Below are 71,488 nucleotides of genomic sequence, written 5' to 3'. Positions count from 1 at the left end.
CCATGGCATCTCTCCATGTTGACATTTTTTCCTGCAGTGTCCCGATTTGCTCAAGCATTTCTTTTCACCACTATAGGCTAAATGATCAAAGGAAAGACCACTGATTTTAGGTTACTGATGTTCTCTGTGTTACCACACAACTGGATGTCTGTCATCCTATAATAATATTGAGGTTCATACTAAGATTCTGGATGCAAATCTCTAAGTTTGGGCATGTTTGCCCAGACTTCTAGTCCTGACCTCCCACTTGATCATGTTGAACTTTTCTGAAAGTGAGGTGGATGTTTATCATCAATGGAAAGAAACAATGTTCTTAAGAAAGTGTAGTGTTGCCGGATACCAGTGGCTCACGCCTATATTCCTAGCTACTCAGGAGGCTGAGATCTGAGGGTCACAGTTCAAAGCCAGCCTGAGCAGAAAAGTCCGTGAGACTCTGATCTCCAATAAACCACTAGAAAACCGGAAGTGGTGCTGTGGCTCAAGAGGTAGAGCACTAGCCTTGAGCTGAAGAGTGCAGGGACAGCACCCAGGCCCAGAGTTCAGCTCCATGACCGACAAAAAAAAAAGTGTGGTGGTGGTGGTGGTGGTGGTGGTGTGTGTATGTGTGTATATGTATTGTGAATTCTAATGAAATGACCTGGGTGTTATGTCAAGCTACCCACATAAAGAAATTAATATGGTTACTGTAATTAAGTTATTTGTATTTGTTCAATTTCTTTGCATACATTCTACTACAAAACGTATATACACATGGGCATATATTATTTGTGTAGTGTAGAGACTCATAAGACAAGGAATAGTTATGTACCTGCATGTTAATTAAGAAATAGAACATTAACTAGAACCTTGGACTAATGTAGGCATTTCTATGAGATACTCACATGGGGGTTGGGCTGATGCTTCTCAAGCACTCATGTGCATAGAAGTCTTGCTAAAAGACAGATTGTATTCAACTAACAGGGCAGGGCCTCCCTTCTACATTCTCTAACACATTTTTAAAAGATGCCAATATTGCTGGTCTAAGATTCCACATTCTGTAGTAAATTATCAGGCCATAAAAATACATTGAGAACACCTCAATGTTCAGTAGCATACCTTCTATGTTTTCTAGCCAAAATCAACAAACTAGGATAAAATTTCCCTTGTAATCAGAAATTAACTAACGTAGGAAAGAATAAAAACTAGATAAGAAGAGTAGTAACAAAAGACCTGGGACTTGAACTCAGAGCTTAGGCATTGTCCCTGAGTTTTTGTGCTCAAGGCTAGCACTCTACCACTTGAGCCACAGCTCTACTTCCAGCTTTTTGGTGGTTAATTGGAGATAAGAGTCTCACAGACTTTCTGGCCTGAGCTAGTTTTGAACCTCGGTGGTCAGATCTTAGCTTCCTGAGTAGCTAGGATTATAGATGTGAGCCACTAGTGCCCAGCTTGGAATGAATTTTTAAACTTTTTAACCCAACTATTTCACTTCTAGAAATATATCTGCTTAAATTCTTGCCAAAAGATGTAAATGTACTTGAACATGTAGGTTCACAGATATGACATTAGGAAATGTTCTAAATTCCTATACATACATTAACAGTTCTTCTCACATTGGAACTTTACAAACTTGTAAAGAATGAGGCAGATCTTAAATAGGGATATGGGAAGATAGCCACAATATATTAAATGAAAGAAGGACTCTTTGTCATCATATTTTCTTTCTATGGAACAGCAATATCTGGACTCATTTCCATGTTGGGTTTGACCATACATTGAAATGTGTCCTGAAAGATATACAAGAAAGAATGGGGGTGGGGTAACAGATCCTCTTCAAGCTCAAAGTTCTGGTTGTGCCTTTAGGTATATTTAAAAATGCAGTAGTGATCAAAGCTTAGATTTTACCATTAGAAAAGAGAAGAAAAGTCCATTCTATTTCCACATAAAGATATTTTCTGACTTGATGTTAAATTGCCAACAACGAGACTTAATTGCAAGCTACCACAAGACTTTCAAGCCAAGAAGACATAGGGACTCGAGATTTGGGAATCATTCAATATGTAAGAATCAAGTCAAGAAGCAAGTCACGCTCTCACTCGGATACCTTAGATGGCAGCTGGGGACCACAGACAACTCTAGATCCTCCTGTCTAGTGAGGATGGCTTGCCTTACTCCTGTCAGGTTATAATCCCAATATGGAACCTACAGAGGTGCTCAGGTGGGAGACAACCGTTCCATACTGGAATATTCCATGGGCCAGGATCCCCATTCTATCTTCATTTCTGTAGCTTGGAGGTGGGGAGGGGTGGGGAGTGGGGATGGGTTCTGATTACCTGGGGTCACTTGGGGCAGGAATGCAAGGATGGTAAGAGTCAGCAACAGAAGTCTCATGATCCTTGGGGATGAAGAAGGCAGTAGATGCCAGGAATCCAGAACGTTGTGTGCAGTGAGAATCTGATCGAGAGTTTTATTGCCCTTTTGGCGGTGGGGGCAGAGAGATGGTCACTGAACCAGACAGATAGGTAAAAATGTACCCATGCGAAACCTCCATCTGTTGGTTGCAACTTGGGCATCTGATCTTGGCACTGGGAGGGTATGCAGAGGGTTTTAAGTCTCAGGCTTTGAGTCCGTATTTGGAAACTTGGAGAGGGGGGAACTCAGAGACTTCGGGTATGTTTTTTAGGATTCTCTAGAAATATAAGCATGGTCCTGTCCTTGCTCATTATAAAATAAAAGCCTGAGTTTGAGATTTCTCTACCTCTGTGCCTTCTGCATTTGACTGTGAGATTTCTTTCTTTCTTTTCTTTTTTTAGGGTCCGGTCGTGGGGCCTGAACTCTGGGCCTGGGCGCTGTCCCTCAGCTCTTCAGCTCAAAGCTAGCGCTCTACCACTTGAGCCACAGCACCACTTCCGGCTTTTTTCCTCTGTGGTGCTGAGGAATCGAACCCAGGGCCTCATGCATGCAAGGCAAGTGCTCTACCACTGAGTCACCTTCCCAGCCCTGTCTGTGAGATTTCTACGGAGGGACAAGGCCTCTCATTTTTGAAGCTTCAGGGGGAGAAAGCATGCTCTCAGTGAAGATTTTCTTAACATATAATATCCATATAGAGACCAAATCACTCCAATATATTCTATTGGAGAAAGTGACTTGCTTAGAGTTAATCTGCAGCAGAATTTGAAGATCATTGATAGTAGGACTCAAATAGATTATAATAGGATGCTAATCTATGTCATCCGGAATACTCCCTTTGCCAAAGGTAGCTCCACATTAACTTTACATGTCACTTTTTTGTTGTTATTTTTGGTCTTGGGGCTTGAACTAAGGGCCTGGATACTGTACCTGAGCAATTTTGCTCAAGGCTAGCACTATACCACTTGAGGCACAGCACCACTTCCAGCTTTTTCTGAGTAGTTTATTGGAGATAAGAGTCTCACAGACTTTCTTGCCTGGGCTGGCTTCAAACTGTAATCTTCAGATCTCAGCCTCCTGAGTAGCTAGGATGACAGGTGTCAGCCACAGATGCCTGGCCCTAGATGTTACTTTTGACAAAGGCAACCTGGGGGCAATGGGGGTCTGGGTGTTGTCTGTAAAAGCCCAGGCATTTGGATCTGCTTTTGGATGCAGGACCCTGCTGTGACCTTCAGAGTTAGCCTAGTCGCCCTAAGCATGAGCCATATTGCTACTCCTGCTCTCTCTGGTTTCCTTGGTCCTAGAAGGCCCTGTAAAGCTAGAGGGGAAATGGCTGGCTTTCTGGAACCATTCACCTTACCTGGAGGACTGAGCAAAGCTGTCGTGCGCTTTTGGTGGTGAGATGGTGATGGGCTTTTCCCTAATTATCTTTAGAAGTGCATCTTTCGCATAGTAACGGCAGAGCTTCCTCACTGTGGGCTGGCTGCCCAGGCTGGCCTTGTGACGCTGGGCGGGGACTCTGCAGGGACATGTTGGCCCACTTGCTTTCTGTTCTACCTCATAGTAGGGATTGGAAGGCACGGGGAAGGAGAATTGTCTCTCTGCCTATGTCCTGCTGTCACTCCAGCAGCAACAATTCCTCTCTTTGCCCCAGCAAAAAATGCTTTCCATCTCCATCTTCCTCCCCGACCCCCCCCACCTCAGCATTCACGGAAATTGTTGTCCTTGTGTCGCTTTGAAAGAACAGGTGGTATAGAGTCCTGGTTCAAGTGGTTAAAGCACCTCTCTAGCAAGTGTGAGGTCATGAGTTCAAATCTCAGAACCTCAAAAAGAGAGAAGGCAGGGAGATAGAGACACACAATTTAAAAATAAGAATGGAATCTATATTTCTCAAGGACCACATCCTTGTCTGTCTCTAAGGGAGACATGCCAAGGTCAAGGCCAATATGGTGTCCTTGGGGTCCTAAGTAGCCTTCAGACTGAACTTCCCAATGGGGGAACCAAAAGAGCTCTTTCATCTCCGTGGTGCTTATGCTGGAACATTTATTTGAGTTTTTTCCCTCTTTCCTTGTTTTTTTTTTCCCCCCTGCATTCTCTTCCCCTAACACACATTCTCAAAAGAGCAAATATGACCAAAGTATGGCCAAAGCTTGCATCAAGAAAGTAACTCATGGACTCTATAATCACCCAACACTGTCCCTGGTTTCTATTTCGCCCCTGCTCTCCTTCCTCCTCCTCCTCCTCCTCCTCCTCTTCCTCCTCCTTCTTCTTCCTCCTCACCCCTCCTCACCCCTCCTCTCCCCTCCTCCCCCTCCTCACCCCTCCTCCTCACCCCTCCTCCTCTCCCCTCCCCCTCCCCCTCCCCCTCCTCCACCTCCTCCTCCTCCTCCTCCTCCTCTTCCTCCTCCTCCTTCTTCTTCCTCCTCACCCCTCCTCACCCCTCCTCTCCCCTCCTCCCCCTCCTCACCCCTCCTCCTCACCCCTCTTCCTCTCCCCTCCCCCCTCCCCTCCCCTCCCCTCCCCCTCCTCCTCCCCCTCCCCCTCCCCCTCTTCTTCCTTCTCCTCTTCCTCTTCCTCCTCCTCCTTCCCTTCTTTTTATTTGCAGTGTAAAGTTTGATCTCAGGGCCTCACAGCCTTTTTTTGCTTCTGGCCCAGGTGCCTGACTGGACTGCAATCCGCTTATTTTAGGCTTTCCATTGATACAGGTTAAGAGGAAAGCAGGGAATGGTGGCTTCTACAGCCTGCAGATGGCAGGATAAGCCGATGAACTAAAACTTGCTTGACAGTGAAATGGGGGCGGGGGGGGGGCTACAAAAAAAAAGAGGAAGTAAGACGTATAAAAGCATGAACAAACAAGGACGGGACAATAAACTTTTGGTGTCACAACCTTATAGGAAACAGATGGCTGCCAATAAGAAAGCCATCCAATTCTTACTGTTCCACCCATGGCCGGGCTCTAACAAAGAAGATGGCCAGGGTGGCAGAGACAAGCTAACCTGCCATCTTCCCCCTTGGCATGTCTATGCCACATGCTCTCTTTCTCTGCCATATTTATTTTCTAGTAAACTTTCCTATCACTTTTAGCTGCTCTAAACTTTCTGGTAATGTTTGGGGTGTTGATGGAGAAGTTAGGGATTAAATATGCCTTTTTCTGACTTGGACTCATCAAATTATTACACCACTAAAACTGGGATGGCAGGCATGTGCCACCGTATTTTATACAGCAGCAGAACATTCCTCCCCTCTTATGCGCTTACAGCATTTTACAACTTAGACACATGAGAATAACGATTCTTTTTCACTGGATTAGATTAGCTTGTATGCGCAGTGCTGATGAAAAGATCCACTCTCATTTTCTCACATAGGCTGCACTGTGGCCTTCCCAATCACGTGATCCGGCCTTTGATCCCTCAGGGCTGTCCCTGACCGAGCTCCTAGGCCTTGCCTTCGCCCAAGATCATGTCTTTAGAGAGTGGCAGCTATCTTTTACCAGCCTTGATGCTGGTTCACAGCTGGCTGTGAAAGATGTACTTTCTCACTTCACTTATGTCATTTAAAGTGTGGTCCTCAGAGAGAAAAAGAAAGAGAGAACAGCTGGGAAGGTGGCTCCATGGTAGAGCGTTTGTCCTGCATGCCTGAGGCCCTGGGCTCGATTCCTCAGCACCACAGAAGCAAAAAGAAAAAAGCCGGAACTGGCGCTGTGGCTCAAGTGGTAGAGCTCTAGCCTTGAGCTGAAGAGCTGAGGGACAGCGCCCAGGCCCAGAGTTCAGGCCCCATGACTGACAAAAAAAAAAGAAAGAGAAGATTTTACTACTGATGATTAGGCTCCATAGTGTGTGTGGGTTTTTTTGTTTGTTTGTTTTTGTTTTTGTCTGTTGTGGGGATTGAACTCTGGGCCTGGGTGCTGTCCCTCAGTTCTTCAGCTCAAAGTGAGCACTCTACCACTTGAGCCGCAGCACTACTTCCGGTTTTCTGGTGGTTTATTGGAGATCAGAGTTTCATAGACTTTCCTGCCCATAGACTTTCCAGCTGGCTTTGAACCACCATCGTCAGATCTCAGCCTCCTGAGTAGTGAGTATTACAGGTGTGAGCCACCGATGCTGGCTTTTTCCATAATTTGTTTTGAGCTCTTCTAGAATTGCTGCTCATCGGAATCGTATCCAGATAGAGAAAGCAGCTCCTATTTCCATGTGCAGGTCTATTGTGACTCTTCTGGCAGACTTTGATATTTGTGAAAGGTGTTCTAGATAAATGTTTTAATAATTGTGCATTAAAAAATTATTTCTTAACAGATATAAAAACTATATGAATATCAATGCAGTAATAGGATGCTTTGATACTTACAGGTTGGCTAGTGTGTTCATTCGTTAGTGTATTTTGTGAGATAATGTCTTCCTAAGTAGCTTAGGCTGGCTTAGAACTCACTATGCAGTGCAGGCTGGCCTTAAACTTCCCATCATCCGATCTCTGCCTTCTGAGTGCTGGAATTATAGACATAGGCCACCATGCTTAGCCACATTGTGTAATGTTGACATCAAGTGAAACTTATGTATCTTCTCAAACATTTCTCATTGTCCTGTGATTAAAAAAAATCTTTCCTTATGGTTTCTGGAAATGTACAGAATATTATGCCTGTCTAGAGTTGTCCTTCCATGCAATAGCACCTTAGAACTCCTGTTCCCAATGGGACTGTGGGGGATTTTGTGATTATTTTGTAGGAAATGCACAGTTGTAGCTTTGTAGAGACGTATTCAGTGTCTGTACAGTGACTTTTCTGTTTTCATTCTTTTTCTCTTCCTTTCAAAATGAACAGAAAGAGCAATGATATCTTGCTCCCAAGTCCCTTCTTGGCTCTTTGTTTCCCTTCTTCTTAGTGCAGCAACAAAGACATGATGTGATTAGAAGTTATTAAAGCACTTCTCAGGAAAAGCAATTTTTTAAAATTTTATTTTATCATAAAGATGCTGTACAGAGGGGTTACAGTTAAATGAGTAAGGTAATGAGTACATTTCTTGTCGAGCATTGTTACCCCTCCTTTGTTTTTTTTCCTATTATCCCTTCCCTCCCCCATCTTCCCCGCTCCTCCCCCAAGTTGTAAGGTTCATTTCCAACATAGTGGCTCGTGGGTATCATTGTTGCAATGGGTCATCCTGTGTCCTTGTTTCAGCATTTTGTTATTCCCCTTCCCCTCCCCAAATTAGATAAATGTATATACAAAATGCATGGTACCAAAATCAATACAGTGACAACACAGGATATACCTTAGAGGGAAGAACATACAAAAGAAACAAAAAAAATCACATATTACATTAAAAACAACAACAACAAAGAAAAGTCTCTTGTGTCCAGGAAAAGCAATTTTTTGAACATAAATTACTGCTATTGAGAAAAATTTTAATGGTTTTGTATGTATCAGACGAAAGGATTTTTAGTGGCTCATGCTTGTAATCCTAGCTGAGATTTGAGGATCACAGTTCAAAGCCAGCCTGGGCAGGAAAGTCCATGAGACTCTGATCTCCAACTAACCACCAGAAAACCAGAAGTGGTGCAGAGACTCAAAGGGCTAGTGCACTAGCCTTGAGCAGAAGAGCTCAAAGACAGGGCTCAGGCCCAGAGTTCAAGCCCCATGACTGACAAAAACAAAAAGTACTTTCACTGAGCACATTACAAAGTGAATGTACCAGGAATTCCATATTCCTGCAGTCTCCTGAGATCTTAGCCACCCCATTATCTCCACAACTACCTCCACCTGCAAAGACCTTGTTGATTTTTCTGCAAATACATAAGGACTCTGTGTGTGTGTGTCTGTGTCTGTGTGTGAACTCAGGGCCTGGGCACTGTTCCTGAGCTGTTTTGCTTAAGTCTAGACCACTACCACTTGAGACACAGCTTTACTTTTGACTTATTTAATGCCTTAGTTGGAGATGAGTTTCACAGACTTTCCTGCTCACATTAGTTTTTTTTTTTTTTTTTTTGTCGGTCGTGGGGCTTGAACTCTGGGCCTGGGCGCTGTCCTTCAGCTCTTCAGCTCAAGGCGAGCGCTCTACCACTTGAGCTACAGCGCCACTTCCGGTTTTCTGGTGGTTTATTGGAGATAGGAGTCTCACGGTCTTTCTTGCCCGGGCTGGCTTTGAACCGCGATCCTCAGATCTCAGCCTCCTGAGTAGCTAGGATTACAGGCGTGAGCCACCAGCGCCCGGCTCACATTAGTTTTGAACCATGATCTCTCCTGAGTAGCTAGCATTACAGGTGTGAGCCATGGGTGCTAAAAAAGGACTTCTGTAGTACACCTCTACTCTTCTCTCTCTCTCTGTCTCTCTCTCTCTCCCCTTCCTATATTGTAGATCTCCAGCTTACATTTTCCCTGTCTGCCCCTAACCACTGGGATTGCAGCACTAGTCCTTGAAATTGTTTCTTCTACTCACCATTGGTGAAATGCGTTTCAACAAGAAGCCCTCCCTGATGCATGCACTTGGCTAGGAAAGACTCGACACAATTTGACAAAGCAACTCTTGTGAAGATCAGTGCTAAGGAGCTCTGTGAAATTCCTGACTCTTGTTTGCTCCCCTGTCCTAGGAAATCCATCTTGCCCTCCCCGAGGTCCACACTTGTCATGTTGATTGTACTTGTCATATTTTCATCTGTTCTGAAAGATAAAATCCTCAGAAAGAGATCTCTCCGCCTTGTGCCTCTTCTCAGAAACACAGAACAAACAATGCTAATGACTCCAGAGGTGTTTTCATTCAAATCCAATGGTACACTATAGTAGCTATGAAGAAAATATTGATAAAATGATGTCATTGCACAGCCTGTCTTTGTTCAAGACCTCAGATAAGCCTGTGTTCCCTCCCTTGGGCATGGCCTTGGCAAAGCTCCTCTTTCCCTATCTGTATCTGTAATTACTGTATGTGCTGTTATTTAGAACCAAGTCAGACGCAGATATTCTGGACTTCAAGTTTTATTTCCTGGTCTTTGCTTGCATCTATTTTTTTCTCTGATGCTTTCCATATGAACAGATGGCTGGGAAGAAGAGCTGTGTAATGCCTCAGAGGTGGGAGAGCTAGGACAGTTCATGAAATGATGTAAAAGCTACAAAGGAGTTTGAACGCTTTCATCCTAAAGAAATAGCACTTGTTGGGGCTGGGAAGGTGGCTCGGGGGTAGAGCGCTTGCCTTGCATGCCTGAGGCCCTGGGTTCGATTCCTCAGCACCACATAAGCAAAAAGAAAAAAGCCGGAAGTGGCGCTGTGGCTCAAGTGGTAGAGCACTAGCCTTGAGCTGAAGAGCTGAGGGACAGCGCGCAGGCCCAGAGTTCAGGCCCCACAACCGGACCCCCCCCCCCCAAAATAGCACATGTTTAAGGAGATAGGTTTGCTATGATTTATACATTATGCAATCTTCACATGGATCGAAACATCACATGCTACCTTACAAATAGGCACAATTGTGTCCACTTTTATGTATTAGTTTTTTATTTGTTTTTTTGTTTTTTTTTGGGTCCGGTCATGGGGCCTGAACTCTGGGCCTCGGCGCTGTCCCTCAGCTCTTCAGCTCAAGGCTAGCGCTCTACCACTTGAGCCACAGTGTCACTTCCGGCTTTTTTCTTTTTGCTTATGTGGTGCTGAGGAATTGAACCCAGGGCCTCATGCATGCAAGGCATGCGCTCTACCACTGAGCCACCTTCCCAGCCCCTGTATTAGTTTTTTAAATTCTAAACACAGAAGGATGATAATTGATAAAAAATTTTATTCATTCAGCTTTACTGAGGTATAACTTACAAACTTTACATATTTAAGTTGTGCAATTATGTATGTATGTATGTATGTATATATATAGTCCTGGCCCTGAGGCAGGGCCTGCCACTGTCCTTGAGTTCCACTTCTAGCTTTTTTTGTGGTTACTTGGAGATAAAAGACTCATGGCCTTTCTTGTCCAGGGTGACTTTGAACCATGATCCTTAAATCTCAGCCTCCTGAGTAGCTAGGATTACAGGTGTGAGCCACCAGCACCTGACACAAAGATACCTTGTAATATGCATACACATTGTGAACTGAATACAAAAAGTAGTCAACATATCCATTGATTTGTGTGGAGAGCTGCGGGAGCCGCGACCAAAGATGGAGCGGCCGCAAAAATGGCGCGGCCGCGACCAAAGATGGCGCTGGCTCCCGCCTTCGTCTTCCCGGTGACGAGTGCTCGCTGTAAAAAACAACTCCTTATATGGCTATGACTTGGCTCCTAGTTTGCTTCCGTGTTTGCAGCCCTATCGGTATATGCCACCTAGCGCTTCGGGATTGGCCATCCAGGAGGCTTATAACCGGAGCGCGGGGGCGGAGGAAAGGAGAAGCAGGAAGAAGCGGGAAGAAGCGGGAGAGAGGATGTTGTAAAAGGTCCTGAATAAACCACCTGAAAGAAGAACCTGTTGTCGCATCATCCTTGTGGGTCGAGGCGGTCGCGACAGATTTGCATGATTATAATTTTCTTTTCTTTTTTGTTGGTGAGGATACTTAGGATGTACTAGTAAATAGTAAGTACACAGTCTTGTAACTTCTTCATCTGGCATAAGTCAGGTTTCCTACCTTTTGACCTTGTTTCTCTTCCCCCATCCCACAACTGCCACCGTACTCTCTGCTTCCACCAGTTTGGTGATTTTAGGTTCCACAAAAAAGTGATGCCATACTCTGTCTTTCTAGGTCTGGCTGACCCTACATAGTGTCTTCCAAGCTGTAATTTATCTACTCATGAGACTGAGATCTGAGGATGGAAGCTCAAATGACAGGACTTTCAAGAAAGTCTTTGAGACCCTTATTTCCAATTAACTTGCAAAAATGGAACTGTGGCTCATGTGGTAGAGCACTAGCCTTGTGTTGAAAAGGCTAAGGGACAATGTCCAGACCTTGAGTTCAAGCCCCTGGTACAAAAAGAAAGAGTGAGAGAGAGGGGAAAAGAAGAGGGGAGGACAAAAAGAAAAAAAAAGAGAGAGGGAGGAAAGGAGGGAAGGAAGGAAGGAAGGAATGGAGGGAGTGAGGGAGGGAAGGAGGGAGGGACGGAGGGAGGAAAAGGCCATATAACATATGCATTAAAGTCAAAAGTTATCAATACTTAGTTACTATTCTGTCTAGATTTTTCTCTCTTCTGCTCTTTCCCTAACATCTAATATTTAATGTTCAGCTCATTGTTAAACTATTATGACAGCAATATACGCCATTATCTACTAAAATACAGAAAAACAATACTGAAACAATGTAACACATACTTCTGTCATCTAGCTATTGCCTTCTTTTATGCTATAGTGCTATCTGTTCATATACATAGATTTCACTTAAGAAATGAAACCTTCCACACATACTGCATTATAGCCTTCTTTTGTTTAATTGATCATTATCTTTCAATTTTAATGCACTTTTCTCTCATTTCATACCCATTGTAAAGTCTAAGTTCCCCTAATTGGACCAAAAATGTCCTCTAAAGTTTGTATGGCATAGTGAACCACCATGTGATAAATGTCAAAGAACAACCAATACCCTAGGACAGAAATAACAAAGCCAGAATCTTGATTCTTGCTATACATTAATAAGACAGCTCCAATTTTTTAATCGTCTGAAAGGGAAGGACATAATTATAAACAAACAAAACCTTGGAAATAACTATAAATGTGAGAAAAGTTCCAAGTAATAAAACTCTGTCATGAGGAACTGTGCATAACTACTTCAAAGGCAAGTAGCCCCTCCAGGCTTATACTAGATAGAAGAGAGGCAGACCTGAAACCATCAACAGAGCATGAAGACCAGGCCATGGCACAGGGAGCCCTCTCCACGAAGCCCCAGGCTCCTGATGTGCTAACCTTACGGTCTTGCTCATTTTGCCTCTCACACTCCTTGTTCATGCTCTTTTGCTCAGGCACAATTGGTAGTATTTCCTATTTTTTAGTCTCAAACATGTCCTGGTTACATAAATCATAGACAAACTGTACGATCGCCTCAGATCAAGCAAGCTTGGAGGGAATAATAATTGCAGGATTATATAAGCTGTTCCAGAACATTGTGAAAATGCAAAAGTTGCTCAAATGGTTTTGAGAGGTTAATGTCAGGCTGATTTCAAAGACACAGATGTACAATGGAGAACAGAAATGGGCCGGGCTGGGAAGGTGGCTCAGTGGTAGAGTGCTTGCTTTGCATGCATGAGGCCCTGGGTTCGATTCCTCAGCACCACATAAACAGAAAAGGCTGGAGGTAGGCACTGTGGCTCAAGTGGTAGAGCGCTAGCAGTGAACTGAAGAGCTGAAGGACAGTGTCTAAGCCCAGAGTTTAAGCCCCATGACCACCACCAAAAACAACAACAAAAAAGGAAAAAGAAAAGGAAAGTAACAATGGGCCATTTCTCTTCCATATGTCTATGCCCAGATCCCTAGCAAAACGGCACACAACTGAATCTGATAATGTGTGACAAAGATATACAACTACCAAGCAGAACATAGCTGAAACACATGGGGATGGCATCAAAGCAGAAAATGGGACCACTGAATCCTACCTCAATAGATGACAAGCAAATCAGAGGATAGCCCACATGACAGAAAAGCCATGTCCTCGATTTCAGAAATAAATTATAGTAGACTATCTTTGCTGGTTGAAAAGAGAGAAAAACTTACAAAACACGATAAAGATTAAGTACCAAGACTTTGCAACTAATCTTGAATTTATTTAAGGAGTTTTGGGTATTTTTCTCCTTAACACTGGAAAGCAAGCGTGAATCCCCATTCATATTTCTTCTATTTATTACAAGGGTGGAGGGGCCTGGCCCTTGTTATTAGCAAATGAGGAGCCTGTCCTCTAGGTCTTTGGAAATTGACAAACAAATCCATGCATTTATGGGAATAAATGGGAAAAGAAGACTTTGAGGAGGAAAGTTAGTTAGAAGACTAGTTTGGGGATATTAAAGTTGATCAGAAACCCATAGTAATAAGCAATTTGTGCCGCGCTCTCTCCTCCCCTCATTTCCCCCTTCCCCTTCTCTCCTCCCTTCCTCCCTTCCTTTCCTTTTATTGTATTTATTTTTTTGTGCTGGGGTGAACTTAGGACGTGGAATGTGGTAGTATCCTGTGCTATGGAGTATTTCCCCAGCTTAGGAAGAAATGTTTCTGATGGAAAGATAAACTAAGAGAACAAACTACAGTCTGCTAATAAAACTAGTTCTACGTTGTTCTGTGAGGGAAAATGATACAATAGAATGTTGGGAGTCAGATGGTGTTTAGTTTTTTTTTAAATTACATTTATTTCTTTGTGATAAAGGGAATCGAATCCAGGACCTTGTGCTAAGCAAGTACCCTACCACTTCAGATACACGCCTAGACCCGCCCCCCCCCCCTCCACACCTCTTTTAATGACAGGGATTCATTATGTTCTGCTATGTTGTGGTCCAGGCTAGCTGCAAAACCTATGAGCCTCCTGCCTCTGTTTCTGCCTCATGAGTAGCTGGGATTACAGGTGTGCACCACCATGTCTGGCTAAGCATGGTATTTTCATTATATATCAATAAAGAAGGACATTTTATACATGCATATACATATTAACAATTATGACAAAACAATAAAGTTCCTGGAATGAGCATAGGAAAGTATGTTTATGACTTTGAGATAACCAAAGATTTTTTTTTTAATCTCATGGTATTAGAATTTTGACTCAGGGCCTTGCACTTGATATGCAAGAACTCTATCACTTAAACCACTGTCCCTGTCCCAGCCTTTTTTTTTTTTTTTTTTTGCTGATCCTGGGCCTTGAACTCAGCCTGGGCACTGTCCCTAAGCTTTTTTTGCTCAAAGCTAGTGCTCTACTACTTGAGCTATAACACCAATTCCAGCTTTTTCTGTGATTAATTGGAGATATTCTCATAGACTTTCCTGCCTGGGCTGGCTTCAAACCACCATCCTCAGATCTCAGTCTCCTGAGCATCTAGGATTACAGGCATGAGCCACCTGGCACCCAGCATCACAGTCCCTTGCTTTGTTGTTTTCTGAATAGGGACTCACTTTTTCCCTGGGATGATCTGACACTGAGTAACTGAGGAGAGAAAAAGGAGGAGGAGGAGGAGAAGGAGGAGGAAGAGGAGAAGAAGAAGAAGAAGAGGAAGAAGAAGAAGAAGAAGAAGGAGACACCTATTAGTTATCATTTTAGCTGGCACAAAAACTTAAAAAGTTTAATGGTACTGGGTACTGATGGCTCACGCCTGTAATCCTAGCTACTCAGGAGGCTGAGATCTGAGGATCACACTTTGAAGCTAGCTAGTGCAGGAAAGTCCATGAGGTGCTTATCTCTAATAAACTACTCAGAAAAATCTGGAAATGGAGCTGTGGCTCAAGGGGTAGATCACTAGCCTTGAGCACAAAGAGGCTCAGGACAGTATCTAGGCCCAGAGTTTAAGTCCCAGGACCAGTAAAAATAAAAATAAAAAAAATTTAATGTTCAGGGTAACTAAAAGGTAACAGGAATCCATTTATCTTGCCCATACTCCATTTGAGACCCCCTCTCCCATCTCTCATTTTAAGTTACTGCCAGGGGATTATAACTTCAGTGGGATCTGCAGTCCATTGGTCACTGAATGTGGGTCTTATACATGAAGTGTGTGCCATATCTTGTTACATCTTCACTTTTATGTAAGTGTGAAATATTAATAATGTCTCAGGGACTTTCTAAGGATGTCAACAATGTAGCCTGCCAATGGAAAACTTGCTTTCCTCTTTTTGGAGACAAGATCTGGCTCTGCCTCCTAGTGGAAAACACATTTACTGTAGGAGCAGCTTTGTCTATGAGACACCTTCTCAAGGGGGATTATGCTATCATTTGGCCACACGATGGCGACATAAATCCAGGGAAATGAGCTGTTCCTCTTTTTCTGAATGTTTTCCGTAGTGTCTGGTAAGGGCGTAAGTTCAATCTCTTTTCATAGTGTTTCCAAACTTTGAATTTTCATAGAACCCATGGGAAGCCTCTGGACCAGTGACGCCAGTCTCTTAATTTAGTCAAAGGATTCTTTGGGGGTAAGTTTCCTTCATCTCACATAGAAATTATCCCCAAAGCTCATCACATGTTAAGAGCCTTCTCCAGTCCTTCTTTGCTGAAAAAAGTTTGAAAGGTTGTTCTCCTATTGCACCCGGCCCAGGTCACAGGAAAAGCATGGAACATTTCAGTTAGTGCTGCCTTTGTTTCATTCATGGGATAGGCATAAGAGATTGGATCAAAGTTGTAGAGTAGGAAGAATGAAGGGCATTTTGGTATTGTTATACATTGTAGTGGAGAGCTTGTAAGATTTTAGGACAGAGTTATATTGGAAAAATGAATGGGGAATCCACCCAGGATAACCAACTCAATTTTCAGAGCTGGGCTTTGGGTGATGTTTCGGTGATGTCTAAAGAGGAAATGGTACTTTGTTGTTGTTCAGTAGAAGAGTTGGGTAAAAGCGAGAGTTGGATTAGAGATATCTGAATTTAGACTGTTTTGGACTGACACGACGAATTGGGATTGAGTGTCTCTTATGATGCTGTGTTTGTGTTGTATTTTGTAATTGGGCCTAGAGTGGTTATTAGCCTGGGTTTGGGGTTAAGTTTGAATACATCACAGCAAGGCTGTCATGATTGGCATGGGGAAAGCATTAGCCCTTTATCAGAGATAGGACTTTGCAAGTACTTTTTCCTATTCTGTTGGTTCCTTTTCCATTTTGTCAAGATGCTTTTTAGATGAATGAATTCTACTTATCTAGTTTTTAATCTATCTGCCCTGTACTTTGGGGATTATATTCAATAAACTATTGAATTGCCAATATTGAGATTTTTTTCTCTCTGTTTTCTTCTAAGAGTTCTATAATTTCAAATTTTATGTTTATGTCTTTAATCAATTTCAAGTTGATTTTTATGTGTGTGGTGTAAGATGAGGATCTAACTTACTTCTTTTGCATGCTGATATCCAGTTTTCCCAACAGCGTTCATTGAAGAGACCACATTCTCATGTGTAAGCTAGATTACTATACAAGATAGCTTTTACAGTTAACTATTGTTAATACACTGTGTATTTTAAAAATTGCTGAAAAAAGGACATCTTCACCTAAGATTTTCTGGATAAAAAGTAAATAAAGTAAGAAACAGGAGATAACCTCTGAAGATAATGGACATGTTTCTGGCATGGATAGGGTTATAGTTTCATTGGTGTGTACTTATCCCCAAACTCACCAAGATGAATAAATAAAATATGTAAAGCCTTTTGTGCATCAATTATAACTCAATTAAGTGGTTTTTAGAAAACAAACAAGGCCAGGTGCCAGTGGTTCATGCTCGTAATCATCGCTACTCAAAGGCTGAGACCTGAGGATCAAGGTTCAAAGCTAGCCAGGGCAGAAAAGGTCCCCATGAGACCCTTATCTTCAATTAACCCTTCAAAACCCAGAAGTAGAGCTGTAGCTCCAAGTGCTAGAGCACTAGCCTTGAGCAAAAGGAGCTTAGGGACAGTGCCCAGGGCCAGAGTTCAAGCCCCAGGACTGGCACTACTACTACTACGACTACTACTACTTCTACTACTACTACTACTACTACTACTACTACCACCACCAAAGATAGTATTCTATGCTTCAGAAGTTGTACACAGTATCGTTTCCTTGAAAACTGCTTAATCCTTTCATATGATAAAAATCTATGAGCAGGAACTGTTCTGCCAGGATGAATCAAAGCTATTTTCCTTTCATAGCCCCAAACATGCACAGATGAAACTGAACTGTTTGAGTGCCAGGACTCTGCCTTCCAAATTGACAGACACTTGTTGCTGAGTTTAGTGAAGACTTCGAGTATGTTTTAGCAAATATTTATTGAATGGATGACCATATAAGCATCTATGGCTTATAAATACAAAGAACCTTAGAGGTCGGTTGAGAGTCATCCCTTTTGGATATGCAGGGCTATGTTTTTAATAGCTGCATGAAGTCTGAATGCCAGACAAAAGTGTTCACTGTGTGTTTACCTTTGTGTTGCACGATCCTAGTTACTTACAAAAATACTCCAAATTCAATGTTTCTAATAAAAATCAGGGTTTTAACATTTTACTTTGTTGTTGTTTTAGAGATGATGTACAGAGGGATTACATTGACATGAGTCAGGTAATGAGTACGTTTCCTTTCCTGCAGGGTCATCTGTTCCCTCATTCTCTCCACCCATGAATTGTGTAGCTCACTTTCATCAATGTGCAGCGAGCTCCACTGCTGCACTTTTTCACCATTTTTCCTTAAGTTCTGTGCTCTCCCCCCATCCTCCTGCAGATACACACACGAATATGCCACATATAAAGTAAAGAAGACAGAATCATCAGAAAGCTAAAAACTCAAAAAGAAAGAAAACAAGTATTTTGTTTCTATATCTTAGGAGTTCATCTCAGTTTGTATATTATTTTATATAAATGTGAAGAGGTGCTTAGGCATTGCACCTTTGTGATTCTCTCCTAAGACTAACCTCTTTTGGTCTCACTGTATGTGAGTATCTAGAATTCTGTGTAATTTGTTATATCCCAGTGCATTTTACATCTAACTTCCACATATCAGAGAGAACATATGCCATTTGTCTCTTTGTTCTTGGCTTACCTCACTTAACATGACTTGTTCTAACTCCATCCATTTCCCTGCAAGGGGCATTATTTTATTCTTTCTAATGGCTGTGTAAAATTCCATTGCATACAGGTGCCACATTTTTTGGATCCACTCATCTATTGTGGGGCATTTGGGTTGTTTCCATATCTTGGTTATTGTGAATAATGCAACAATGAACATGAATGTGCAGGTGTCTTTAGCATATCCTGACTCATGATGCTCAGGGAAGATGTCTAGGAGTGGTATGGCTGGGTCTTAGGGAAGGTCTATGTTTAGTTTTATGAGGAACCTCCAGACTGCTGTCCAGAATGGAGTGGTTGTACTAGTTTACATTCCCACCAGCAATGTTGTAGGATTCTTTTTTCCCCGCCTCCTCACCAGCATTTGTGGGTGTTCAAATTCAAAATGTTGGCCAATCAATGGAACCTCAGGGTTGGTTTGATTCACATTTCCTTTATGGCCAGGGATGATGAGTATTTTCTCAGGTGTTTCTTTGCCATTCTTACCTCTTCTAAGAAGTCTCTCCTTAGCTCCCTTGCCTATTTAGTGATTGGTGTATTAAGATTGGGAGGGGGTAGTTCCTTGAGCTCCTTGTATATACTGAATATTAGCCTTTGTCTTACATATTGCTGATAAAGGTCTTTTCCCAATTAGTTGATTGTCTTGTTAATTTAGTAACTTGCTAATTTAGTTAATTTAGCTGTGCAGAAACTTTTTATTTTGATGTAGTCCCACTTGTCGAGTCTCTCTCCTATCTGTTGTGCCAAAAACCAGGGTTTTGGGTTTTTTTGGTTATGATTGGAAAGCCCAGCATTGCTTTGGCTGTATTTGAAACATCATTTATATCAATTTTCTCTTCTTCAATTTTTTTTTTTTTGGTCGTGGGGTCGTGGGGCTTGAACTCTGGGCTTGGGCGCTGTCCCTGTGCTCTTCAGCTCAAGGCTAGCACTCTACCGCTGGAGCCACAGCACTTCCAGTTTTCTAGTGATTTATTGGAGATAAGAGTCTCACGGACTTTCCTGCCCAGGCTGGCTTTGAACCTCGATCCTCAGATCTCAGCCTCATGAGTAGCTAGGATTACTGGAGTGAGCCACCGGCGCCTAGCTTCTTCAATTTTAAACTACTAAAATTTTGACTGGCCCTCATTGATCAATGGCTTTACATATTAGTTTTATAACATGATTATAAACATATAGAGAAAGATTTGTATGTTGAACACAATTTGAATTTTATTTTTTGCAGTATTTTGCAATATATTTTTAGACTTTTTTTCATTTTAACAATGATAATTTTATTTATTTAGTTAGTTATTTTTAATTTAGATTTTTTTTTTTTACAATCAGTCCAGAGAAGACATTGGCCCTGCTGGATTTGGGAAAGACACACAACAGATACAGGAATAGGATGCTTGAGTGGAGGACCCCTTTTGTAAGTAGTAGCTTCACTAATAAATATTCTGTCATGATGGCTTTCCCTCTGTAGTAATCTCTCTCTCTCTCTCTCTCTTTCTCTCTCTCTCTCTCAGCTGAGAATCCAATAATCTCTTATCAGAGAAGCAGAGCCCTCTGGGCAGAAGGAGCAGCTTAGAAAAAAAACTGAGTAAGAAATTAGCTTAACAATTTCCCAAGAACAGAAGCTGTTTGTGAGGTCTGAGATGGGAAATGAGAGGCAGAGAGGTTCCTTTGATGAGATTACAGAGGAAGAAGAGGATCATCCTAAAGGGATTTTACAGTCAATTCCTGTAATGGTTTTATAGCTCTTGAAAATCTCGAGAAGAAAGAATGATACCACTTAGGATTCAAATTACATATGTATATACATATATATAAATGAAATATACAATATACATGATATATCATATATGTAATTTATTAGTGTGTTGAGCTGTCATAACAAAAAAAACCACAAAGTGGCTGAAACAAGAGAAATTTATTCTAGAGGCACAAAGTCTAAGATGAAAATATTTATAAAGTTGACTTTCACCCAGTGCTCTTTCTTTGGCTGGCAGCAGGTGGTGATCATCTCCAATAAACCACTAGAAAACTGGAAGTGGTGCTGCAGCTCAAGTGGTAGAGTGCTAGCCTTGAGCTGAAGAGCTGAGGGACAGCGCCCAGGCCGGGAGTTCAAGCCCCATGACCGACAGAAAAAAAAAGAAAAAGAAAGAAAGAAAAAAAGACTACCTTCAAACGTCTTCACATGCCAAAGTACTGAGGGTTTGGACTCCAACATGTACAATTTGGGAGGAGATGATCAGATGTCTTCCATTGTGATAGGCAAGAAAAGATGCTGCCAGATCGAAAAGAGTGGCCAGGCAGGTGCAGGCCTGATGAGCAGGAGACCAGATGAGGCTAGAGACCAACCTGTGAGGAACGTTCTTCTGTAAAGCTTGGAATTGTGACTTGGTCCTCAGATGGAAGCTTCTTATCTTTTTGTCCAGTCTCTTTTCTTTATCCTCCATCCCTTTGCTGTCTAAGAGAGCATCTTCTGAAATCAAAAACAGAGAGTACGTTTTCACTATAGCTTAACCCTAAGGGACCCGGCTGACATTCCACTTTGGCGATGGTCAAATGGAAGCCCGCAGGGATCAGATGCTTGGCTAGATCCTCATAGAGCCTCGTAATTGCCTCTGCCCCTTTCTCAGTTCTTTGGACTGAGAGTCTGAAAGTCTGCCATGTTTATACAACTGTATGATACCTGAGACAATGGTGACATCCAATGTCACCTCCCTGAAATGTCCCTTCCCAACCAGATAAAGACAGTAAGTGTGGCTGAGACCAAAATGACACTATCAATGCTCCCGAAAAGGACACTGGACCCGTGTTGTCCATAAGAGCAAAGCGCTGTGTTCCTGCAGCCGCCAAAGCCAGCTATTCCTTAGAATGCTGAACACACAGTGGAACAAAGCCCACTAAGAAGTCATTGTGTGAATATATTATATATAAATTACATATATATATCTTTATATATATATATGTATATATATATATATAAAACCACATATTCTGAGGCAAGAGCAGAGATGCTTCCTCTGCTTACTTAAAAGACATATTCAAACCCAAATAACAGTAGAGAGGCAAAGTAATGAGATTACTTCTTGGAAGAGATAGTAGCAATAAGTCAGAGACGTACGGGGATGTTGACCTTCAGAGCACAGGCATTAGGACATTAGGGGTTGCGTTGTTGCTGCATATGAGGAGGTCGTCATCTAAGATGCTGTGGTCTCTCCTGAAACTGTCTAGACTCTGGTAAGAAATGCCATCCCAGTGGAGGGTGACAGTCTTCCCATAGGAGACCCTATTTTTTTTTCTTAGTGATGAAGATCAAACCCTGGGCCTCCCACGGTAGGCAAATCAGTGCTCGACCACTGAGCTACATCTCCAGCCCCAGGACACAGCCATTCAAAGACTTCTCCCCAGCTCTCCACCAACGCTATGTGTCGTCCTCATTGCTAGGCATGCCCACTTTTCCAGCGATGCTGCGGTAGGACCCCATGGTCACCCCCTCTTTCCTGTCTTTCAGCTGTTCTAGTCACCTGGGGAATGCACAGCCAAGACCACAAAGACAGCAAAGAGCAGGAAGAAGAGTTTCGTGTGTCCCGAGAGGTTTGTAGAGTGTTCTGAGCAGCGTTCTGAATGTACAGGGCACATGGGATCCACACTCAAGGGTTTAATGATTTAGGTTGGGGCGGGGGGAGGAAGGGGCTGAGGCATGTGGCAATGAATCAGAGACATGCACAGGGCTATAGAACCCAGAACAGCAGCCTGCAGGCCTGGACGTTGATGATTCCAGTGTTCAGAGTCTGCACTGGACACCTCTGGGAAGGTGACGGTATTAGTGGAGGAGACACGAGTCCTGCACAAGTCAGTGGCTTTGCAGACAGAGCAGATGTAATTTCCAGAAAGTCTCTCTTGTCTATGGGAAGTCCAGCTGCCCCCACCTGCCCCCCACGCCTGCCCTGTCACCCTGTTTCTTATTTCTGTTACATTTACCATGATGCATCAGTGCTGGGTGTCTTCTAAGTCATTCTCTCACCAGTCTGATATACTAAAGGAAAACTGAATTATTGTGAGATCCCTAAAGGTCGGGGTAGCCTATTTTTATTATTTACTTAATATATATGTATATATATATATATATATAGATATATATATCTCATATATATCTTAATATATATGTATATATATATCTATATATATATAGATATATATATATCTCACATCCTGGGGTTTGAACTCAGAGCCTGGGCATTGTCCCTGACCCTCTCTGCGCTCAAGGCTAGTGCTCTACCACCTGAGCCACAGCGCCACTTTCAGCTTTTTTTGAGTAGTTCATTGGAGATAATAGTCTCACAGACTTTCCTTCCTGGGCTAGCTTCAAGCCATGATCCTCAGATTTCAGCCTCCTGAGTGGGATTACAAGCATGAGCCACCAGCCCCTGGCTTAGTCTATTGTTTCTGTAGTCCCAGTGCCTGTCTAGCTGGACCTGGTCAATGTTCTCTTTACCCTCTGTGTTGGAAAATCCACGGGCAATTTTTTTTTTTTGACAGTCCTGGAGCTTGAACTAAGGGCCTGGGTGCTGTCCCTAAGCTCTTTTGCTCAAAGCTAGTGCCCTACCACTTTGATCCACAACTCTACTTCTAGTTTTCTGGTGTTTAATTGGAGGTAAGAGTCTCATGGACTTTCCTGCCTGGGCTGGCTTTGAACTCTAATCCTCAGATCTCAGCCTTCTGAGTAGTTAGGATTACACCTGCAAGCCACCAACACCTGACTTCACAGGCAATATTTTTGCTCTACTGTTTGAAGCTGGAGTCCAAGATAGGCCCATCAATAATAGCCCACATTTATGATTTGAAGGGTTTTTTTTTTTTTTTAATGTGGTGGTGGTGTTTTGTGTGGGTTTTTTGTTTGTTTGTTTGTTTGCTTTTCGGGAAAGGGTCTTGATTCTGTCTCTTGGTCTGTGTGTGTCTTTTAAGGGCCCTTTCTTCTGTTCCACTCTAGTCTCCTAGGAAATCACCAGTGATAGCTTGAAGTTTTGTACTTAGAATCTGGGCAGGACCCCCTCCAGGAAAGCAACAGGTACAGATGCCATCCTCTGAACTTCCTCTGATTCTCTGCAACCAAGCTCAGTACTTCATGAACGTACATGATCCCCTGGTTGTCCTCATTAGGCCTCTGATTGGCCTGTGTGATTTGCTCAGTATTATGTAGTGCTTGGGGACTGAGATCTTGATTCAATCTGGTTTACCTGTTGACGGAGAGGATTGTCTCAGTGGTGTCAAGGAGGAGGCTGTTTAGCTGGAAAAGCAGTAATGAGCTGGAGAAAAGTCATTGTGGCTATCTTCAAGTCTCTAAGAGACATGAAGAATACAGACCCAGAGAGGAGAAGCAAAAGGCCCTGCAGATATTACAGGGGGCAGGTATAGAACTGTATGGAAAACGGCTGAATTTGCAGGGGAAGTGGTGACTGTCAGCTTCCTTATGCTGCAAATTTTGTCTGTTTAACCATTCCCTGAGGGCCTACAGGAGGCTGGCTGAGCTGTCTGCACACATAGACATATACCAAGTTCAAGTCTACAGTCCTCATATGAGAGAAAGCAAAGTCCAGCTGTTCTAACAAGTGAGACAGAGAGACACAGAGAGAAAGACAGACAGAGAGACAGACAGTAGTGATGAGTCTTATTTTAAAAACTAAAGCAAGGTAAGAGAGATAGAGGATCCTATGGAGTGTGTGTGTGTGTGTGTGTGTGTGTGTGTGTGTGTGTGTGTGTGTATTGAGCACAGTAGTCAAGGAAGGAATCTTTGAGAAAGTGACATTATAAGTAGCATCTGATTGTACTGAGGAACTGAGCCCTATCAATGTCTAGAATCTTCTAGGCAGAGAGCACAGCAAGAGCAAAGCCCTGGGGCATGAAAGCACTAGGTATTTTAGGGAAAGCCAGAAGTCAAGCTTGGCTGAGAGAAATGGAAAAGGCAGCCAGCCGCTCAGAAGCAGGCAGAGCTGCCCACGTTGGCTCTCACAGGACCTTATTAAAGATTTGGGACTCATTAAGATGGGGATGAAGAACGTGGTTTATCTTTAACGTTTTATTTTTTAATCTTTAAGTAGTTGTACAGCAGAGTTGCTATTTAGCACAGCTGTTTATGAATACAATGCATCTCCATCCACGTCACCCCTTTCAACGTTCTTACCCACCCCTCCTCCATCCACCCTTTTCTTCACATTTACTAATTTTGTAGAAATACCTTGATTGAATTCTTGATTGAATTCTCTCCAGCGTCTCCTCTTCATTCACCTGCCCTTTCCCCTTGACTCCACTCCACCCCTATCTACTGGCTGCTTCTTGGTGTTTTTTGTTGAACTTTGATTTTGTCTTTCTAATGAATTCCAGTATTATTATTATTATTTTACCAGTCCTGGGGTTGAACTCAGGGCCTGCACACTGTCCCTGAGCTTCTTTTCTTCAAGGCTAGCACTACCACTTGAGCCACAGTGCCACTTCTGCCTTTTTTTGTGTATGTGGTATTGAAGAATTGGACTCAGGGCTTCATGCATGGAAGGCAAGCACTCTACCACTAAGCCATATTCCCAGCCCAGGAATTCCACTATTTGAGTTCTCCCTTGAACCTACCAAATTTCAGTTAATACATTTGTATCCACTGTATACCACTCAATGTACTTATTTACAATTTTATAAGCTAAAGCTACCTTCCACATCAAAGGGAAAAGATACATATTTTTGTCTCTCTGGCTCTGATTTACTTCACAACATAATCTTTTCTAGGTTTTCCATTTATTTACAAATGGTACAGTATCATTCTTTCTAATAGATGAGTAAAATTCCACTGTGTATATATACACCACATTTTCTCGATCCATTCATCCCCCGAGGGGGCATCTGGGCTAATTCCACACCTTGGCTATCATGAATAGTGCTGCAATGAACATGGTTGTACTGATGTCTTTACTGTATCCTATTTTGAAATCTTTTGTATAAGTGCCCAAGAGTGGAATTGCTGAATCATAGAGTTGTTCTATGTTTAATATTTTGAGGAACTTCCACACTGTTTTTCAGAGTAGTTAAATAAGTTTACATTCCCACCAACAGTATATTAAGGTTCTCTTTGGCCTCCTCCTCACCAACATCTGTTATTATTCATTTTCTTGATAAATAGGATTTTGAGATGGAATCTCAATGTTGTTTGATTTGCATTCCTTAAATTATATTTTAAATCTTGAAACTTATTTTGCCTGTTAGGCTTCACTTTCTCCATCTGAAATGTAAAGTAACTTGGGCCAAACTAGTGTTTCCTGAGCTATGTGTCACCCACATCAATGGCAGTCTGTGCTATTATTTAGGTGACACAACCAAGTTTTTAATATTCTCACCTGAGAAAAAAATCACTAACCATTAATCTGGTGAATTTTTTAGATTGCACTATTCAGGATTTAGGCTGATATGGACTTAATTCATACATTGTATTGCTTGCTAGGAGCAAGTAAGTAATAGGACAGGCTATACATGGTATGACCAAAAAAGTTTGTACTTTGAGAAGGAAATGATAACCTCTTTGGTTACATATCTGTTATGTGATATCTGTTTTCTAAAGTCTGTGCTACACCACTGATCAGTACAGTTCTGTGTACTGAGGAAACTAAGGATCAGAGTTCTACTGACTTTCTCAAGAGTATATAGCTTATAAGCTCCTTTAGAATTCAGACTCAACCTTCTTCAACACTTCTAATCTCTAGAAACTACTATTTTCTTCTCCATTTCTCTAGTTTTAGGGTTTCGAGAATATTATGTAAGTGGGATCTTGTAGTATGAGACTTTGTAAAGTTGTCAAATCTATTAGGTTGATTTATTTTTTATTGCTAAGAAGTATTATATGGTATGAAACATTTATTTGTGTTCCGATTTTATTTCTTGCGTGTGTGTGTGTGTGTGTGTGTGTGTGTGTGTGTGTGTGTGTGTGTGTGTTGGTACTGGAGCCTGTTGTACTCTTACTTGCTTTTTTCTGCCTCCTGTTCTGTTTTTGGATTTGTCTGCTAGGGGCTGTCTTCAAACTGCAGTCCTCAGATCTCAGCCTCTTAAGTAGCTAAGATTATAGGCATGAGCCAAGGGTTCTTGGGTTAAAAAAATAGTATGTAATAATGCATCATGCCTTAGTTTCATTTCCTTAATTACTAATTATATCTTTTCATGCACTTATTTGCCATCCATATCCTCTTCAGTTAAATATCTGTTATATCTGTTTTTGAAGTGTGTTGTTGTTGTTGTTGTTATTTAGGCTTGAACTCAGGGCCTGGGTGCTGTCCCTGAGCTTTTTTGCTCCAGACTAGTGCTCTACTACTTGAGCCACAGCTCCACCTTGGGCTTTTTCTGGTTAATTGGAGATAAGAGTCTCATGGGGGAAGGGATGGTAGGGGGAAAACAATGGAGGGGGTAACAATGCTCAATAGGAAGTGTACTCATTACCTTACTCATGTAACTGTAACCTTCTGTATAGTATCTTTACAATAAAAAAAAAAAAAGAGTCTCATGGACTTTCCTGTCCACACTTTCTTCTGTAATCCTTAAATCACAGCCTCCAGAGTAGCTAGGATTACAGGTGCAAGCCACCAGTACTGGCTTTTTTTTCTGTCGGTTGTGGGGCTTAAATTCTGGGCCCAGTGCTAGCTCAAGGCTAGCACTCTACCCCTTGAGCCATAGCACCACTTCTGGCTTTTTTCTTTTTGCTTCCCAGCCCCCATGTTGAGTTAATTTCTAAGATACTAGATTAAGCTAGCCACAGTGCCACTTCCAATTTTTCTGTTTATATGGTTTTGAGGCATCGAACTCAAGGCTTTGTGTATGCTGGGCAAGCACTCTACACCTAAGCCACATTCCCAGGTCAGTCGAAGAGAGATCTTTTTTTGTTGTTGTTGTTGTCAGTTGTGGGGCTTGAACTCTGGGCCTGGGCACTGTCCCTTCCCTCTTCAGCTCAAAGTGGTCGCTCTACCACTTGAGCCACAGCACCACTTCTGGTTTTCTAGTGGTTTAATTGGAGATAAGAGTCTCACAGAGTTTCCTGCCTGGGCTGTCTTTGAACCTCAATCCTCAGATCTCAGCCTCCTGAGTAGCTAGGATTACAGGCATGAGCCACCGGTGCCCAGCAAGAGAGTTCTTTTTTTTTAATTAAAAAAAAAAATTTACGACTTTTTATGCTGTTTATGTGGTACTGAAGAGTCGTACCCAGGGCCTCATGCATGCTAGGCAAACACTCTACCACTAAGCCACAATCTCAGCTCTGTTGTTACTTTTTTAAGCTTATTTTCTGGCTACAGATACCTGTTGTCAGATCTGCATGTCTCAAGTCTGGAGGTCCTCCAAACCACTTCCACACCCTTAGGTTTGTTAACACACTAAAGGGACTCTGCCATTTTACTCATGGCGATGGCTTAGTACAAAGAAGATTAAGGTCAGTAGCAGAATAGCCGTCCAAGACTTGTCCAGAAGACAAGAAGTCCTCAGTGGTCCTTCCCAGGTCAGCCATGCAAGCAGGGCCTTTTCCTGCAACACCGTGTGATCATACACACCAACAGGTGAGTTCACCCAGACATTGAGATCCAGGACTGGAAGCTGTGTTGAGTGACCTAAATATGGTTCATCATTTGCAAGGCTGACCTTAGTATTCCACTCTCCAGGGGTCAAGCTGATGCCTAAAGCATCCCACTGTTAATACCATTGTTAGCATAGACTGTCTAGCATACACCAAGGCCCCTAGGTACAGAAATGCTCTGTGATCAGGAAGAGAATTCTAGGGGTTTAAGGCTGACCCCTTAGTAACTGCTTTACCTCTTTGGAGAAGGTAAATTCATTACTGCTTCACCTCCATCTCTCCACTAGTACTGAGCGTTCCATGGTCATCCTTAGTACCGGTAGAGTGATTCCTTCTACCCTCTTTTTCATTTTCAAAATGGCTTTGGCTAGTCTAGTTCCAGTAATTTTCCATGTAAATTTAGAATGAGACTTACTGTCTATAAAATACCTTGCTGGAATTTAAATATGAATTTGCATATTCTTACTGTGATGTTGTACCCAATCTATAAATAGAGTAAGTTTATCTAATTTTTAGAACATGTTTGATTTCTTTCATTACTGTTTTATAGGGTTTGTTTTATCATGGACGTTCAATATACCTGGCATATATTCAGATATTTATTTTTTTTTTTTTTTTTGTCGGTCGTGGGGCTTGAACTCTGGGCCTGAACGCTGTCCCTCAGCTCTTCAGCTCAAGGCTAGTGCTCTATCACTTGAGCTACAGTGCCACTTCCGGTTTTCTGGTGGTTTTATTGGAGATTAGAGTTTCATGGACTTTCCTGCCTGGGCTGGCTTTGAACCGTGATCCTCAGATCTCAGCCTCCTGAGTAGCTAGGATTACAGGCGTGAGCCAGCGCCCGGCTTTAATTTCTTTAAAGTAATTTTTTAAAAGAATTTTTGGTGCCAGTCTTGGGGCTTAAACTCAGGCCTGGGCTCTGTCTCTGAGGGTTTTTTTTGTTTTTTGTTTTCCTCAAAGATAATATTCTACCACTGCAGCCATAACTCCACTTCTGGCTTTTTGTTGGTTAATTGGAGATTGGAGTCTCATGGTCTTTCCTGCCCTAGGCTAGCGAGGAAGATCCTTGGATCTCAGCCTCCTGGGTAGTGAGGATGTCAGCACCTGGCAGTTTGGTACTTAAAAAAAAATCTCTGCTGAATGTCTTCATATTATGTACCTGCTTATCCACACCCTTTTGAACTTTAAATAGTCATATAAATGATTTAAATTAGAATCTTTACTTTTTAAATCGTGGGCTTCATCTATTTGTATTTAAGAGCTATTGTCTTCTTTTTTTATATTTTATTTTATTGTATATTGTAAAGGTGCTGTACAGAGGGGTGACAGCTACCTGAGTAAAGAAATGAGCACATTTCTTGTCAAACATTTTTCCCCCTCCTTTGTTTTTTCCCTACTATCCCTTCCCTCTTATTGTGTTCTTTCAGAAGCATTATATTACTTTTTTCCATATTATTTGTTCTCCAATATTCAGATTTCCACATCTGGTGGATCAGATATCTTTGCCTCTTTCATGGATGACATTCTTAGTATGCATCCTTTTCCTGGAGATGTGTCTTATGGTTTTCATTTACATTTCATTGACAATTAGTGAGCTGAACTCCATTTTCTTGTAACTACTGGACCTTTGTTTATATGTCTTCTTTAGAAAATTATCTATCTAGTTCCAAGATGTATCAAGAGTGAAATAATCTGGGCCTGAAAAATTATTTTTTTCTTTTTTCTTTTTAGGTATTACTGGCTTACCTTTTTTTTTTTTTTTTTTTTTGGTCAGCTGTCAGGGGCTTGAACTCTGGGCCTGGGCACTGTCCCTGAGCTCTTCAGCTCAAGGCTAGCTCTCTATCACTTGAGCCACAGTGCCACTTCCAGTTTTCTGGTGGTCAATTGGAGATAAGAGTCTCATGGACTTTCCTGCCCGGTCTGGCTTTGAACCACAATCCTCAGATCTCAGCCTCCTGAGTAGCTAGGTTACAAGTGTGAGCCACTGGCTCCCAGATTAGATTAAGTAGGTACAGGGGTATTCAGGTTATCAATTTTTTATCAGAATATTTGGAGGTTTACCAAGGACTTAGTTTACCTAATCTATTTAATAAATATTATGGGTATAATTTATTGTATTCAATTATTGTCCTCTTAATGTTAATGGATTGGTAGCAATAAACTCTTTCTCTAAAAATGGATATTTGAGTCTTTATTACTGCTTAGTATGACTAGAGGCTTATTAATTTTGTCTTTGAATTGACTTTTAGTTTTATTGGCTTTTTGGCTTTTTAAAAATAGTTTTCTATTCTTAATGTCATAGTGTTTGCTGCAACTTTGAATATTTCATTTCCTCTGTTTCCTTTAGGTTTAATTTCTTATTTTGCTCCAATTTCCTAAGGCAGAATGTTAGAATATTGATTTCTAAAGTATTGTCTATCATCCAATAATACTTTCTTATTTATAACCTCTGATGGGAAAGTGGAACGGGGGAAAAGAAGCACTTCAAAACCTGATTTTCTATTTTCACTCTTCAACCCAAACTCTTTTTTTTTTTTTGGTGGGGGGGGTCTGGTCGTGGGACCTGAACTCTGGGCCTAGGCGCTGTCCCTCAGCTCTTCAACTCAAGGCTATCACTCTACTACTTGAGCTACAGCACCACTTCTGACTTTTTTTTTTCTGCGTATGTGGTGCTGAGGAATCGAACCCAGGGCCTCAAGCATACAAGGCAAGCTCTCTACCACTGAGCCACCTTCCCAGCCCAACCCAAGCAATTTGTAATAATCAATGGAATCTTATGAGCTTAACAGAACAAAAAAGTGTCTTCTTGGGGCTGGGAAGGTGGCTCAGTGGTAGAGCACTTGCTTTGTATGCATGAGGCCCTGGGTTCGATTCCTCAGCACCACATAAGCAAAAAAAGAAAAAAGCTGGAAGTGGCGCTGTGGCTCAAGTGGTAGAGCGCTAGCCTTGAGCTGAAGAGCTGAGGGACAGCTCCCAGGCCCAGAGTTCAGGCCCCATGACCGGACCCTCCCCCCCCCAAAAAGTGTCTTCTTTGTTTCTCAGAATTTATATTGTGTTCAAATGATCAATACTCTACTGGATGTCAAAAGCTATTGGTATGGCACAAGTGGTAACTTTCAATATCATTGTACTGTCATTGGGTGCATGTAAGGTACTACAATGAACAAGCAGAGATGGCTGACCCTATTTGGGATTAAGAAAGCCTTTTGTGGGGGGATTTCTTTGTATTGGACCCTATGGTTTTACTGAACTATACCTCACCTCTTGAAGCTTCAGGTCCCTTTAATGGTTTCTAGAACTGGAAAGTATTGTACCATGCACAGCCACTGATGCAAAACAATGCTCTGGTGATCCTTGTAGCATGACATTCCCCTCTCTCCCCCTGCCAATCTGGTTCTGGCTCATCACCCAGAAAAAGCCAGTGTAGGCCACCTAGCTATATAAAGTGTTCTCAGTCCTCCAGGACACATAATTTCCTCTCTCCCAGGAGCCATGGCTGCCCCAATGCTGGCCTTCATTATCTGTGGGCTGCTAACTCAGATGGCCAAAGGTAAATGGAACCCTGTAAAGCATGGATATTAAAGTTAGGTTAAGTCCTGCCTTCCCCTCCCCCACTCAGTATCTTAAGAGAAAAAGAGTCACCTTTGGTTATTTCCTGTTATTTTGGCAGCCCCATGCCCCTCCTTTCTGGAGATTCTTTTGTTAGAGGCATCTAGTAAGCTACTATTTTTTTTTTGTTTTTGTGTGTGTGGGGGGGGTCTGTCATGGGGCTTGACCTATAGGCTTGGGCACTGTCCCTCAGCTCTTCAGCTCAAGGCTAGCACTCTACCACTTGAGCCACAGCACCACTTCCAGTTTTCTGGTGGTTAATTGGAGATAAGAGTCTCATGGTCTTTCCTGCCTGGGCTGGCTTTGAACTGTGATCCTCAGATCTCAACCTCCTGAGTAGCTAGGATTACAGGCTTGAGCCACTGGCACCCAGCTGAGACATTTTGAAAGGCACATGTCCCAGTGCTCTGAGCTCCTTCATCTGTCTCCCTGTACAGCTACCGGTGTCAGCCTGGCCTCTCACCATTCTACTGTGACTATTTCACTCTTGTGTTCTAAGTTGTCAAAAAAAATCTTTCTACCATCTTAAATGTTTCTGTCCCCCAAGTTCCTTCAGAGGGACACCCTCATTTTCACGTTCTTCCATGTAGTTAGCAAGTCTGCATGATCTATTCTGTAGAGCCGTCGTGTGGAAGAGTCTGTGAAGTTGGGGAAGGGAGGGGAGAATGAGCGGTAGCCTGCAGGGTGTGTGCTTGAGCGGGGGAAATTGATTGAATACTGTGCTAATATGTATGGAGATAGAGCAGTGAACCTCCCCTCCTCATATAACTGACACAAACCAATGAAAATTGTACTTTCAATGACTGAAGACATGTTAATAAAAATCAATGCTGTGTAAATTATTTACTCAAGTTATTTTCACATAAATAAGTCTATTTCTGTTTTCAGTACAAGGATAGCTAATACACGCTTTCATCTATGTAAATCATTCAATATAAAATTCTTTAAAATCTATTGCTCCTGTCTGCTTAATGTATTATCAATTTTTAACTATTTGCAAATGCTATAAATAAAATATTTTATTGGGACATCTTTGGGTAATAAACAAGTTGAACTTCAAATACAATTTATCAAATATTTGAAATTTTCTAAACATCCTTTTTGCTTATTTTTCTCTTTTGTTTTGGAGGATTCACTTCAATTCCTCTTAAGTCAGTCTCTTATTCCCTTATAGGTTATGTTTTAAAAATTAATTGTTTAATCCTTCTGAGCCTTATTTTATATGTTTTTAGGTGATGGAGTATCTATCTGACAATTTACAGAGCAACTTTTTATTTTGCCATGCTGTCCATTGCTGTCCAATTAATATATTTAAATTGAATCTAACTGATTCCATACCTGCTAATATTTTGTCTGTATTGCTTGAATATATATCATTGTCCTTCATAGTTTCTAGTATGTGAATTTTGAGACACTGGTAATAACAATTACATGCCCAAGTAATATAATAGCTTCAGAATGGAGATTTTTTTGCGGGGATCGGGGGGGAATGGCTATTGTTACTTTTAAAAATCACGTTATTTTTATTTTTATTTTTTTTGACACTGAGAACAGTTTATTAAGACCTGCCACCAGCTGGGCAATGTTTTGGCTTTATGTACCCTCCTCCATGGCAATGCAATCCGGTTATTTTTAAAAAGTCAATTTGTAGATTATTCCCAATGGTCATTATTTTATTGTTAAGTTAGACTCTAGGAATTCTGTGACATTTCCATTTTGATGTCACTCACATCTACAAAAACGTCTATTTTAGCTACCTTAACATTAACTTCTGGATTTAACCAATCTCACTGCCACCCCTGCTACCAGTCAGGGTTGGTTTTTTCTTTTTCTCCAAATATTATTCTGTGGCTTTATTTCTGTCACCTTAAGAGGTATCTATAAAAAATGAATCCAAAGGGCTGGGAAAATGGCTCAGTGGTAGATCACTTGCCTTGCATGCATGAGGCCCTCGTTTTGATTCCTCAGCACCACATAAGCAAAAAGAAAAAAAGCCAGAAATGGCGCTGTGGCTCAAGTGGTAGAGCGCTAGCCTTGAGCTGAAGAGCTGAGGGACAGTGCCCAGGCCTGGAGTTGAGGCCCCACGACCGGACCCAAAACAAAAAATGAATCCAAAATTGACATCTCTTTCTCTGACATCCTACAGGTATTTTCAATGGCTTTCTTGATGTGTAGGACTGCCATATTGTATTCACCAAAGCGAATCCTTAGCCCATCATTTTCTTTGCTCCAGTCACACTTATCTCTGATTTTACTCTTCAGGGAATAGCACAAATCTCTAATCACAATCACCTAGCTCAGAAAACCATCAATTCATGTTAATTTCTTCATACTCCTCTTTACATATCACCCAAGTCATTGATATCTTAAATCTATAATCTGTGTGTCTGTGTGTCTGTGTGTGCGCACGTGCACGCAGGCATGCATGCACACTAGTACTGGGGCCTGGGCACTATCCCTCAGCTTTCTTACTCTAGACTGTGGTTTCCACTCAAGCCACAGTTGCACTTCTGGTTCCCTGCTGGTTCATTAGAAATTAAGAAATTAAGAGTTCTACAGAATTGCACTTATTTCTCTCTGCCACTTTTTTTTTTTTCTTTTTCCAGTCCTGGAACTTGAACTCAGTCTGGGCACTGTCCCTGAGTTTCTTTTGCTCAAGGCTAGCTCTCTACCACTTGAGCCACAGCGCCACTTCCAGCTTTTTCTGTGTACGTGGTACTAAGGAATGGAACCCAGGGTTTCATGCATGCTAGGCAAGCACTCTACCACTGAGTCACCTTCCCAGCCTCTCTGCCACAATTTTTTGAGGTCACATACCACTATATTTTTATTAGCCTCAAATAGTTGTATAAGGAGGCTTAATTTTGGCATGTTCATTCATGCATGTCGTGTCTTTGATCAAACTCAACCCCCTCCACCACTCTCCTTGTGGCTCCACTTCCCTTTGCAAACCAATCTCAATAAACCATCGTTGTTTCATTTGTAGACATGAACATAAAGTACTTTGATCATCTTCACCCGCCTTCACCTTCTCCATTCTTCCACTCCCCTGCCACTAGTAGCCACACCTCAAAGAGGGTAATTTCCTCTTTCTGTCATTCACTTATTAGGGTGTATGGTAATTGTTTAAAGAGGTTCCACCATGGTATTTCGTACATGATTTTGACTGTACTTTAATCCAACGAATCTCCTTGTCTACCTTTGCTTGCCCTATCCTGTTACTCAACAGCTTTCAGTGAGTTTCCTTTGCCATCTTTATTCACAGATGCAATGTATCTCAGTAATGTTCATTCTCTGAACATTTCTTTCTTGTCAGTCACGGGGTTTGAACTCAAGGCCTGGGCGCTGCCCCTGAGCTCTTTTGCTCAAGGCTAGTACTCTACCACTTTGAGCCACAGCTCCACTTCTGGTTTTCTGGTGATTAATGGAAGATAAAAGTCTCACAGACTTTCCTGCCTTGGTTGGCTTGGAACCCCAGTCCTCAGATCTCAGCCTCCTGAGTAGCTAGGATTACAGGCGTGAGCCACCAGCACCTGGCTCTATCTTTCTCAACGACTTTTTTTGGTATTTGTTATCACATATGTATAGACGACAGAGTAGTAATTGTATTTTTTGTTACAGTATTGGGACTTGAACTCAAGGCCTGAGCACAGTCCCTTAACTCTTGTGCTCAAGGATGCTGCTTTACCACTGGATCACAGCTTCATTTTTAGCTTTTTGATGGTTAATTGGAGATACGAGTCTCGCAGACTATCCTGCCTAGGCTGGCTTTGAATCTCAATTCTCAGATCTCAGCCTTCTAAATAGATAGGATTACAGATGTGAGGTACCAACACTCATATATTTTTGAATGAAGTTATGCCGGTGCTAGAGTTTAACATCTGACCTATTTTTCCTTCCTGCAGCAGGCTGGTGGGAACTAAAGTGCTGGAAAAATGACTTGGGACACTGCAGAAGACGATGTTTAGATAATGAAAGATACATCCGACTTTGTAAGAACAAGGTGTCCTGCTGTCTTCCCTTGCGGTTTTCACATGAATACACTCGAAGACCACCACCTGCCTTCATGCGACCAGATGTCACCATTGACTTCAGTGACTGGACCCCTTTTCCTGTTTCACCGAATCTAAGTGATACATTCCCCTTTAATACAAATGAGCCTTATGAAACTTTCCCCACAACTAAGGAGCAACATACTTCTAAGATTGTAGAGCACACATCTCAGGTATATGTTATTAGAGCTATTTAATCCTTCCTTCTGTGTATAGACCAGATAGAAAGACTCGAGGATTCGAGGAGCTACTTCTACCAAGGCAATGTCACTGGGAAGGTTCCATCAAAGATGAAATGACTATGGAGGTGGACTTAAGTGCTGCAAAAAAGAGACAAGCTTAGAGAGCTGCCTTAAGTCAGGAATGTGTAGCTAGGAGAGTTCTCTTTATGAGGCTTACATTCTTCACCTATATTCTTCTGAATTATTAAAATGCATGGGCCAATTTTGGTCTTGGGTGTATGTCTGCTTTTAAATTATTTTAATTGTACATATCTGTGGGCTGCAGTGTAAAATTTGACATGCATGTGCAATATCTAATGACCAAAGGTGGCTCAAGGTGAGCCACAGCGTCACTTCCGGTTTCCTGGTGGTTAACTAGAGATAAGAGTCTCACAGACCTTCCTACCTGGGCTGGCTTTGAACCACAATCCTCAGATCTCAGCCTCCTGAGTAGCTAGGATTACAGGAGTGAGCCACAAGCACCCGGCTTTTCCCCTATTTTTCTACATTCTTTTTCAAAATTAAGGGGAGGGGGGAAACACATTGTATTTGATACTTTTGTTATTGCTGTGACAAATACCTGAGAGAATCAGCCTAAGGGAGAAAGTATTCATTTTAGTTCACAACTTTAGTCATGTTAGTCCATCATGGTGGAAAAGAGATGGTGGAATGAAGCAGTTCAAATCATGGCAACCAGGAAGTAGAGAAAAAAGAGGATACAGGAAGAGGACAGGACAAGATACAGACCCCAAGGACACACCTCTACTTCCTCCAGCCTACTACCTCCTCCCCAAAAGGCCATCACGTTACAAAGCCATTAAGGGATTAATCCACTCACTAGTCCAGAGCCCTCATAATCTGTCTCCAGATGTGTCATCTCAAAGATATACTAAGGTGTCTTTGAGTCCACTTACATTGACAATTAATATTCACCACACATGCAATCATGGCACATGAGGTACAGTATACTGATCAAATCTGCCTTTGAGCTCCTAGGTTCTAGTTACTGAAAAACATACAACAGAAGTCTGGGATTGTGGCTCAGCAGTAGAGTGCTTGCTTAGCATACATGAAGCCCTGGGTTCAATTCCTTGGGACCACATAAACAGAAAAAGCCAGAAGTGGCTCAAGTGGTAGAGTACTAGCCTTGAGCAAAAGAAGCTCAGGGACAGAACCCAGGCCCCGAGTTCAAGCCCCAGGACTGGGGGGAAAAAAAGGAAAAAAAAAGAAATGAAAAACATTCAACAGGCTACTGTAAATTATAATCCTTTCAGTGTGCCACAAATACTTCTGAGGTTGTAGAGAGAAAGAAATGTTTATTCACTATCATTGGTAAGGTAAATGAGTTCAACCATTCTGGAAGTCAGTATGGTATTCCTCAAAACAATTAAAAAATGGTATTCCCATTCATGCCCCTTTGGGGCCGCATGAAAAATAAATAAATAAAAAATAAAAAATGGTATTCCCATATAATCCATGGTATGTATACTAGTATGTGCATTTGAATATATTCCCAAAAGAATCAAGGTCAGCTTGCTGTACATGTACATCCATGTTTATTATGCATTATTCACAGTAGCCATGAAGTCAGCTTGGGTGTCCAGCAATGGATACATGGATAAAGAAAATGTGGTTACGATGAGATGTACAAGATGTTATGTTGAAAAACGAACTTTATAACTTTGGCATTGGGGGGGAGGGAAGGAATAGCGGGGGAGAAGGGAAAGGATGGTAAGGGGAAACAAAGGAGGAGGCAACAATGCTTGATAAGAAATGTACTCATTACCTTGTTCATGTAATTGTAACCCCTCTGTACAGTATTTTCACAATAAAAAAATGTGGTTACATATACACACAGCAGAGGTAATAGACAGCCATTATGAAGAAAGAAATCATTATTTGATAGAAACTGGATGGAACTGGAGATCATCATGTATCATATAGACAAGTATTACATGATTTTTCTCATGTATGAAAAACAGGGGATTAAAAAAAGGACAAAAAAAGATCACAACATTAAAAGACTTCTAAGGGAGGTAGAAGGGAGAGGAGAAAAAAGTAATATAGGGGGTTAACATGATCAAGGAACATTGCTACACTTATCAAAATGTAATGATGAGACCATTTTTATGTACAATTTAATATATACCTTTTTTGGGTCAGTCCTGGGGCTTGAACTCTGAGCCTGGGTGCTGTCCCTGAGCTCTTCAGCTCAAGGGCAGTGCTCTATCACTTTAAGTCACAGTACCACTTCTGGTTTTCTGGTGGTTAATTGGAGTCTCACAGACTTTCCTGCCTGGACTGGCTTTGAACTGCAATCCTCAGATCTCAGCCTTCTGAATAGCTAGGATTACAGGTGTGAGCCACTGGTGCCTGGCTATATACCAATTTTTAAAAATGAAGAAAAGCTCCTTTTTTTTTTTCCACAATGAAAGCTTTGTCCTCTACTATACTTTTCCTTATCTCCAAAAAAGAAAGGTTCTTATCTCCAATAAACCATCAGAAAACTGGAAGTATACTGTGACTCAAGTGGTAGAGCACTAGCCTTGAGCTGAAGAGCTTAGGGACAGTGCCCAGGCCCAGAGTTCAAGCCCCACGACTGACCAAAAAATAAAATAAAAAATTTTTTAAAAAATAGGGAAAAACAGTGATTACAACTGAAGGGAACAACCTCCCATTTTTCTCCCCAAAGAGTCAGCTTCTCAGACCTTATAGAGGGGCAGGGACCACAGAGACAGGGGAAGGGAAATGAGAGTGAATGTAATTATGCACTACAAATGCATACATGAAGCTAGAACAATAAAACCAGTTGAAATTGTTCTGGGAAGGGCGTGAGGGGATGGGGGGAGTGCTGGGGGGTGAAATTGCTTTAGATTTGTTATCGTCTCAAGTGGAAGCACCATAATGAACCTCCCTTGTAGAACTAAAGTATGTTAATAAAAATAGATTTCTTACATGACAAACCTCACTCAGCCATGAATGACTTTTGTAACAAAAATATAACCCTGATTTGGAAGACATCAATAGTCTCATTGAAACAAAATGAATGTCCTGCAATATACTGCCCTCTAGTGGATATTTTCACTTGTTTATTTATTTTATTAATTTATTAATCTTATTAGCAAATTATGATTGTATTCACTTATGGGGTGCAACCTGGTGTTCTGATATATTTAAATTATGTGGCAGGATAAAAATCAAGATAATTAAGATATTTACAGCACTGCTGACCTAAAGGTTTCTTTCTTTCTTTCTTTCTTTCTTTTTTTTTTGCCTGTGAAGCTAGAGATCAAATTCATGACAATTTGCCTGTTTGGCAAGCATTCTACCACTGAGTTACATCCTCTTGCCCCTAGTAAATTCTTTTGCCTTAAAGGCCAGATAAGTTCAGACAGCTGAAGTTTCACAGTTACAGGAGTTATGTGGTCATAAACATACAAGCATGTTTAAGCAATAAAATAACTACTCTCCAAAAACAATATATGCCCAAGATTTGCAATAAGACCTATGATAATTAAATTGTCCAAAGAGCCAGGCACTGGTGGCTAATGCCTGTAAACTTAGTTGCTCAGGAGGCTGAGATCTGAGGACTGTGGTTCAAAGCCATCCCAGGCAGGAAAGTCTGTGAGACTTTTATCTCCAATAAACTATCAGAAAAAGCTTGATGTAGCACTATGGCTCAAGTAGTAGAGTGCTAGCCTTGAACAAAAGAAGCTCAGGGATAGAGCCCAGGCCCAGAGTTCAAGACCCAGGACAGGAAAGGAAGAAAAAGAAGAAAGGAAGGAAGAAAGAAAAAAAGAGGAAGGAAGGAAGGAAGGGAAGAAAGAAGGGAAGGAAGGAAAACAAGGAAGAAAGGAAGGAAGGAAGGGACAGAGAGAGAGAAAAAGAAAAAAGAGAAAAAAATGTCAAAAGACACAAATACAGACTCGAAAACAGCAAAAAGAAAAAAGAAAGAAACAATTTGCTATACATAAGCAATAATCAATAAAGTTGAGAGCTGAATTTCCCCTCACAAGCCTTGGAAGCCTAAAGGAAGTGAAACTACATTTTTCCCTACCAGTTGAACTTATGGCTTTTTGATGGTTAAATGAAGATAATGCATTTCATGGACTTTCTGTTCCAGGCTAGCTTTGAACTGCAATCTTCAGATCTCAAGCTCCTGAGTAGCTAGGATTACAGGTATGGGCCACCAGCATCTGGCAAGGAATGACATTTCTTAAGTGCTAAAATAAAAACTTAATCAAGCAAGAATTTTATATCGAACAATGACATTCTTCAAAAATGAAGGGAAATGAAAACATTCTTAGTATAGAAAAATGGATAAATTTTTACTAAAGAGGACATTTGACCCACTAACTGTTCAAGCCTCCTGGGATTACAAGTGTGAGCCACTGGCTCCCAGATTTTGATAATTAATAGTTCTTTTTAGTGTAGCTTTGGAATTTTTTTTGTCATAAGTCGACTTAAATGACCTATTCATATTCTTACAGAGGCTCACAAAAAGCCATTTTTATGCATGCAAGATTGATTTATTACATGCTGATTTCATTTGCTGTTTGAACTGGTAGAAATAGAGAAATATAATTTCTAGCTGAGCTGCAGGCAGCTAAAGTTCACCGCTCACATTTTCCCCTTTAGAAGTAGTCATCTGAGCTGAAAGGGGAGTTACATTCAGAAAGTAAAAATATGACTTCCAGTAAAAACATACATTATTGAGTGAGGTGAAAGTAGCTTCATCAATATTTTTGTCAACTCAGAAGGAGAACAAAAATCTAGACAGCTCTGTGGACTGAATAGCATGACACCATAAAAATTATAGAAGAAGCTGGGTGCCAGTAGCTTACACCTATAATCCTAGCTACTCAGGAGGCTGAGATATGAGAATTATGGTTCAACGCAAGCAGGAAAGTCGGTGACACTCTTATTTCCAATTAACCACTAAAAAGCTGGAAGTAGAGCTGTAGCTCAAGTAGTAGAACCTTGAGAAAGGAAAAAAAAAAGAGCTCCAGGACAGCACTCAGGCCCTGAGTTCAAGCTCCATGATTGGCACAAAAGGAGGAATAAAGAAGAAGGAGCAAGAGGAGGAGTAAGAAGAGGAGGAGGAGGAGGAGAGGAAGAAGAAGGAGAAGGAGAAGGAGAAGAAGGAGAGGAAGGAGAAAAAGGAGAGGAAGGAGAAAGAGAAGAAGAAGAAGAAGAAGAAGAAGGAGAAGGAGAAGGAGAAGGAGAAGGAGAAGGAGAAGGAGAAGGAGAAGGGGAAGGGGAAGGGGAAGGGGAAGAGGAAGAAGAAGAAGAAGAAGAAAAAGAAGAAGGAGGAGGAGGAGGAGAAGGAGGAGGAGGAGGAGGAGAAGAAGAGGAGGAGGAGGACAAGGAGGAGGATGAGGAGGAGGAGGACGAGGAGGACAAGGAGGAGGAGAAAGAGGAGGAGAAAGAGGAGGAGGAGGAAGGAAAAAATATGTATGTATGTATGTATTATAGAAGAAAGAATAATTCTTCCAGGGAGTAGTTATAGTTAACATGTGCCCTGATCTACCATAGCTTAAAAATAATAGATTAAGTCAAAGCCAAATCATAGTAGCACATACTATTAAATAGTAAGTCATTAATATTTTGTCTTTCATTAGCGACATTATTTCACAGGGACATTATCTGAGTATTTCATGTTTTTTCTATTATTTCATTTGTCTTACAGCCCCTTGCACACACAGTAAATGAATTATTTTCTTATTCTAAACATCAGGAAGGAATTCATTTACCTGCATAAATCATCTACTAAAACAAAACAAAATACCAAATGCATTCAATTTGAAATCAAGACCCAGGGAATGTGCTGAACAACAAGTATCTCACATAAAGCTATTCTGATTCTGAATTCTGTCTCACCAATACCAACAAAGTGAGCTAGCTATATGCTGTATCCTATGAAGCAGACCTTTTTGAGAATCTAGTATATGTAAGTTGATATTACCTGCCAAACTTCTTCACTCAGGATCAGTGTCACCTGAAAGATTAAAAATTAGAGTTACATTTTACAATTGCTCACTGCTGATTTGGCTTTTGTAAACTTGCTCAAGCTAGCACTAACCCCCCCCCCCCCTCCCTTCTGGTGGTCTGTGGTCATAGATAAAGAACAAACAGGTATATGTTTTTCTAGTTCCTGTTTGAAAATTCCCTAAGTGGCTAAATGGGACCCAGGATAAGGACCCAAGATAAGGACCCAAGATAAGGACCACCTGGCAAGTCCAGCAAACTAGGCCAAATGTTAATCAATCACAAGCCTGTAACTATGTAAACTCCCCTCCAGAGTGACGGCTCCCCCTAGACTTGCCCCTAGCCAACTGTTTTACAAAGAGTGTTATAAACTTCCCAGTGTAGTAAAAATGATTGCTGGAGTGTATAGTGACCTCTAAACGGGCCAATCCCCAGACGCCTTGTGTTATGTGTCAGTCTTGGGGTTTCTGCCTTTAAAAATGCCTGTAACCGCTGCTCGGGGCTCTCTCCCTTGCCGAAGCAGAGAGACCATTTGCTCAAATGCTGAATAAACTCCTCTTGCTTATTGCATCTCCCGGCCTGGAGTCTGAGTTTCTGGGGCGCCCTCCCGTTGATGAAAGTATCCTAGGGGACTAGGGTCTTTCACACCTATCAACAAAGCTCTCCTACCTCCTCCATCTCTTGTCTTCTCTCATGGGTAGAGATACAAACATACAGTTCATCCCCTGGACCCCTGTGGGCTTTCACAAACATAGGGATATGCTTGCAGGCTCGGTACAATCAGATCTCAATGTTCCAAGAAAAGCAAATTGGTTTGGCTCCTACAGTGTGCCAACTTCCTGGCAGAATTCAGTGTACTATTTGAGATCTACTGAGGCATGACTTGATTTTGGAATTTCTGATCTATTTGTTCCTTAATTTATCACATTTAGTCATAATGATAGTTTGGGGAAGAGCAACATACACACCCAAACAATTTTTCCAAACCTCTCAAATACTGAGATGTAAAAAGTGATACAATCATTTAAGCAGCATACTTTCGGTGAGGTCTCTGGGAGAGAGCCTTCAAAGGAAATGTGGGGAGACAAGGATTCAGGGGTAGGCACTCATTTATTATTGCTTATCTGCCTCTTTTCTACATAGTGACAATGCTGGAGGCAATGCAGGCATCTATGACAATGGGTACAAATGCACAAAAAGAATAAGTTAACATAATAGAAATATCTGTCCAGGTGAAGCTGTCATGGATGCCATGAGCTTTATGTGACATAAGAAAAACAAAACTAGGGCTGGGAAGGTGGCTCAGTGGTAGAGCGCTTGCCTTGCATGCCTGAGGCCCTGGGTTCCATTCCTCAGCACCACATAAGCAAAAAGAAAAAAGCCGGAAGTGGCGCTGTGGCTCAAGTGGTAGAGCGCTAGCCTTGAGCTGAAGAGCTGAGGGACAGCGCCCAGGCCCAGAGTTCAGCCCCCCCCCCCCCCCAAAAAAAAAGAAAAGAAAAAAGCAAAACAAAATCAGAGTTTATATGGGACAATTTTAAAAAATGTTTTCATGTTTCACATTATATCCTACTGTACTTTCTGTTATATTGTGGATTTATAGTTAGAATGTGATCTAGAATTTAGTCTTAATTCTTAAGTTCAGAAGATATGATTTCTGTCTCTGTCTCTTCTCTCCCTCCCTCTCCCTCTCTCTCTTTCTGTCCCTCTCCCTCTCTCTGTCTTTCTGTCTCTTTCTCTCTATCTCTCTGTCTCTCTCCCTCCCCCTAGTCCTGGGGCTTGAACTCTGAGCCTGGCCACTGTCCCTGAGCTATTTTACTCAAGGCTAGGATTCTACCACAGCTCCACTTTCTGTTTTTGTTTGGTTATTTTGTTGTTGTTGTTTTTGAACTTGAACTTGGGGCCTGGGCACACTGTCCCTGAGCCTCTTTGTGCTCAAAGCCAGTGTGGTATCACTTGAGTCACAGCACCACTCCTGCCCAAGTTAGTTTCAAATCACAATCCTCAGATCTCAGCCTCCTGAGTAGCTAGGATTACAGGCGTTGAGCCACAAGCACCTGGCATCCATTTTTGGTTTATCTGATAATTTATTGGAGAGAAGAGTCTCATAGAGGGCTGGGAAGGTGGCTCAGTGGTAGAGTGCTTGCTTAGCATGCATGAAGCCCTGGGTTTGATTCCCCAGCACCACAAAAACAGAAAAAAACCAGAAGTGGCGCTGTGGCTCAAGTGGTAGAGTGCTAGCCTTGAGCTGAAAAGCATAAGGAGAACACCCAGGCCCAGAGTTCAAGCCCCATGACGGACCGAAAAAAAGTCTCATAGATTTTACTGCCTGGGCTGGCTTTGAACTGTGATCCTGAGATCTTAAGTCTCCTGAGTAACTAGGGTTATGTGTGTATGTCAATGGCTCCTGGCTTTTTTTTTTTTTTTTCCCAACTTTCATGCTCTTACTCTTTCAGTTTGTTTCATATGATTTGAGGGGAAGAATAAGACTCTCCTTCCTCCCTCCCCCACAGTGTAACCCCCCGCTTTCACTATATTTGATGTCAGTATAACTTGTGGAGGAGATGGGGACAAACAAGTCATTTAAGGATTCAGGTGGATCTATTGCAACAATGAGAAGTACAAAATGTCATGTCAAAAACGAGCTTTACAATGTCGGTGTGGGGGGGGAGGGGGGAAAGGATTGGGTGGGGGGGGAGGGGGGAGGCTGGGAAGGGAGGTGAAGGATAAACAAAGGAGGAGGCTGCAATGCTTGGTAAGAAATGTATGCATTATCCTGCCCATGTAATTGTAACCCCTCTGTACAGTATGTTCTCAAATAAAATAAAATTAAATTAAAAAAAAAAAGACTCTCCTTCCTTCCTTCCTTCCTTCCTTCCTTCCTTCCTTCCTTCTTTCCTCCCTTCCTTCCTTCCTTCCTGCTTGCTTTTTGAGATGGACTCTGTGTAATTCACTCTTCCGTAGAACTCATTATATAGCTCAGTCTGCCTCAACTTTGTGATCCTCCTGCCGTGGTTTCCTGAGAGCTGGGATTATAGATACATGCCACGTAGGCAGTAAGACTTTTTTTGTCGGTCACAGGGCTTGATCTTTGAGTCTGGGTGCTGTCCCTCAGCTCTTCAGCTCAAGATTCAAACTCTACCACTTGAGCCACAGCGTCACTTTCAGTTTTCTGGTGGTTTATTGGAAATAAGAGTCTCACAGACTTTCCTGCCCAGGCTGGCTTTGAACCATGATCCTCAGATCTCAGCCTCCTGAATAGCTAGGATTACAGGAGTGAGCCACCAGCGCCCAGCTCAGTAAGACATTTTAAAAGTCTTTTTTTGTTGTTTTTGGTTTTTTTTTTTTTTTTGTCGGTTGTGGACCTGAACTCTGGGCCTGGGTGCTGTCCCTTAGATCTTCAGCTCAAGGTTAGCCCTCTACCACTTGAGCCACAGTGCCACTTCCGGCTTTTTCTGCTTATGTGGTGCTGAGGAATCGAACCCAGGGCCTCATGCATGCAAGGCAAGCACTCTACCACTGAGCCACCTTCCCAGCCCATAAAACTGTAAGTTTACTATAAATTACAGAGAAAGGAGATAGTAACTCAGTTCACTCTATCAGTTTCACTCCAGTTTTGGAAATAAACAAAACTACAAAACATATACCAATGCAGGGCACATGGGCAGCAAAGATGGCGCTGGGAGAGAGTAGAGTGGGCTGAGCCCAGTTTGCCTTCCGTTCAGTGTGTAAGTAACCAGCCCGAGAAAGCTTAGGTGCAAGATAGGGTGTGACCTTGACAGTGATTGGTTCCTCTTCCTCCCCTGCCATGCCACCCGCCCTTTTTGTCTTTAAAAGAGGCTGCTCTCTGTTAATAAACGAGATTTCTTCCTGCTTGATTTGGCTCCCCGCTGTGTCTGATTGTCTCCCGGGCTGAGGGAGGCTGGGGAAAGGGCGAGCAGCTGCACTTACCTTTCCTCGGTCCCCGTCCGTCTTTCGTGGGACGGACGAAGACCCAACATACCACAGTTCATTCTGAACATGGTTCTTGAGACCATAGATTACCTCTGCTTTTCTCACTACTCAATCTGCAACTCCTTGATCAGGATAGCAGAAGGAAGAAGGCATGCATGAAAGAAGATATGAATGTAAACCTTGTAATTCATCCACACCTGTGCGCGTGCATACTCATGTGCAAAACCAGCTTGTTCCATCCACTGCATTTTTTTTTATTGTAAAGATACTGTACAGAGGGATTACAGTTACATAAGTAAGGTAATGAGTACATTTCTTATTGAGCATTGTTACCCCCTCCTTTGTTTTCCCCCCACTATCCCTTCCCTCCCCACCTCTCCAACTCCTCCCTCCCCCCACAAGTTGTAAAGTTTGTTTTCAACATAGTGTCTTGCACATCTCATTGTTACATTGGGTCAACTTGTATCCTTGTTTCAGCATTTGGTTATTTCCCTTCCCTTTCCCAAATTAGAAAAATGTATATACAAGATGTAGGGTACCAGAATCAAATACTGTGAAAACAGAGGTTATACCAGGGGGGAAGAACATACAAAAGAAAGAAAAAAAGTCATATAGTACATTAAAAATCTCTTGTGTCCCTATCTTGGGGTTTATTTCGCTTAGCATCATCTTATATGGTCATATGTACATAGCTTTTGACCTTTTCTTGCATTTTTTCTTTACTGACAAAGCTTTCATTTTATTATTAGAGTGTCCTCCAAAGAAACCTCCTATATAAAACAGTAGCTGGAAACAAAATAGACCAAAACTTACAAAAAGGGTTAAAACGGTAATCAAGCCAAAGAGAGCGCCCAGGAGCTTTGTCCTGAGCTAGGGACAGTCCTCTTCCTAGGGTGCACAGCCACCAGCCTCTTCCCAGGGTGCACAGCCACTAGCCGAGACAGGAGGAAGATTGCGGCTCACGCCTCACCGGTGCGGCTCCTCATGCTTCCTCTGCGGGACACTTTGACCTGACCACACACTGCTGTTTGGACTGGATGTGATCCCGGTAACCAGGTTCCTGCCATGGCCCCTCCCTGTGCCATGTCTGGGCCCACACCACTCACTAGTCAGGGGGTAAAGACTGTAGGTCCCTCACCTCTGCTGAGGCTTCCAATGACAGAGACCCTGAGGAAATCCTCACTGACAAGAGAGAAGCCACTATTCGCTCCCTGAGAAAAAAATCCTTGTAGCTGGATAGGGATGGTCTCTTATCTTGTAGGAGTCGTCAACTACTGAGCTCTTCACTGTGTCCATTCCATACCAACCCAAATGGCTGATCCTTCATGGCCAGCAGAGACAGTGCGTATCTTCAGTTCTGTCATGGAATCCATCTGATGTGCAATTTGTCAAAAATCACTAAGCACTATCAAGAAGCTTGGGAGTGACTATACCGTGGTGCCCAGCTAGAGTCAAAATCAATATTGGACAACAAACTTTCAGGAAGAAGTGTATAAATTCCTTAATATATATGTCACACCAAGACTGAACTAAGAGGATACAGATAGCTTAAACAGATCTATAATGAGGTCAAATGAGTCACAGAGAATCTCTAAACAAAGAAAATTCCCAGAGCAGATGAATTTACTACTGAAGTATTCCAAACATTTAAAGAACTAACATTAAATGCCTCACAAACTATTACCAAAACTACAAAGAGAAAGAATTATCAAATTGCACTCTAAAGAGTCAATACTACCCTAATAGCAAAATCAGGTAAAATAAGGGCCATGTCTGTAATCCTAACTACTCGGGGAGGCCCAGTTCTGAGGATCATGGTTCCAAGCCAGCCGAAGCAGGGAAGTCTGTGAGACTCTTCAGTTAACCACCAGAAAACCAGAAGTGGCACTGTGGCTCAAAGTGGTAGAACACTTTTAGCTTTGAGCAAAAACTGCTTAGAGACAGTGCCCAGGTTGAGAGTTCAAGTCCCATGATTGCTGAATGGGGGAGGGGGAGAGAGTACAGCAGTTAGTATGCTGGCTAGCTATAGCTCTGCATCTAAGGCTCTACCCAAGACAAAGAAAAGCACAAAGGTGTACATATCAGCTACTTGGCTGGCTAGAGCCCTAACCCACCATCCAATACAGTGGTTAAGATTTACATACAACTGACTGAAGCTATTTCCTCCTCATTTTTCAAGTGAAACATTCAACTGGAGAAATAGGTGGAAAAGGGAAAAACTCACCATGTAAAACCAGAGTTGGCAATAGATTCCATGTATAGAACAAAGAATGAGCTGTGGGCTGCAGAGCTCTTGTTCTCCTGCTATCTAGGTTCAAAGACTCCCCCCATGCACTCCTAACTGCCACCTAACACCCTGGGAACCACCACTCAAACCCAAGTCAAAGAAGCCAACTCCTCAGACTTGGGTTGAGACTTTCACTCCACAGGACCAGCCCACCTCACCCCAGAAGATGGCTCTGACTCCAAACCCTCAGACATTGTACTCAAGCTGTAGCTACTCAATCCAAGGCCCCAAAGGGCATATTTGAGATAACACAACAGGAAATCTGCAAACAAAAAGAAGTAGTGAGGATGAGAGATTAGAGAAGCGCCTTTATTGTATTGATCGACCTTAGCACACATATACTCTTCCCTTTTGATCTTTTTTAACCTGTTTCAATCTTTTAATCTCTTCTATATTGTCATTTTTCTCATTGCTTTTTCTTTTCATTTTTCTATCTCTTGTTTGCAAACTATTTTACTGGTGATTTCCTCTCTTTTTCTTATTATTCTAACTTTTATATCTTGGTGCAATTTCTCCACAATAACTGGGTGATGTTGTTACACGTTCATATTTCCTTATCTGCCTCACACACAGTTTATTCCCCTTACCCCATCTTTCTTCTTCCTTGTTTCTTGAACCCTTATCCCCACCATTTATTTTTACTAGGTCTTTTTAACTTCTGTATAAATAAGTTTTAGTCTTCTAACATTCTACTGCATCATTTAAGGATGTTAGACCCATTCATATAAAATTATTAAGATGAAAGAAGCCATGTACAAATACCATAACAAAATTAAAAATATAAAGAGCTAAATGGATTCAAAATATACACTAATGATCAATTAAATGGGTACAAATAAACAGCTGAATGAAATAAAGAAAATAATGCAAAGCATAAAAGGAAACTTCAATAATAATAATATAGAAATCCTGAAAATTTCAAATCAAAGCTGTGACAGAAAATGCACATTAACTCATATCTGACAGGTCCCAGTGGCTCACAATTATAATCCTAGGTAGTTAGGAGGCTGAGATACAAGGATTTCAGTTTGAAACAAGCCTGAGCAGACAGAACCACAAGACTCATATCTCCAATTAACCAGCAAAATATCAGAGTTGGAGGCATGGTTCAAGTGGTAGAGTATCAGTTACAAGTTAAAAACTGAGTATGTGAGGCCCTGAGTTCAAACCCCAATACCAACACACACACACACACACACACACACACACACACACACACACACGCACATACACACACACACACACACACACACATATACACACACACACACAATTAGTTGAAAGTTTCTCCAACAGAGAGACTCACATGGAAGACAGAATATGGCTCGGTGACAAAATAGATGTCATAGAAAAATCATATGAAGACAAAGAAACAGGAAGGAACAAACATGAATGAAATGAGCAATACTGTTAACTCTTGGACTCCACTAAAGGACCAAACCTATGAATCATAGGCATTGAAAGAGAAGATGTAAAGTAAAGGCATGGGAAATATATCAATAAAGTAGGAGAAAGCTTCCTAAATCTTGAGAGAGACATGCGCATTCAGGCACTGGAGGCCTTTAAGACTCCAAAAAGACAAAATCAGAATATAATCTCTCCATATAATATTATCATTAAAAACATTAAATATAGAGTGTAAGGAAAGAATTTTGAAAGCTTCAAGGGAGATGTGCCAAGTTACCAATGGAGGCAAACCCATCAATATAACAGCAGACATCTTTCAAAAGAACTTTAAGAGCTGGGCGCCAGTGGCTCACGCCTGTAATCTTAGCTACTCAGGAGGCTGAGATCTGAGGATCGTGTTTCAAAGCCAGCCCAGGCAGGAAAGTCCGTGAAACTCTTATCTCCAATAAACCACCAGAAAACTGGAAGTGGCGCTGTAGCTTGAGTGGTAGAGAGCGCGCCTTGAGCTGAAGAGTTAAGGGACAGTGCCCAGGCCCAGAGTTCAAGCCCCATGACTAACAAAAAAAAAAAAAAAGAACTGTAAGGTAAAGATGATTTGTAATAATGAATTCAAAGCACTAAAATAATTGCAGATTACTCAAGAAATTACTCATTTATAATTGAAAGATAAATTTTAAAATAAAAAGGCTCTGGCCTGTAATCCTAGCATCTCAGGAGGTTGAGATTTGAGGAACACAGTTCCAAGCCAGCCCAGGCAGGAAAGGTCAGGAGATGCTTAGCTCCAATTAACCATTAGAAAACCGGAAGTGGCACTGTGGCTCAAATGGTAGAGTACTAACCTTGAGCATAAAGAGCTCAGTGACAGTGTCCAGGCCCTGAGTTTGAGCTCTACAACCAACCACCACAGCAAAAAAGCTACCCATGCAAAGCAAAAAGTAAAGTAATTTGTAATGTCTACATTAAAAAAAATAGAGATATCTCAACTCAAATAAATAGCCTAATGATATACCTCTAGTAAAAAAGAAAAAAAATAGGAACAAGCCAAATCTAAATATAGCAGACAGAAAGAAATAAAAAGCCAGGCACCAATGACTCACATTTGTAACCCTAGATAAACAGGAGGTTGAGATCTGAGGATCACGGTTCACAGCCAACCCAGGCAAGACAGTCCATGAGACTCATCTCCAATTAACCTCTAGAAAACGAGAAGTGGCACTGTGGCTCAAAGAGGTCGAGCACTAGCCTTGAGCGAAAAAGCTCAGGGACAGTGCCTAGGCCCCAAGTTCAAACCCACAACTGACAAAAAAAAAAGCTCAGAAATTAATTAAATAATAATTATTAATAACTAAAAAGCTATGCAAAGAGTAAATGAAACAAAAAATAGGTTCTCTGAACAAACAAATACAATTGATAAAAAAAGCTTCAGTTAATCTAATTAAAAGGAGGCAGAAAATAACCCAAATTAATAAAATTAGAGGTGAATTGGGGAATATCACAACAAATAGTAATAAAATACAAAAGACTATGAGGGAATATTTTGAAAACCTATATTCAAAAAACTGAAATCTAAAAGAAACAGATTCCTAGAAGCAATTGGCCTACCAAAATTGAGCCGAGAATGTATAAACTTTACCAATAGATCTACAGCTTGATAACAAGCACTGAGATTGAAGCCACAATAGTCTCTCAGAAAGAAAGCCCAGGACCCAATGATCCACTGCTAAATTCTACCAGGCCTTAAAAAAATAAAAAAAGAACGAACACCAATACTCAAAATTTCCATGAAATAAAAAGAGAAGAAACACTATAAACCTTGTTCTATGAAGCAAGTATCGTACTCATACTAAAACCCAACAAAGATACACACGTGCACACAAACACACACACACACCATAGAGAATTGCAGACCCATTTCATTGATGAAGATAGACCCAAAAATTAATACTCATAAGCTGAACTTCAAGCCACATTGAAGATTGTCCCCTGTAATCTAGTTGTTTTCATTCCAGAGATGTAAGGGCAGTTCAGCATGTACAAATCAACAAATCTAACACAGCACAAAAACAGAACAAAAGACAAAAAAAAAATCACATAGTCAGAGCACACAGTGAGGAATGAACATTGCCTGGTTCCCAAGATCCTCCCCAGATCCACTGATCCCCAAAGGGCAAAAGGGAGGGGCCAAGGGACACGCTACAACCTCTCTGTAGATACCTGGAGGCCTGACTGTAGCTGCCTACCGTCTGATGCCAGCCTCAAAGCAGTGAACCCCTCTCCCACTACAATGAGTTGAGGGCAGCAATGGCTTCTCAGACCCTGGCCCTGCATGCTGCTGCTTTTCCTGTCACAACCTTGCAGGGCCTAAGGCAAAGCTCCCACCAGGCCACTGGGCAAAGAAGTGCCTTTGGGTGGTGGCAGATAATGTTCAAGTGGTTCTACCTGGAGCAGAAAAGCTAAGAGCCAGTGTCCAGTTCCTGAGTTCACACCCCAGTACTGGCACATTTAAAAATGTATCACGAGCCGGGCACCAGTGGCTCATGCCTGTAATCCTAGGTACTCAGGAGGCTGAGATCTGAGGATTATGGTTCAAAGCTAGCCCGTGCAGGAAAGTCCGTGAGACTCTTACCTCCAATAAACCACCGGAAGTGGCAACCCATGACGGACAAAAAAACTTGATCACGAAATTTTGTGGGTTTTTAAAAAATGGAACGATGAAACCAATTCTCTGAGCAGTACACAAGGTGTTTGTTTGTACTGGCTTCGGTAGGGAGGCAGAGAAGTACTGAGGGCTTCTTACCAATGGTTTGTGATGCTGCAGGATTGAACATTGTCCCTTAGGTCCATGCATTTCATTTTATTTGGTTCTGTGGATAGTGTAAGTAATGGGCAAATGAGTTCTAATTTACAATATCTAGTCTTGCTAGATGTGAAAAAGGTTGCTAGTGACAAAAGTAGAGCTAGTAAACTAATACATTGAATACATTTTGTGTTAAAATTTATAGGAAGATTGTAAATATTTTTGGAGTCAAATTGCTAAAATACCCTTGAAACATGGCAGATGCATAAATAACCCTGACCACTGGGTGGATGCAGATGGGAAGGGTTCTAGGCCAGAACCTTCCTTTCAAATTGGAGCTTTTGGGTTTTTTGTTTTTTTGTTTTTGTTTTTGTTTCTTTGGTCCAGTCATGGGGTCTGAACTCTGGGCCTGGGCGCTGTCCCTCAGCTCTTCAGCTCAAGGCTAGCGCTGTACCACTTGAGCCACAGCTCCACTTCCGGCTTTTTTCTTTTCGCTTATGTGGTGCTGAGGAATCGAACCCAGGGCCTCATGCATGCAAGGCAAGAGCTCTACCACTGAGCCACCTTCCCAGCCCAGGAGCTTTAGTTAAATGTGTGGTTTATCTGGTACTACTTTAATGCATGGTGGGAAACTTAAGACCTTATTAGAAGCATCTAGTCTTTCTAGATGTCTAAATATGCATAACCTTGTAAAAATAGAGGGTTAACAGAATGCCCTTAAACTATTCGTTGTGGTTGAATTTGGGAATGAATTGTAATGTTTTAGAGATTATGCTATTTACTGGGTGGTAGCAGGGGGTGGTTGGGGAGGAAGCGTGCAAAGAGCAGGCTCTCTTGTGCTGTTCCGTTGGTTCAGATGGTCTAGACTTCGTTCTGAGTATTTTAGTTAATATTGCTAAATATTTTAGAGATAAGTCCTAATGCTCAAAGTAAGAAATAGAAAGTAATCCCTACATAAATGTCCTTTGGTTAGTGTTTAGCAAAAAACTGTCTCCTGGGAGTGAACTTAATATTAAATCTTTTTTTTTTGGGAGGGGGATCTGGCCTTGGGGCCTGAACTCTGGGCCTGGGCGCTGTCCCTCAGCTCTTCAGCTCAAGGCTAGCACTCTACCACTTGAGCCACAACGCCACTTCCGGCTTTTTTTTTTTTTTTTTTGCTTATGTGGTGCTGAGGAATCGAACCCAGGGCCTCATGCGTGCAAGACAAGCGTTCTACCACTGATCCACCTTCCCAGCCCAATATTATCTTGGAGCTGGCATCTAGAGTGATGGAGAAGGAGAAGGGGAAGATGAGGGGAAGGCTCACTGCAGTAGCTCCAATCTAGAAGACAGACTTCAGTTAGAAACATGAGTCTCTATGTGCATTTTTTGTAAAGTACTTGTATTTGTGCACAAAGCGTATTATTTCACAGCATTTAATCTTTATAGATGTCCTAGGTGACAATGAATGGTAACAAAGTAGAGCGAGTGAGATAGCTAACTTGTAAGTACCTGTTATAAGCAGCAGAAGGTGCATCTTGGATGTAGAATTGTGCCACCTCTGGGCAATAGAATCAGGACTTACTTGGAGGCTGGCAGCAGAGGGGTGGAAGGGGGCCTGCAGGGAGAGATCGTGCAGGTGTAATCAGATTTACATTTTATTAAACACAGTCATGTATGAATGGGCATCTTCTGACAGTGCCATAGTGACGCATTAGTTTGTGGGGCTACGTTTTCTTGCTAATATTTTAACAAGTAAGTGTTAACACAGAGGTTATTTTATTTAATCATCTCAATTGATGCAGGAAAAGCCTTTGACAAAATTCAAAATCCAAACTGGGTGCTGGTGGCTCATGCCACCATGTAATCCTGTAATCCTAGCTACTCAGGAGGCTGAGATCTGAGGATCATGGTTCAAAGCCAGCCCCAGCAGGAAAGTCCATGAGACTCTTATTTCCAATTAACCACCAGAAAACCAGAAGTGGCTTTGTGGCTCAAGTGGCAGAGTGCTAGCCTTGAGCTGAAATGCTGAGGGACAGCACCCAGGCCCAGAGTTCAAGCTCCACAATGGACAAAAAAAAAAAAAAATTCAAAATCTTTTTCTGAGAAAAGCTCTGAAGAAACTAGGGAAAGAAGGAACATAGTTCAACATAAAAGGTTATATATGACACGCCTATGGCAGCCATCCTAAAAAGAAAAGAACTGAAATAATTTCCTTTAAAGTCAGGAATGAGACAAGGCTGTCTACTTTCATCACTATTATTAGCACAGGTCTGGAATTCCTAGCTAGAGCAGTAAGACAAGAGATAAATAAAAGACATTCAGATAAACAATATGATTCTATGCTTTAAAAAAACTCTGACTAGAGGAAGGGAGAAATTAAACTTCTTTCTGTATGTTTTCTTCTGAAAATATAAATCAATTTGCAGGACCCTGGGTTTAGTGGCACTGTAACTATCACACAAAGGGACAGACTCTAGAGTATCAATATACAGGATTTCATCAAAAATAAATACCAATCATTAAAAGACACAAAAGTTGGGCCTGAGAAGGTAGCTCAGTGGTAGAGTGCTTGCCTGGCATGCATGAAGCCCTGGGTTCGATTCCCCAGCACCACAAACACAGAAAAAGCCAGAAGTGGCACTGTGGCTCAAGTGGTAGAGTGCTAGCCCTGAGCAAAAGAAGCTCAGAGTCAGTGGCTCAGGCCCTGAGTTAAAGCCCCAGGACTGGCAACAAAAATAAGACACAAAAGTATAGACAATCACAGACTAGAAGGAAATATATGCAAATCACATATTCCACAAAGTTTTTGGATGTAAAATATATAATGTCATCACTAACTTTACGAAAAAGAAGAATGAAAAGATGGAGTAAAATTTAAACAGCTCCTTTACCAAAGAAGATATGTAAATGGCAAATACTGCCTGAGATGATGGTCAGAAAAGAATAATGTATAGAAAATAATCTGGTATGTATGGAGAGGATTGATATATAATAGTTAGATAGATGGACAGATAGATAGACCAATAGATAGATACATGGAATTTATATGCAGAAAAGAATAATATGCATTACATGTGCTGGAAGGCATTATATTTTAATGGGAGAGAAGGACGATGAATAAACTATTGTAATTCAGAAAGATGAACACTCTGATCGAACCCAGGCAGCTGTGAAAAAAATCAGACCAGGTACGGAAAAGGATCAGCATGAAGTCCTCCTGTAATTCTTCTTGCCCTTCCAATCTCCACACACTTCAACAGGCCTTGCACCTTCTCTGCTAAGATTTTCTCCTTCCCTCAAGGCATACCTAGCACAGGGCCCTTGGAGAATGATGCTTCAATTAGAGCTGCTGGCCAATGGACTGAAGTTACACTTGGCACAGTAGCGTATATCCTGATGCTCTACTGATTGAGCCCAACCCTCCCTACGCAGACAATACAGATCTGTGTTTAGAGTCAACCTGAATACAGAGTTCTGGACCCTGCAGAACCTCCTGCCAACTGTCTTTCAAGAACCATGAAGTCCTTATTGGTCACCGTTACAATCTTTATGCTCCTGGCCCAACTGATTGCAGGTAAATGCAAAATCTTGGGGAAGAAGATATGGCTAGCATAGAACAGGGGCCTGCACAAGAGTTCTCCATGGAAGGGAGATGAAGTTTGTCCTGCTGCTGCCCAGGGCCTCTGTCCTAGGCAAGGCAACCTCAAGAATCTCAGAGTAGAAGCCAGGAGCCTGTAGCTCACGCCTATAATCCTGGCTATTCAGGAAGCTGAAATCTGAGGATCAAGATTGCAAGCCAGCCCAGGCAGAAAAGTTCAAGAGACTCTTATCTCCAATAAACTACTCATAAAAAGCCAGAAGTGGCGCTGTAGCTCAAGTGGTAGAGCACTAGCCTGGAACACAAAGAAGCTCAAGGAACATCATCCAGGCCCAGAGTTCAAGCCCCAGGACCAGTAGAAAATAATAATAATAATAATGTTATTATTATTATCAGCAGCAGCTCAGAGTGAATGATTGGCATGGGGGTGGGAGATGCAAATCGTCTATAGTCACCACCATAGACAGAGACAGGCCAGCTATTCCAGGCTGCCCTCAGTTCTGATACTTAGAGCCAGGCCAGGCCAGCCCTGCTCATTTCACTCTGCTCAAGGGTATGACTTTCACAGCTCCATAAAACCACTTCTCCCAAGTTCTTAGTCTTACAGACAAGATCTATCATGTTGTTACTGATTTTGATTGTGGTTAGAAGGCTGCTTCTAAATACATATAGGACAGTAAGGCAGAAAAGAAAAATATGGACAGTATGGGGAACTGTTGGCAGGTCATATCAGATTTCAGTTCTATTCATATAAGCATTCCTTCTTACTTTTCCTTCTTCAAATTTGGTTTTAGCTTTTAAGACAGAATTTTGCTATGTAGCCCAGACTGGCCTTGCAAGCCTTTCAGTCCTCTTGCCTCTACCTCTGTTGGGCCGGGATTATAAGTATATGCTACCATGCCCCACTCACTTTGTTGCTTCATATTATTTTAAATTACTTTCTTTTGTTTTGTTTTGTTTATATATATATATATATATATATATATATATATATATATATTGCAATGCTCACCAAACTCAGGGCCTTGCCTAGCTAGCTAGGCAAATGTGATACCACTGAGCTACATTCTCAGTCTTATTTTATTTTTGATTGACACATAATTGTGCATATTTGTGATGTCTTGATACATATGCTCATTATACAATGATCAAACAAAGGGTAATTAGTATGTACAGATCATCTTAAACATTTACCATTTCTATATGAGAGGAATATTCCAGATCCTCTTTTCTAGCTATTAGGCATTACATAATATATTATTGTTAACTGTAGTGGCTCTACTTAGTAATAGAACATCAGAACTTGTTTCTTCCACCTGAAATTCTGTACTTTATACTTCAAAAACCAAGACATGAATCATGGACCTGTTTTGGAAACAGAGAAATCAACTACAACTTCATCACTCTCCACGTTTTTAAGTTGCAGCCAACTGCTATATGGGTTTGTTACTTGCTTCTTTACCTTTTCCTTTTAACTTTTGACTAACATGTCCTGATTTATACATGTTAATGAAGCTCTGTGTAATAATTCCACGTGTGCATATAATGTACAGTGATCAAATACAACCTCCCTTTTCCCTCTCGTTTCCCAACCTTGATCAATCTCTGGTCTACATCTAGGTAGACTTTGTAAACCTTGTCTTGTGATGGTTTTGTTTTTATACATTTTTCTTAGCATGTAGTAGTTAAACAAAGGGGTTTAATTGTGTTATTGCTATTCATGTATATAATGTCCCCCATCAAACTCGCCCCTTCTTCTCATTCTCCCTTCGATCCTCTCCCTTCACTCCCTTTTTTCAAAAAAATTTTGTTTATTTTTTTGGTAGGTTGTGGGGCTTGAACTCTGGGCTTGAGTGCTTTCCCTGAGCTCTTCAGCTCAAGACTAGTGCTCTACAGCTTGAGCCACAGCATCACTTCCGGTTTTCTGATGGTTAATTGAAAATAAGAATCTCACGGACTATCCTTCCTGGGCAGGCTTTGAACCGCGATCCTCAGATCTCAGCCTCCTGAGTATCTAGGATTACAGGGGTGAGCCACCAGCACCTGCTCCCTTTCCTTCTTAAAACAATGCCAACAAGTTTACTTAAACTTCAGACTGCATTGGGACATTTTTTTATAAGTCTTTTTTCTTTGAGAATATCATTTGAAGTAGGTGCGTATTTTCTGTCTCATTTTTGTGCTAGTATTGGAGAGTCCTTTGTTGTGTCATTTGGGCATTTTTTTTCCTAATGTGCTAATAATTATAACTAATACAGTACAATTACTGATAGATGACTGTGGAACTCTCTGACTAGGTAAATGAGAAGCTCCATTTTTCAGTCCATGGCTACTAATTCTTTTAAATTAACAACAATGTATTTTCAGTTGCTCTTTTTGCTCAAGGCTAGTGCTCTACCACTTTGAGCCACAGCACCCCTTCCGGCTTTCTGGTGGTTAATTGGAGATAAGAGTCTCATGGACTTTCTTGCCCAGGCTGGCTTTGAACCATGATGCTCAGATCTCAGCCTCCTGAGTAGCTAGGATTACAGATGTGAGCCATTGGCACCTGGCCATGTGTTTGTATTTTTAATCTTCCTCTCTCAATATGTTGATTGGTTTTACACTTTGTATTTATTTAAGGCACTGTCCCTCAGCTTTTCAGCTCAAGGCTAGCACTCTATCACTTGAGCCACAGCACCACTTTTGGCTTTTTTGCTTATGTGGTGCTGAGGAATTGAACCCAGGGCCTCATGTATGCAAAGCAAACACTCTACCACTGAGCCACCTTCACAGCCCTGTTCTTCTTCTTTTTGAGAGCAGTTATTCCCTAATGCTTACTATTTCTCCCAATTCTGTTGTGTTATAGTTTTTTCACATTAGATTCTATTTGATTTTTCATGTGAGGTACAAAGTGAGCAGCAGTCTCTTTTGGATTGAATTTCCTAATGGATAGAGTCACATAATAACTCTGTAATTTGGGCTGGGAAGGTGGCTCAGTGGTAGAGCGCTTGCCTTGCATGCCAGAGGCCATGGGTTCGATTCCTCAGCACCACATAAGCAAAAAGAAAAAAGCCGGAAGTGGCGCTGTGGCTCAAGTGGTAGAGCGCTAGCCTTGAGCTGAAGAGCTGAGGGACAGCGCCCAGGCCCAGAGTTCAGGCCCCACAACCGGACTCAAAAAAAAAAAAAAACCTCTGTAATTTGCCTGTAGAGATCGTAGTTTATGTTCTCAGTTCAACTTGGCAGTGTATGAGTTCATATGATGCAAAGGCTGTCTCCAAAGGTGTTCCAGGCTGATCACATCTTCCAAATTCTGAGTTTATGTTGCTTGATCCTTCCCTCTTTCTCAGGGGCTTTAATGACATACCTCACATACTTGCATGGTATCTTCTTTCCAAACTAAAGGGCCCTGAGAACATTCCTTATGGCCCACTCTAGACAAACACCAGCCATTCAGGTCTTTCTTTGTAATTAGCCAAGCTTACCTCCAGGTTCAGAAGCATCACAAGTACAATTCATGTATGCCAGAGCATAAGGACACAAAGGCAGGAAACTTGACTTGAGGCTTCTGTCCATATAGCTCATTTGTAGAGAGCTAAGGAAAACTATTTTAATGTTATCTCCATAAAGAGATTTTGGCCAGGCACTGATGGGTCACACCTATAATCCTAGCTACTCAGAAGGCTAAGACCTGAAGATCATGGTTCAAAGCTAGCCTGGGCAGAAAAGTCCCTGTGAGACTCTTATTTCCAATTAACTGCCCAAAAAACAGAAGTGGCTCTGTGCTCAAAGTGGCAGAGCGCTAGCCTTGAGGAAAGGAGCTCAGAGATAGTGCCCAGGCCCTGAGTTCAAGTCCCACAACTGCAAAAAAAAAAAAAAAAAAAGGTATTTCAAACAGTGAAAGAGAAGGGGACCCATTAAAAGAGGATCTGGAGATGGGTTGAGAGTCTTTGCAGACACACCATAATAAGAAGAGGAGGTATAATGAGAAAAATTGATTAAATCTTAATGTTCATCAGAAATATCAATATCAAGTTCTTCCTCTACTCTTGGCCTTTGTATATGATGTTGCTTCTTTGAACACTCTTCTTCAGGATCTTTAAATCCTATGTCCTTTGATCTTTTAGGTCTAGGGTTAGATGTCACCACTTCTTCAGGGCAAATATCTTCAATGACCCTGTGCAGAATTCAGATTTCAGGAATGAGGGCTAGGAAGTATGTGTGTGTGTATGTGTGTGTGTGTGTGTGTGTGTGTGTGTGTGTGTGTGTGTGTGTGTACTCAATACTCAGAGAAGGAGAAAACAGCTGATAAGAAGTATCAGGGGGGCTAGGAAGGTGGCTCAGTGGTAGAGCGCTTGCCTTGCATGCCTAAGGCCCTGGGTTCTATTCCCAAGCACCACATAAGCAAAAAGAAAAAAGGTGGAAGTGGCACTAGCCTTGAGCTAAAGAGCTGAGGTACAGCACCCATGCCCAGAGTTCAGGCCCTACGACCGGAACCCCCCCCCCCCAAAAAAAAAAAAAAGAAGTATCAGGGGCTGGAAAGGTGGTTCAGTGGTAGAGCGCTTGCCTTGCATGCCTAAGGCCCTGGGTTCTATTCCCAAGCACCACATAAGCAAAAAGAAAAAAGGTGGAAGTGGCGCTAGCCTTGAGCTAAAGAGCTGAGGTACAGCGCCCAAGCCCAGAGTTCAGGCCCTAGGACCGGACCCCCCCCCCAAAAAAAAAAAGAAGTATCAGGGGCTGGAAAGGAGGTTCAGTGGTAGAGTGTTTGCCTCACATGCATGAGGCCCCAGGTTCGATTCCTCAGCACCACATAAACAGAAAAAGCTGGAAGTGGCGCTGTGGCTCAAGTAGCAGAGTGCTAGCCTTGAACTGAAGAGCTGAGGGACAGCGCCCAGGCCCAGAGTTCTAGCCCACGACCAACCAAAAAAAAAAAAAAAGTATCAGTAGTGATACAACACTCACAGATGATTGCTAAGATCAACCTATTATATCCTTCTTTCTTTATCACACTCATCTCAGTCTGTACACACTGTGTTTAGTCTCTTGTTCACTTTCTTTCTTCCACTGTCCAGTGTAAGACCCTATCTTATTGTTTTATTCTTTTATTCTCAACCTCTTGCGGAGTTCTCTGCACAGCAGGTATCTATCACATAGTTCTTGATTGATTAGAAAAGTAGTTTGAGGGTTGGGAAGGTGGCTCAGTGGTAGAGCGCTTGCCTTGCATTCATGAGGCCCTTGGTTCGATTCCTCAGCACCACATAAGCAAAAAGAAAAAAGCCGGAAGTGGCGCTGTGGCTCAAGTGGTAGAGCGCTAGCCTTGAGCTGAAGAGCTGAGGGACAGCGCCCAGGCCCAGAGTTCAGGCCCCACAACTGGACCCCCCCCAAAAAAAAAAGAAAAAAGAAAAGTAGTTTGAGCAATGTAGAGCAAGGAGAAGTTCCAACGTCTCTTCCTGGCCTCCATGTGTTAGAACATGTGATAAGATATTTATGTATGTGTGTAGTATGGGTACACAGGCAGCCCCTACATAATGTCTCCCTAATGAACATATTGCTCATAGGACAGCATTTAATTTTTTATTCTCAAAATTTTTGAGAATGTCCTTATATCTTAGTCACATGAACATACATAGAAAGAGATAGACAAGCCAGGTGCTGGTGGCTCACTCCTATAATCCTAGCTACTCAGGAGGCTGAGATCTTAGAATCACGATTCAAAGCCAGGCCAGACTAGGCTAGAATGTCCATGAGACACTTATCCCCAATTAACCACCAAAAAACCTGAGGTGGCACTGCTCAAAGTGGTAGAACAAAAGAGCTCAGGGATAGCACCCAGACCCAGAATTCCAGCCCCAGGACAGAAAAGGAAGAAAGAAAGAAAGAAAGAAAGAAAGAAAGAAAGAAAGAAAGAAAGAAAGAAAGAAAGAAAGAAAGAAAGAAAGAAAGAAAGAAAGAAAGAAAGGAAGGAAGGAAGAGAGAAAGAGAAAGAAGAAAGAGAATGAAGAGAGAAAGAAAGAGAGAGAAAGAGAGGAAGAAGAGAGAAAGAAAGAGAGAAAAAGAGAGACTATATATATATACACACATATATATGTGTATATATATAAGACATGTCTAATGTTCTGATCTAAATATAATTAGGAGAACTTCAGAAATATAGAAAGGCATTTTGAAAAAAAATCTCACCAACTATCAACAAAAGCCATGTGTGTTTTAACAATGAGGAGAATATCAGGAATGATGTGAACATTTTTTTTTCTGGGTCCTGGAGCTTGAACTTGGGCTTGGCTGCTGTCCCTGAGCTCCATTTTGCTCAAGGCTAGTGCTCTACCACTTGAGCCACAGCACCATTTCCAGCTTTTTCTGTAATTGGAGACAAGAGTCACAGACCTTCCTTCCCAGGCTGTCTTTGAACTGTGATCTTCAATCTCAGCAGCCTGAGTAGCTAGAATTACAGACATGAGCCGCCAGTTAGCAACTGATGTAAACATTTCTTTTTTTTTTGGGGGGGGGGGGGTCCGGTCATGGGGCCTGAACTCTGGGCCTGGGCGCTGTCCCTCAGTTCTTCACTTCAAGGCTAGCGCTCTACCACTTGAGCCACAGCACCACTTCTGGCTTTTTTTTCTTTTTGCTTATGTGGTGCTGAGGAATCGAACCCAGGGCCTCATGCATGCAAGGCAAGTGCTCTACCACTGAGCCACCTTCCCAGCCCCTGATGTGAACATTTCTAATTTTTAGAAGTTCCTACTTCTTTTTACATGTTTCTATGTGTCTTAGATCCACATTGGGAAACTGTTTATAGATTTTGTGCTCACGTATAAAAATATTTTTTCAAAGTTAAAATTCTGAGAAAAAAGGCCGGATGCTCATGCCTGTCATCCTAGCTACTCAGGAGACTGAGATCTGAGGAGCATGGTTCAAAGCCCGGGCTGAAAAGTCCATGAGACTCTTATCTCCAATAAACCACTAGAAAACTGGAAGTAGTGCTGTGGCTCAATCGGTAGTGTGCTCACTGAAAAGCTCAGGTATAGCGCCCAAGCCCAGAGTTCAAACTCACAACCGATACCAAAAAAAAAAAAAAAAAAAAATCTGAGAAAAAGTCTTCTAGTAAGTTTATATGCCGAGTTCTGATTTCAATAATGAAGGGCCCAGACAGGTACCTGTATCATGCTTGTAATCTTAACAATGTGAGAGAACAGAGAATGAGAGGATTGTGCTTTGGCTTTGATGTCAACCCAGGCAGAAAAGTTCACAAGATCCTTTCTCAAGCCATAGCTGGACACTGGAGCATTTACCTCCCAGGTTACCTGCGAGGCTGACATTGGGAGGATCACAGTTCCAGGGCAAACTGGGTAGAAAAGTCCATGAGACTCTATCTCATAAAGGGAAGCTAGATACGGTGGTGTGAGCCTGTGATCTCAGCCACAATGGGAAGACATTGCCACCATTAGTTAATGGCCAAGGTCTGAGGCCAATCAAGAAGCAAGACCCTGTCTCAAAAACCACTGGCAAAAAACAGGGCTGGACGCATAGCTCAAGTGGTATAGCACCAGCCTAGCAAGTTAAACCCCAAGGAAGGAAAGGAAAAAAAAAGAAAGGAAAGGTGAAGGGTCCCACACATCATCCCAGGGGACCACGCAGAGGCAGGCAGGCAGGCACAGGAGAAAGAGGATTACAAGTTTTACTAGAGGAGCCTTATTTTCCCCAAGAGGGAGCACATCACACCTATCCCTATCAGGGTAGCAGGAGAGTCTGAGCATTGGAAGCGAGGTAGATGGGAGCCCAGGTAGATCTGGGCGGAGAGAGGGAGGAGCCAGATGTATGGCGGGAACTCCAGGGATGGGAGGGGCTCAGGTCTGGGTGGAGCTGAGGACCAAAGGTGAGCATTAAACTAACAGAAGGAAAGGAAGAAAGAGAGGGGAGGAAGGAAGAGAGAGAAAGAAGAGAGGGAAGAAGGAAGGAAGGAAGGAAGGAAGGAAGGAAGGAAGGAAGGAAGGAAGGAAGGAAGGAAGGAAGGAAGGAAGGAAGGAAGGAAGGAAGGAAAGGAAGGAAATCACTAAGGCCCAACCATGAATATACAATTCTGGACCTATATGGGTTTATAAAATCACATTTAGTATTCAGAGCAAGTTCTATGGATTCAGAAAAGAAAAAAAAGTAAACTGCTGAGCGGCCTGATTGTCAGTGCTGATAGTTATTGCTCATTGTACCTTTTAAAAAATAAAAACCCAAATATCTCAGATTGACTGCTGTATAGAATCCCTTTGCGCAGGTAATTGCCGGTCGATCGTTTGTGTTTGATCATCAACACCTCAGGTGGAAATACTGGTGTCATCTCTTTGTGCAGGTAACTGGTACGTGAGGAAATGTGCCAACAGGACGGGAAATTGCAGGAGCACGTGCAGAGTTGGAGAGGTGCAAATACAGCCGGCCACGGGCATCTGCAGCCAAAAGAAAGTGTGCTGCATTCTGACCAGCCAAAACTGCGGCGGTGAAGGAGTCGCGCCGGGCGGAGGAGACGCCGCGGGAGGTGGAGGGACCGCTGGTGGAGCAGAAGAGGCCCCGGCCACCACCGCGGCCCCCGCCGAGAGCGAAGGCGAGGCCAAGGGCGAGGCTTGAACAGGCCCAGCTCCTGACGCGAGGCCCAGGCTCGATTAAAACAAAGAGGGCTCCGCCTGTGTTGTGTTCTCTCTGCACCCCCTCCCCGCCGCGCCTCCGCTCCACCGGGTTTTGAAGGAGGCCAGGTCTCCTAGGAATCCAGTCCGGACCGATCGGGGAGGGAAGGTCAGTCCACGCCCTTCCTGTAGGACCCATCAGCCTGCGACCCACAATTGGTGCTAAGAAAGGCTGTTGATGGGCCTCCCCGCCAGGGCCTGCTCCAGTGGTGGAACGGGAGAATCTATTTGCACCGTTTGCTTGCGAATCGCAGGTAATTGGCTAGTGGGGCTGCGATTCCCACTGTAAGAAACCCTGGGATATGATGATGGAATGATTTTAGGCCTTTGGTGGCTGTGATTTTTGTTTTTTTCTGCAGATGAAAGGCAACCTCTCTCTCACACGGCGTGTTGGAAAGGTTAGGGCTGCAAAGCACCCCACAGAAAGCCTCGATCATCATTTTCTAGACAACCTACAACGACCACACAGGCCTGCAGGGACTATGATCTTACAAGGTAGAAGTAGAAAATGGATTCTTTTTTTTTTTTTTTAATGAATGGGTATCAATTAGGGAGTTTCATTTTGACATGATCGGCTATGTACATCCAGTGCTTCCTGATAATAATAACCCCTCTGACATTCTTCTTCCTCCCATCTCCTGCTCCCAAACCAGTCTCAGCAAGTTTCCGTGTTCCGTATTTACACCCGGATATAATGTGTCTTGTCTATATTCATTTTCCCTTCCCCTTGCCATTGTCTGACCCACTCCCACCAATGTCAACACTCCAGATTAAAAAAAAAAAATTCAATTCCGTAATATTCTTTTCCATGAAAGTACTTGTTGATTGCTCAAAGGGTTTTTGTCAGGGTGTCACACACATTAATTTGCCACATGTTAGTCAACGTATGTATCTATATGATATATATATGCACACATGATCCTGTACGTGCTTACTTAGTTATATTTTAGGTGTAACACCCACATAATGAGAGAAAGCGTATGTCTTTTGTCCTCCTAAGCCTTACCTATTTCATTCTATATGAGAGTTTACTGGTCCATCCATTTCTCTGCAAGTGACATAATTTCATTCTTCTTTTCGGCTGCATAATAGCCTGTGAATATATAAAAACCCGTTTTCTTGATCCATTCACCAATTGTAAGGCATCTGTGCTGTTTTATAGCTTGGCTGTCGAGAATAGTGCTGCAATGAACATGAGTGTGCAGGTGCCCTTGTTATATGTTGAAGCACATTCCTTCAGATAAATGCCCCCAAGAATGTTATTGCTGGCTAGGAAATTTTATTCTGAGGCATGAAAAACCTGACTTAAACTGACTATACATTATATCATCCAGTTTTCTCTTGGAAATCCTCTTCTTTAACTTCTTACTTATGAGTGAAAGAAGGGATAGCAAAAACTTCCCAGCATGATTTGAATGCTTGGACTGGCACTAACCTTAATCTATAGATTTTTCCCCTAAGAGCTCCACCCACATTATAAGATGATATGACTGGGCATCATGGCCATCTCTCCACTGGTCAGGCCCTAATAGTCGCACAGGAAAGCAGGAAATGTGGTTGCTTTCATTTTTCTGGACCCCTGTCAATAGCCATGTTTGTCTCTGTTGGGCTCATTCTCCCTATTTGTGAGAGGATAGGGTTAGACTGATACCTTGGGTCAGGGTGTCATACTGACATCCTTCTGAGTCTACAAACATCAGAGGAGCGCATGCTCTGGGGGGCCAGCTTCACCACTGACTCATGAGAAGTCAGAGATTGAGTTGTAGACCAACAGGGGAGAGCACTTGGGTGGAAGGGTCATTGCCTATAGAAATGAACTCCAGGAAATGGAAACGAGGGTTTTTTTCTTTGTTGTTGTTGTTTTCTTTTTGTTCTTGTTCATTTATCTGTCTTTGGGAGGGAAGGGGAGGACACAGAAATGAGGGACAAAAGGTGAACAAATGCAGCAGTGGTAATCACTAGACACTAAGTGGAAAATGAACCATATAACATGGGAGTGGGGACAAGAGGGAAAAACTGGGAGAGAGTGAGGGGAAGGGGTGACATTGTCCCAAAAGAAATGGACTCTTTACCTGACATATAACTGTAATCCCTCTGTACATCACCTTTATAATAACAATAAGAAAGGTCATCTCCACTATAGACACATGCCTATGAGACTACCATAGAGTCCTTTTCCTTTTCCACTTGATCCCAGACTGGTTGCTAACAGATCCAGGTACACTCTCATCCACTCCTACTACGTGCCGTGACTCCTATCATCACTGCCACCGTAAGGCTGAGCCTTCAAGATTTACAGTGGCATTCTGGCAGATGCCCCACCACCATCCTGCATTCCTTTCACACGTGTTCACCCTTCTACTACAACGAGGGCCAAAATCACTTCTGAAACATAAATCTAGCCCTTTAGTACCCTTGCCCCCAACATCCTAGGCCAACTTTCCAATCCAGCCTTCACTGTCCCTTGAATCCAGAACCTCAAGTATATTCTTAGTTTTGTCCCTTATCACTCTCCCATAAGATGTCTTCCATTTCACACACACACTTATTTCTGGTTGATTTGGATTCCCAGATTGTTTTGATATTGCTTTAAGATTATATATACAGTTGCATGCTCTCTGCTTGATCTTGCCTATAAGAATATCTTCATTTTTCTTCGTGAGGGCATTGATAACGTCTCTGCTCCCCCCAAAACTGAGCTGCAGTTAGTTATTGAGCTCCAGTATTATTGTTTGTCTGGGATTTTATGTCATTGTGTTACTAATGTACTCTAAATACTCTGTCTTTTCCTTTCCATGTGTGACATTGATGATCAGGAAACGTTTTCCTTTTTTTGTTCTTTTTTCCTATCATATCCTAATTAGCTTAATTCTTGTTAAAGAAATAAAGGAACTTCTTAAGGACCCAGAAGATTTTAGAGTGCTACTACTGAAATCTTACCCTCCCTTATCCTAGATCTGCCCCAGGAACAGGTTTCTGCTTGTGCACACACCTATGGTCTATGGCATACCACGGTGAAGAGACTTGAAGGACGGATTGTCCCAATGGATAAGACATCCTTGCCTCCTGACCCCATGGCTGTCCTTTGAGGCAGAAGTCACACATGCACCCAGCAGGAGAAACACATGGAAGGTCTTTTTGGCAGAGGAGAGGATACCAGGAAAACATATGTGTACTTTGGGGTCAGATATAGCTAACCTTATTTGTGGTCCTCCTGGAAATGTGCTTACTCTTAGACTATAGAGACAAGTAGATTCCCTAGTTCTGAATCTTTGCTTCTGAAAGTGGAGAACAGAGACCATCTATAATCCCAAAGAAGGAACTTTGAGGATTGTACTAGTGGTGTATTACGTTACTACCATCATAGGAATCCACTGATCCCTGCAAGTGTCTAACAAGGCACCCTTCCCCAGGGCACTGCCCACCGTACCATACTGTGGCTGCTCAGCATTGATACAAGTGATTACAAGCCAAGTTTTACCTGGAGGAAAACTCATTGCCATGCAGAAAAGAGTGCAAGGAGAAAGATCTGGGCACTCTTTGAGCAGCCAGATGGGGTTTAAAGGTTCCTGGTGGCACTTGCTGTACTTTCCCCTCAGGAAGTACCTTGATCACTGTCGTGGAAAGACCTTAGCATGATGAGCACTTTAATTATGGGACATAATCTCTTAGTGTTTATCATGGCCCTCTTATCTTGCTGTCTTTCATCTCCTCCTTCATACCATGCTTGAATTACTGGGACAAACCTTTCCTGCTTCAGGGTTGACTAATGGAGTAGCAAGAAAAATAAAAAAAAAAAAAAAAGGAACATTCACTGTGTGAGCCAACCACAATTTATTTTTTTAAGCCCACTCATTTCCCAATTAGTAATACTAATGATCCAAGCTGAGCTGTCTGGAGCTGCTTCTAATGCACACTAAAGTTTCATAGACATTTTTTAAAAATTTATTTTTATTTATTTATTTATTCTGTCGTGGGGCTTGAACTCTGGGCCTGGGCGCTGTCCCTCAGCTCTTTAGCTCAAGGCTAACGCTCTACCACTTGAGCCTCAGATCCATTTCCAGCTTTTTCTGCTTATGTGGCACTGAGGAATCGAACCCAGGGCCTCATGTATGCAAGGCAAGCGCTCTACCACTGAGCCACCTCCCAGCCCTCGTAGAAATTTTTCTGACAAGATTGTGGGCCGGTAACTTTTGTCAAGGAGGACACTACTTTTCTAATTCAGTCAGCCCTGAATGAGAGTTTGGGAATAACCTTTGTATGGGCTTGATATTTTTCTTAATTTGGGTTTCTGTACTGCAACTGGAACTTACAGAGTGACAGAGACAGGATATCCTTGGCACCATGACTGAGTGGAGGCATGCCGGAAAAGGATGTATACAGAAAGCAAAGGCCTCCCTGATGCAATCAAACAGAGTCTGAGGCTAGGTATTCACTTGGCAGGAGAACCGGTGATGCAGAAACCACAGTTCTGTAGCCCCGGTGGTAGTGTGGGGGCTTCTACCACAGACAGGAAACTGTTGCCTGGTTGGAATCAAGTGCACTTCACAGCGAATGTGGTTTTCCAGAACTGGAGCAGTTATGACTGGGACAAGGCCACCTGGAAAGAAGTCGCGGCCAGCTGTTGAGATTGCAGGGTCATTGAGCAATAATTGTCCAGTCCTTTTCAACCATTCATTTGGGAGATATGAGTATATAAAATGACTTGTGTGCCGTAGGTAAAGAAATCAAAATTAACAAGAACAGAATCCACCATTGAAGCGCTCCCAGATCCCTACAGGTTAACATAACACGGGGCAATCACCAACCAAAATATATCCATGCAACAGAGGTGGTGTGGAAAGGGACACGGCAGCTCTCTTAAGATGTTTCAGGGAAATTTCCACCGAGTTGGAGATAAATAAACTTAGCTTTGAAAGGCAATTCGGCAGGGTACCGGTGGCTCACACCTGTAATCCCAGCTACTCAGGAGGCTGAGAACTGAGGATCATGGTTCAAAGCCAGTCCAGGCCAGAAAATCCATGAGACTCTATTCTCCAATTAACCATCCCCAAAGAGAAGTAGAGCTGTAGCTCAAAGCGCTACCCTTGAGCAAAGGCGCTCCAGGACAGTATCTAGGCCCTGGGGTGAAGCCCCACAACCAACACAAAATAAAACAAAGACAATTATGAGGGAGGTAGGAGAAGATAATGAAGAGAAGTCATATAATTTTTGAAAAAGGACTTAAAAGTAAAAAGGAACAGGGAATGGCAATCCCAAATCCGATAACAGCATAGACAGCTAGTTTGACAGAAACACGAGGGGTTCCATAAAGAAACCTGAAACAGGGCTGGGAAGGTAGCTCAATGGTAGAGCGCTTGCCTTGCATGCATGAGGCCCTGAGTTCGATTCCTCAGCACCACATAAGAAAAAAGAAAAAAGCCGGAAGTGGTGTTGTGGCTCAAGTGGTAGAGCGCTAGCCTTGAGCTGAAGAGCTGAGGGACAGCACCCAGGCCCAGAGTTCAGGCCCCACGACCGGACCCAAAAAAACAAAAAACAAACAAACAAAAAAAGAAACCTGAAAGAAGAGAGCCAGGACCAATACATGCTGAGCTGAATACTGTGCCACAGAGACTTCATCTTTGCAGAATTTAGTTGTTGAATCCTTCTACACTAGAAAAGTAAAGCTTTATGGAAATCTCTCAAATAAAGCAATCTTTCTCCCCCAAAAAATCTAAAATTAGACCAATGAGGTGGAACATTCTGTGATTATAAACTCCATATTTGCGGATGTAGGTGGGGGTGGACTTGGACTTCCTGTCTGTGCACGTGGCTTCAAACCAGAGCTTGAAATGTGGACAGAATTCAGAGTCGTGGGTCATGTTCAAAGACTGATAGAGACCACTGGATACACGAGTTCGGCTGCCTCTTTCTCCTGGGAAGTCTGTGAGCATGAAGCTGTGTCTGCTTCTCATTATTTTGCTGTTTGTGGTACTCACAGGTAATCTGTCCAAATGTGCCATGACATTGGAGGAGCTATGTTGCCATTTGTATTGTTGGACATAGGATCTTTTTTTTTTTTTTCAGTCGTGGGGCTTGAACTCTGGGCTTGGGCACTGTCCCTGCACTCTTCAGCTCAAGGCGAGCGCTCTACTGCTTGAGCCACAGCGCCACTTCTGGTTTTCAAGTGGTTTATTGGAGATAAGAGTCTCACAGACTTTCCTGCCTGGGCTGGCTATGTACCGTGATCCTCAGATCTCAGCTTCCTGAGTAGCTAGGATTACAATCGTGAGCCACTGGCACGGGGCTTGAACATGCATCTTTAAAACTGCTGATATCTACAATGTCAGCAAAGAGGCCCTTTCTCCTGGGTGCCTTAGCTGTAAAGAAGCAGGAGGCTGGATGAGGGAGGGCTACTCTCAGGACTTGGTGTCAAAGGTCACAGTGACCCATCATCCAGTTCTCAACCAGGCCACTGATTTTCCACTCAAATTCATTTGCAGCCTGTGCTATCATAGGACTGAGAACAGCACACGGTGGCTGTCATCAGTGTGACTTTATCATTGGCTTCATGGTTGTCTAGTTATGGGATTGCCTGAATTATTCCCTTTGAATCTCAACTTTCTCATCTGTGGAGTGTAATGATCCTACAGGAGCTTAAAAGTGTGAGAGACTCAGGCTTCATAATAAGTCGCTGTCTATGCTGGTTCCTTTCTGTCTTGCTAGGAAGAAGGTGCATTGTTGTCTTTTTGTGGCCCTCAAATGACACCCCTTTAATCCTTGAATATATTTCTTGATTATAAAGATTAGAACAGACATAGTACACCTCTGTGTTCCCCCATTTTATTCCATATTTTGTGTAGAGGGACAAAATCAAGTTTAGAAAGAAGACCTTTAGAAGTATAGTGGTTTATTCTGAATAGGTAACAGTTGAAATCCTTGTGTGTATGTGTGTATATGAGGGTGTGTGTGTGTGTGTGTGTGTGTGTGTGTGTGTGTGTGTGTAAGAGAGAGAGTGAGAGAGAGAGTCCTGGGCCTAGAACTCAGGGCCTAGTGTTGTCTCCTGGGCTTTTTTTTTTTTCTCTCAAGTATAGCACTCTCTCATTGAGCCATAGCTCCACTTTAATTATCTGGTGGCTAATTTGGTGACTAATTGTAGATAAGACTCTCATGGGCTTTCCTGCCGAGGCTGGCTTCAAACTACCACCCTCAGATCTCACCCTTCTGAGTAGATAGGATTACAGACATGAGCCATAAGTACCCAACTACAGTTTACATTCTGTGGGGCCACCTGTTCATGTAATTGAACCTGATCCTTGGGGAACTCATTTTCTTTAGACCAAGAAGAGGAAAAAGCATTGTGGTGGCTG

At 42.2% G+C, this 71,488-nt stretch overlaps 3 protein-coding genes across 3 annotated transcripts in view; 2 read left to right on the top strand and 1 right to left on the bottom strand.

Annotated features, from left to right (window-relative positions):
- The window catches only part of LOC122120399 (beta-defensin 118-like), a 2,715-nt gene extending 330 nt beyond the window's left edge, over positions 1 to 2,385 (bottom strand). The window contains exons 1-2 of the mRNA XM_042694639.1: positions 2,313 to 2,385; positions 1 to 77 (exon numbers count right to left, since the gene is read on the bottom strand). The exon at positions 1 to 77 is cut by the window's left edge and continues 330 nt beyond it. Coding sequence (XP_042550573.1) covers positions 1 to 77; positions 2,313 to 2,370 — 135 coding nt within the window. The 5' untranslated portion in view covers positions 2,371 to 2,385. The remainder of the gene's footprint in view (positions 78 to 2,312) is intronic.
- Positions 2,386 to 31,094: 28,709 nt separating this feature from the next.
- Defb125 (defensin beta 125) lies at positions 31,095 to 51,384 on the top strand. The gene is made up of 3 exons (XM_042694638.1): positions 31,095 to 31,166; positions 35,137 to 35,436; positions 51,328 to 51,384. Exons 1-3 carry the CDS (start codon positions 31,095 to 31,097, stop codon positions 51,382 to 51,384), a joined length of 429 nt encoding a protein of 142 aa, XP_042550572.1.
- Positions 51,385 to 55,412: 4,028 nt separating this feature from the next.
- Defb126 (defensin beta 126) lies at positions 55,413 to 64,083 on the top strand. The gene is made up of 2 exons (XM_042694637.1): positions 55,413 to 55,470; positions 63,812 to 64,083. Exons 1-2 carry the CDS (start codon positions 55,413 to 55,415, stop codon positions 64,081 to 64,083), a joined length of 330 nt encoding a protein of 109 aa, XP_042550571.1.
- The last annotated feature ends 7,405 nt before the right edge of the window (positions 64,084 to 71,488 follow it).

The sequence above is a fragment of the Dipodomys spectabilis genome, unplaced genomic scaffold, assembly GCF_019054845.1.
Source record: "Dipodomys spectabilis isolate Male_0828 unplaced genomic scaffold, ASM1905484v1 ptg000175l, whole genome shotgun sequence".
Taxonomy (NCBI): Eukaryota; Metazoa; Chordata; class Mammalia; order Rodentia; family Heteromyidae; genus Dipodomys; species Dipodomys spectabilis.
Note: the sequence above shows the minus strand (reverse complement) of the source record. Positions and strands in the feature narration are given on the sequence as shown.

Excerpts from the sequence above, each read along its gene's own strand:
- Defb126 (XM_042694637.1), top strand. The coding sequence starts at position 55,413 with ATGAAGTCCTTATTGGTCACCGTTACAATCTTTATGCTCCTGGCCCAA. Across the intron at positions 55,471-63,811 it reads CCTGGCCCAACTGATTGCAG|GTAACTGGTACGTGAGGAAA; the intron begins GTAAATGCAAAA and ends CTCTTTGTGCAG.
- Defb125 (XM_042694638.1), top strand. The coding sequence starts at position 31,095 with ATGGCTGCCCCAATGCTGGCCTTCATTATCTGTGGGCTGCTAACTCAG. Across the intron at positions 31,167-35,136 it reads CCAAAGGTAAATGGAACCCT|TGCTGGAAAAATGACTTGGG; the intron begins GTAAAGCATGGA and ends TGGGAACTAAAG. Across the intron at positions 35,437-51,327 it reads TTGTAGAGCACACATCTCAG|ATACCTGGAGGCCTGACTGT; the intron begins GTATATGTTATT and ends ACCTCTCTGTAG.